The sequence below is a fragment of the Prionailurus viverrinus genome, chromosome A3 (genome assembly GCF_022837055.1).
Source record: "Prionailurus viverrinus isolate Anna chromosome A3, UM_Priviv_1.0, whole genome shotgun sequence".
Taxonomy (NCBI): Eukaryota; Metazoa; Chordata; class Mammalia; order Carnivora; family Felidae; genus Prionailurus; species Prionailurus viverrinus.
This window is the reverse complement of record NC_062563.1, coordinates 9,946,894-10,000,831: the sequence shown is the minus strand read 5'-3', so window position 1 is coordinate 10,000,831 and position 53,938 is coordinate 9,946,894. Positions and strand designations below refer to the sequence as shown.

At 42.8% G+C, this 53,938-nt stretch overlaps 1 long non-coding RNA gene across 1 annotated transcript; it reads left to right on the top strand.

Moving 5' to 3' along the window:
• Positions 1-2,211: 2,211 nt before the first annotated feature.
• LOC125162797 (uncharacterized) lies at positions 2,212-53,431 on the top strand. Its single transcript, XR_007151180.1, has 4 exons — positions 2,212-2,291; positions 9,415-9,611; positions 52,560-52,657; positions 53,128-53,431. It is a non-coding gene; the product is annotated as an uncharacterized LOC125162797 (long non-coding RNA).
• The last annotated feature ends 507 nt before the right edge of the window (positions 53,432-53,938 follow it).

The following is a 53,938-nucleotide window of genomic DNA, read 5'->3' as shown; positions in this document are numbered from 1 at the left end:
AGAGAGGGGCACACAGAATCCGAAGCAGGCTCCAGACTCTGAGCTGTCAGCACAGAGCCCGATGCGGGGCTCGAACTCACAAACCGTGAGATCATGACCTGGGCTGAAGTCGGACACTTAACCAACTGAGCCACCCAGGCGCCCCTATGAATGTATATTTCTTAAAAGCCTTGTTACCTATGCTTTTCTAGGTGAAATCAGACACGTGTTGGACGCACTTGTATTGATGGTAACCTAGCATGTGATCTGAACTGGTAAGGCCATCTTACCCGCTTGCCTCACGCAATGCTGAATCATTTTCAAATTCAACGGGTGTTGGAATGGACTCTTCACATATTATCAATCAAACCTGAAAACATTTTCTCACAGGTGACTTACTCCAGTTTGGTTTTACTATTCCCAACATAACCAAATTTGAATTTTTTGAGTTGTAAAATGGTTACGTTAGCGTTACAAATTTGGGTTCTTTTTTCTTTGTTTTCATTTTGTCTCTTCTCCCCGCCCTCTTCCTCCCCACCCCTGTCCTTTGTCAGCAACTTCACAGAAGCAAGAGGCCTTCTGTATTAATTATATTATCTGCTTCTTTTTGAAACTTTTCTTTGGGGCACATTTTCCACATATAATTAGAATGAGGCATGAAGCGATTTTAATTAGTCCTATACTGTTTTCTTGTTTTACGGTAGGAAAAACCAAAGCAGCACAAACAAATGAAATCTGCTGATATTTCTTACCCTTTAGATCTGTGCCCAAGAGAAGACATTTTTCCTGGAATGGCATAAAAAAAAAAAAAAAAAAAAGAAAGAAAGAAAGAAAGAAAGAAAGAAAGTCAAGTATAATGTATGTAACTCTTGTGTTCTTGGTTACATTTTTTTTAAACCTTAAGACATTATTATTTACATTGATGTTTGAAGTCTTTCCTCTTGAGGAACTACCTATTACTTTTTTCATAGCGGCCTAGGCTTCAACAGTAATATTTTGTGAATGATGATGGCGAAATTTATGTTCTTGGAACTTCAGACTGTGATTTATTCTATTTTGAACTTGAACGGGAACGATTCTTTCCCAACGGAATGGCCATGCCTCACATTTACCCTAGCCACACCATCAACGAATTTTGCCTTAAAAAACCATGGTTGCCTGATCATGTTTTTATCATCAGTAATTTCATCTGAGTCACGAAGCCCACGGGTTTCCTCACGCTCCGCATCCACTTATTTATTTACCTTTTTGCTTGATGCTTTGGGGAAGAAGAATTTGGATTTAGGATAAACTTAAAGCCTAGGTGTGCAATGAAGTATATATATATATATATATATATATACACACACACACATATATATATATATATATGTGTGTGTGTATATATATATATATATATATATATACTTCATTGCACACCTAGGCTTTAAGTTATATATATATATATATATATATATATGTGTGTGTATATATATATATGGCATATATATATATATGGCATATATGTATATATGTATATATGCTATAATGCTGGAAACGCAGTGCGAAAAAGGCCTTCAGGGAAGCAAATGCTCACGTGAAATGTGTAGAGCAGGGCTTCTTGCTAAAAAGGGAGAAAAATGGGAACATTACCACTATTTTACATTCCCGTGACCTTTTATGTCACAGCCCACAGTTGTCTCCCTTTTTCACCCCTCAGCTGTCCCCTTCCCCCTGCTCTCACTGTACCCTGTTTTCTTTTTTTAAATGATCTTTCCTCCCTGATCACGGTCAGAGTATTCTCACTTCCCACTACGGAGGCCACGGAGGTCCCTTCCCGGAACTACTTATTCCCGCGCAGCCATCGCTGGCCACGTGACCTAAGGCCAGCCAATCAGACTCTCTCTCCCAGTGCACTGTGGGCGTGACTCAGAGATGGTCCAAGGACAGCGGTCCCTCAGAGGTGTGCTGCGTTAGGTCCTGCCCCGTTCCTGATTTTTGTTCACGTCTGATTTGGCAGCCTTCCCATAAATTCTGGAGGCTTCCGAATATCCTTCTGGTGAATTTCCTTTCTGCCTTTGCTAGCCAAACGAGAGTGGCCGAACACTTTCTGCTTTTGCCACCAGAGAACCGTAAGATGCTACGGCATGCGGCTCTCGTCGCCCAGGTTGGAGTGGTGAGCGGGGGGATCCCCATCCCCTTTTTAAATATTGGGAACCGTGGGTTCAGAGAGGTTGAATGGCTTCGTGGCCCAGATCTCACAGCGAATAAATGACAGAGCCGTGATCCGTTCTCACAGCTTTTACCTCTGCTTTGGAGGCACATCTTCAAAGGTAATTTCGATTTCCTTTAGTGGCAAAAAGCTTGACTTCAGTAGCAAACGGCCTCATGTTTGCATCTCGGCCAATGGCCTGAACGTTGAGCTTTATGAATGGGGAGATAGTAGTATCTATGAATCGGGGTAATAATACCTATGAACGAGGACAGTAATGCCTACTCCAAAGGACTGTTGTGAGGACCATGTAAGGTGATGATCTCGAAAAGCATGTAGTGTAGGGCTTGGCATGCAGTACGTGCTCAGTAACCGTAATTCCAAATGAGTAGCCACAACATTAAAATTCAAGCTCTCTAGATAACTGTATGGGCAAGTCTAATAGAAATAAAGTTCCTTAGTAATGGAATGGCTGGTAAGACGGAGAGGAACCCTCAGAACAACAGCCCACGCTGGGTTTAACCAGGATGTATGGTCAGGTGGCTGGGCCTTTCCTATACTGGGTGCCCGCTTCCCCTGACCCCTTTGGAGCCACAGGGGGTACTCACGTCCCCTCCTTACTGGGGGCAGGGAGACCAAGGGCGAATTGGCACAGCTGTTCCCCCTGAAGATTTTTTGCAAGACTTTGTTGAGTCAGGACCTTGAGCGATCAGATTTATTGCGTGTAAAGAATATGAGGCAACGGGATGGGGTGGACGGAGCCGAGGTCTTGGAATTTGAATCCCGAATCCTCCCCTTTCTGGCTCTGTGACTTTAGACCAGCGGCTTAAACTTCTGAGCGACAATTTTCTCTAGTGCCTGGGTTTGTGGGTGTCCAGCTTCCCCTTCGATACTTTTGTGAGTCTCTGGGAGACTTTGATCCAGATACCATCTGCTGGAAGAGGAGTAAGGAGAAGTCTTGAAAAATGAAGTCTACTCAAAAGGTTCTTTCAAATGGGAGGAGATGATCTTCAAGCTAGAAGACATTGTGATACCTTAATGGATGAGTCTGTTTACTTTTTCCCTACTGCGGGCTCCAGACTTGGGCTGCCCAGGGGAACCATCTGTGATGATGTACGTGGCCTATGTCTGCACTGTTCAGGATGGTACCCACTAGCTACGGGGGCTGTGGGGTGCTTGAAATGTGAATTAGTGTGACCCAGAAAGTGAATTTGTAATTTTACTTAAATTCAGTTAAGTACAATGAAATCGATATAGTCCCCTGTGGCTCATGGCTATTGTGTTGGAAAACTAAGCTCTAGAGGAAAAAAAAGGCAGTTACAGAAAATAAGGATGCTCTCCTTACTTGGAGTGCTAGAGTTTCAATCAGTGATCCTGAAACGTTTGGCTGTGACTTTATTTTTGAGCTTCTGGTGGAAGGGCGTACATCCAGACATGGACCATGAGCCTGGACAGAAATGGTGAATAGAGGAGGATGGAAGGCAGTCGCCAGAAGCAAGACACGGAGGGCCATGGGAAATGACCATTAGGGTCTGCTATGGACTGAAGGTTTGTGTCCTTCTGCAGCTGACGTATTGAAACCCTCATCCTCAATGTGATGCTATTTGGCGACGGTGGCTTTGGGAGGTCATTAGGCCATGATGGTGGCTTTGGGAGCTCTCAGGATGGGATTAGCACCGTTCTAAGAAAAGACAGGAGAGGGGCGCCTGGGTGGCACAGTCGGTTAAGCGTCCGACTTCAGCCAGGTCACGATCTCGCGGTCTGTGAGTTCGAGCCCCGCGTCAGGCTCTGGGCTGATGGCTCAGAGCCTGGAGCCTGTTTCTGATTCTGTGTCTCCCTCTCTCTCTGCCCCTCCCCCGTTCATGCTCTGTCTCTCTCTGTCTGAAAAATAAATAAATGTTGAAAAAAAAATTTAAAAAAAAAAAAAAAAGAAAAGACAGGAGAGACCTTGCTTCTCTTCTGTCTCTTAGCCGTGTGAGGACACGCAGAGAAGGTAGCAAGCCAGGAAGCGGGTTCTTACCAGACACCGGACCTCCTGGCACCTTGACCTTGGAGTTCGCATCCTCCAAAATGGTGAGAGATAAATGTTTCTGGTTTAAGCCCCCCAGCCTATGGTAATTTGTGAGGGGAGCCCGGATGGACTAAGACAGAATTCCTTCCTGGGTTATTAATTTTTTTATTTTGTATTGTTATGTATTTTTTTTTAATTTTTTTTTAATGTTTATTTATTTTTGAGACAGAGAGAGACAGAGCATGAATGGGGGAGGGTCAGAGAGAGAGGGAGACACAGAATCGGAAGCAGGCTCCAGGCTCTGAGCCATCAGCCCAGAGCCTGACGCAGGGCTCGAACTCCCGAATGTGAGATCGTGACCTGAGCTGAAGTCGGACGCTCAACCGACTGAGCCACCCAGGCGCCCCTGTTATGTATTTTTTTGAGGGGTTTGATGTTTATTCTTTTATTTTTATTTTTTTAAAATATAATTTATTGTCAAGTTGGCTAACCTACAGTGTATACAGTATGCTCTTGGTCTTGGTATTAATTTTTTTAAAGAGCCAAACCTCTTTGCAGAGAGGAAGTTGATCTTCGAGAGCAGGTCAGGGAAACACCCAGGAGAACCCAACATTTAGCCAGAAGAGAGGGAAGCCTACTGTTTTAAACCAAGAGTGGCTGGATTTAAGTCAGGACTGAAATGCCGTAGTTAGCTAGTTTTAAGTTTTATTTCTGCAAGCCTTCCTCATCTGCCTGCCGGATTGACTCAGGGGTTGGAGAGTAGGACCCAAATCCATTGCAGAAAATAAGGGTACACTTCCCCTGCACATTCCAACATAACGTGCTAAATATATTTTTTACCTTGTTTACGATAATTGCGTATTTGTTTGTTTAATTATTCAATTAGTGTCTATCTTGCCCTCTTGACTGTAAGCCCCCCTCCCCCCCCAAGGGCAGGGGTCGTGTTTGCTTTCCTCACCTGTTGGATGAAGCGCAATTCTCTGCCTGCTCAGTGGCCCACACCCCGCAGCGCACAGCAAGTTAATATTTCTGTCCCCATCTAGTAAGAGCCTTCTAAATACAGTAGCCACAATGTGTTTCCAGTCCCTGCCGCCTAACAGAGACTGTTGGATCCATTTGTCTGCCGTCCCGACTAATAGGAATTCTTACCTTTAATAAGTTCAGCAGAATGAGCAGGACAGTTGGTTAGATCTCTAGCCAATTAAATCATGGAGCTTACCTAAAAATGAGAAAAACATATGATTTCTAGTATGGTCTGTATAGCTCGGTTTCTCCAAACTTCGACAAGACTTTGCCATGGATATGCAACCTGTGAACTATTTTTTAATTATTTTCGCTAAATGAACTCATTTAAGTAAAGTGTTTTAGTAAAGTATTTTAGTAAAAATACCCAAAGGCCCTAGCATCCCCTTTGATTTGAATGCCTATAAAAGTACAGATTTGCTGTGTTAAAGTTCCCTGAATACACAGTAAAGTAAATGTATCCCTAGTGGAGTGTGGAATCAGCCTTTATGTCCCTTGAGTATGTAGCAGAGTTTGGGGACACCCCAGCTGCTTCAGTATTGAAGTGATGTTCTATAGATTGCCCCTGTTTGTGGCACGTGGGTGGTCAGGGGCTCTGTACTCAGAACTGTGTGGCCCCCTCCACAGAGGAAAGGTGGTAGCCGGCTCGGGGGGCCAACTGGTCCCACTTGGCTCAAGGCTTTTCACCGCAAGTCCCAACTCCTGGGAACCCCCTCAGTTCTTGGCAAACCAAAATGATTGGTCACCATCCAGCTGGCATACTGATGACTTCAAGCACCATCTTTTAGTGTATTTTTATTTTTTATTTTTAAATTTTTTACTTATTTATTTTTTAAAGTTTATTTTTGAGAGAGATAGAGAGTGCAAGAGAGAGAGGGGCAGAGAGAGAGAGAGAGAGAGAGAGAGAGAGAGGTGAAGGGAGGGAGGGAGAGAGAGAGAGAGAGAGAGAGAGAGAGAGAGGGAGTGAATCTGGAGCTGTCAACAAAGACCCAGGAACCCAGGAACCATGAGACCATGACCTGAGCTGAAATCAAGAGTCAGATGCTTAACTGACTGAGTCACCCAGATGCCTCTTAATTTTTATTTTTAAGAGAGAAAGTGTGAGCAGGAGAGGGGCAGAGAGAGAGAGAGGGGGGGGACAGAGGATCCACAGCGGGCTCTGTGCTGAGAGCAGTGAGCCTGATGCAGGGCTTGAACTCACGAACAGAGAGATCATGGTCTGAGCCGAAGGCGGACACTCCACTGACTGAGCCACCCTGGCACCCCTAGCGGAGGGCACTGCGATGGAAACACCTGAGGGCCCAGGGCGGGCACCAACTAGGTTTACAATAGCCCCGGGCAACACGCTGACCCTTCTTGAGTTTTGTTTTCTCCAATCATGTGAGAAGCTGGGGGTCAGGGAAGGCTTCCTAAACTGTGACTTTGGACCACTTAGCACTATGGGAGGTGACTCTGGTGCCATGCTAGTTTCAAATGACACTGAATCAGTCAGATTCCTGACTCTTGCCCCGTCCTTCTGGAAACACGGACAAGAATGGCTCCATTGGGTGCTACTTTCTCCTGAACACCTGCAACCTTTCCTTTTCAAACAACACTGAGCAGGCTTCAGCCTCAGCACAAACCCCCGTTTCTAGAATGTAATCACACTGTTTTCTTTGAATTGTATTTATTTGTGTCATTACATGTGATCTTGAGCTTCCTTTCAACAACAGTCAAGCTCGTCAAAGACAAACATTAAGTAAAAGACAGATGGGATGTTAATGTGGTAAGAGTGAAGGGGAGACGTTGAGTCAGATGACCCCTAAACTCTCTCCCACTTCCAGAGTTCATTGTTTCTGTGTTTCTTTGAGAACCTTGTTGTTTTCATGAAATTCCTCTTGTCGACCTTTCTGGATTCTTAAACTGCTCGGTGTGTTGGGGTGTTAGAGTCTTTCCCTTTTCCCTGGACTGGTGTGTGCCAAATCGGGAGGAAATATGATCAATGGTTGTAGAAAGGTCGCCTGTCCGGGCCACTTTTCTGAAACTGTGAGCTGTGGCGGGTTTCCTCAGCTCCTTTCTGTTCTGCCTTGAGAGGGATTTTAACTCAGCATTTATCCCTGTCTGCGTCAGACCACAGGGAGGCGTTAGCAGATTTGGTGCTGAGGCCAAAGAAGTTTTTAAAAGGGAGAGAGGTGTCCCCATCTCGTCTGCATTTGAAGTCGTGTTTGCATTCAAAGATTCCGAGACAAAGAAGGGCGTTTTGATAAGAAAAAGTGATTGTGGTCTCAAGCCTTGATGTGCTGTGGGAAGGAAAAGCGATTTGCAAGACTAACCGACTGCGTTTAACTTAATAGTTGAAGAGAAGAAATATAAAAGAATGCAGTGGCTTTAACCAAGAATGCTGTGACTCGAAGCAATATCATCTAAGCAGGGTCTATTTTATGCATAGCAACTCTGAGATGCCGCATGTTCTGGAAATAGGTCAAACTGAGTATTTTGTATAAACGCTGTCTCCCACTAGAGGGCGCTCTTTAGTTGTCTATTTAACACTGTCTTCCTTTTTTGCGAAAATAATAAAAAAATGACTATAGGGCTATGAATTCTGATACAATTCTTGTTGAGCATGTTATGAAATTTTCTCCCAGACATTGTTTTATTTTCAGCTTATATGTGTGAAATTCCACTTTGAGAGGTATAACATGATTCTGAGTCTTTCAATATGTATAAAATCCCCACGGTATTATGGTACAATAGGAGCAAAAGACATAAGTTTAAATTATTGTAATCCCATAGGTCTTGTGACTATTGTTTCTCTATATATGTTACTGCACAAAGGAAATTTATTGTTAATATTAATACCTTCTGCTTAGATCTTTCGTGAAAAGACAAAGGGAGGCAGTGTGGCCTAGGTGGGGGATTCTGCTGGCTTTTCCAGAGTGGTTTTTGTTATCTGAAACAATTTCCAGGACATTCTTTTAATTTGCTTCTTTAGGATTTCAGCCCGTTAAGATTGTATTGTCTTAGATCCGTGAGAATCACGGCCTACTTTTCCCCGATTCCATTCTTCCAGATTCTTCACCTTTCTTGTTAGATTTGAGCTTCTCATACCATACTGTATGAAAGGCTGGTGTTCTGGAAACGAATGTATGCCACCCTTAAAAATAAATGACGACTTGCCCCTGTGTTTTCAGAAAAGAACAAATAAGTCAATCAATAGGAGTTTCTCAATTTATTTCACTGCATTACGTTTTCCTTAAACTGCTGCAGTTTAAGGCTACAGTTTAATAAGATATCGACATACAGCAGACATGCAAAATTTCGTTATTTAAAGTTTCATAAATTGATTTCCATGGTGTTCCACAAAAGACTTCATCTAAACACGTTTGTGAATTCTGATGTGACCCTGATGCTTTTTAAAAAATTTTATAATTTCACATATAGCTTAGGAACATACACTTTGATAAAAATTCAAACAATAAACATTTCATTTTACTTACAGCATAGCGGTAAACATTATAGTCCCTCTTTATCCCTTCCAGAAATTCCTCTTCCTTCTCCAGAGGTAATCCCTGTTCACATGTAAGCATGTATCCTTCAGACACTTCCTGTGTATGTGTGAAGTTTAAAAAGAAACTGCTAGTGGGAATCTGGATGGCTCAGTCCATTGAGCGTCTGACTCTTGGTTTCTGCTGAAGTCATGACCCCAGGGTCATGGGATCGAGCCCCGAGTCGGGCTCTGCACTGAACGTGGCGCCTGCTTAAGATTCTGTCTCTCCCTCTGCCCTTCCCTCGCTCATGCTCTCTTTCTCAAATAAAAAATAAACAAATAAGAAAATAAAAAGAAACTGTTGTTTTTTATTACTTTCATCTAATGGAATCATACCCTATGTGCTGATATATTGCCTTTTCTAGTTTGCAGTTGGTTTGGCGATCTTTCTCTCTCAACACCTTTAGATCTGTCTAGCTCATTCTTTGCAACCACTGGATAATATTCCATGGTCTCTATGGATGTCTTTTCACTTATTTACCCAGAGAATGAGGTTGTATGCAATTTTTAAAGCATTTCGGACAACCTTGCAGAAGATATCTCTGCTTACATACCCTTGGTGCCCGTGTGCGTGGGCCTGTAGAATGGGTCTCTAGGGAGTCTGCGGCTCACGCGGGAAGTTTGCATTTTTTGTTGTCAGCATTTCTACTGTCAGAATGATATTCTCCCACTTCTCACCCCCAGGAATCGCCTAATAAAACTCTGATCTGGAAAAGGGTCACAGATGTTTCTGCGAGGATCCCCTGAAGCTCGTGAGAATGTGGCCTCCAGGTGTGGATTTCATGAAAAATGTCGGCCTCCAGTTCCTCGAGGATGTGCCAACTCCACGCCGATTTAATTTCTTAGAGATAAGTGGCATTTGAGACCATTCTTCTGATAAGGTAAACTTCCCTTGATTAAAGAAAAAGGGAGGGTTCAACTCTGTGAACATTGGTTGAGTACCTAATCTGTGTAAGCGACTGTACCAGTCATGGCTTGAAATAAAGTAAGTTAAATAGAGTCTGTGCCCACAAGGACGGATGGCAATAGCAGGGCAGGAAAAGCAAGACACTAATGAAATCTAATCCCACGTGAGACAAGTGAGGGACAGTGGAGCCAGCCATTTTGTGTTGTGGAGGGAGGGGAAGACAGAGAGAGAGAGAGAGAGAGAGAGAGAGAGCACGAGCATCCGGCTTGGAAGAGAAGCAAAGGCTCCTGAAGGATGTGGCGTCCCTGATGGGTCTTGAGAGATGGGAGATCTTCCACCAGTGATGATGAAGGGAGCGAAGGGTAGGTGGGGTGGACAGAAGAGGGTGAACTATTATTTAAAAATGAAATGCATACAGACTGGCTCAGTCAGTAGAGCATGTGACTCTTGACCTCAAGGTTGTGGGTTCAAGCCCCAAGTTTGGTGTAGACATTGCTTAAACACAAAACCTTAAAAAAAAAAAAAAAGAAAAAGAAATGCATACATATAGGAGAAAAACTTAAAAACACAGACCACTTAAAAAAAAATCCCATTAATTTGACCTCCCAAAGGCAACCAGTGCTATAAGTTTGACATATTTCTTTTGGGTATTTTTTTTCCCAATGCATATTTTGTAACGGAGGGTCCACTTTGTCCCTCTCGGGGAGTTTTTAGTATGCTTGGCTCAACTGATAAGAGCGGATGTAAAAGCCCCTCCCTGCCACCCTTGAGAGCTATCTGGGAGGGGCCCGACTGCCTGTTAAAAGGAGCTCTAGTTGCTAACACTATAAAATTACACCCTCCTTCCCCAAGCTCCGTTCTTGGGACACACGACCAGCTGGTCATCATTTCCGGGAGGCACCATCCAGCGTAGCAAAGGCAAAGTCAAACAAGCTGAAGGTACCGATCAAAACATGTTCACATCCTTCTATACTTGTCAAGACATCAATCAACACCATTAGGCGATTTTTCTCCATGGGGCTCTATCACTGCAGCGCAGGAAAAGTAGCAAGGGGATGGTTGGAGGAGTTTCAGGTTAAGGAAGATGTTTCTATTCGTTCATTAAGCAAACTTTTTTTTTTTTTTAAAGCCCCAGAAAGAGATCATGTCTGTTTTAAGATGTTTGTCTTCCATCCTGGAGAAAGTCATTCTTCTTAGAAGAATGGGCCACGTGTCTCCTTCTAAATCTAGCAAGAAAGAAGCAGAAAGCAAGTTGAGGTTTTTCTTATCAAAGACCGTTCGAAACTTCGGATTCTGTGATGTGTCTTAAGCGTCATTTTTAATGGGGTGTGGCCCGGACCAGCAGGGTTTTGACAGGCAGAAGAGAGAGAGCGTTCCAGAAAGAGGCATCAGGGTATGTGAAAATGGGATAACAGGTGTACTGGGGAATGAGGAGGGACTCAGTTTCCTGATTCGGACAGAACAGGTGAACGTTTCTGAAGATCCGAAGGTACCTTTGGAACCCACATGGAATCCACTCTGGTGAGTGAAGTGGGACCTCCATCCAGCTGCAGGGGCTTAAGGACAGTGTCCAGAGAGCACACAGCGACGCAGGTGGTATAAGCTTCAGGGTCAGCAGGGGGACCCGGTTGGTCCCCCAGGACCATTCTGCAGCGCTCCCATGGGCATTCTTTCTGGCCGAGCTGCCTCTGAGTCTGGTTCTCTGTCCCTTGTGAAGATTCTCTGACCACAAAATCTCCTTTATCAAATTCTTTTTTCTACCCAGAATAGCCCGAGATAGTTTCTGTCGCAAGGCCAAGTCCTCATTGTAGGACGTGTACGTTTGAGGAAAGGTGGGAGGAGAGGCGGGGTAGGGTGTTTGTGATGTCATCTGACATGGGACACGCGTCAATCAGAGCACTGGCTGTGGTAATACAGTCTCATTTCTCAGACAATTCGTAAAAGAATATATTAAGCATCTGAAGAATGATGTAGCTTCAGTAATAACAAAATTGCAAATAAAATCAGCGTGATGGAAGAGAGTGAAAAGGAAATGCTCCGTGCTGATAAAGATGTGAGGACGTGGACATTTGTGGTTCCGTGACATAGACTTTCTAGAATAAAATCTGGCATTAAGTGCGTGTGTGTGTATAAAAATCACTACATATAAAAATTATATATATAAATATATATTATGTATACATTATGTAAATAAATATAATATATAAAGTATATATAATATATAAATTATATAAATAAATATATAAATTACTATATATAAATTATAAATAAATATATATTATATATATAAATTACTATATAAACTATATGTATAAATATATAATATATAAAAATTACTATATATAAATTATATAAATATATAATATATAAAAATTATTTTATATAAAATTATGTATAAATTATATAAATAAAAAATATATACATTACTGTAAATATAGTAATCATATATGTAGTGTATCTATATAGACATTTTACAGATCCATGTGCCGTGCTCTAACAGTTTCACATCTAGGAATTTACCTGGGGAGATAATCGGATAGGCAGAAAGTCAGACAGATGGAGACGAAAACATCAGCTTTGTTGCTGATGAAACCTTCTTGGAAGGTGGAGCTTAGAAGCGCATCTCCCTGGACCCAGCGCCCCCCCAGGGAAAAGTTACGCTTCTCAGAGACCGCTGCCTCCGACACTGCGTGGTTCTGGGGCAGAGAAGAGAGGGGGCAAATTGCAAGCAGCCTGTTGGCGCGTTCCTCACTCATCTGAGCAACGTGGACCCATAGCTTCCGCCCGTGCATCAGTGAACTCCCTCCCCTGTGGGGGTGGGAGCCCGAGTGTTACTGTGATAGTGGTTCCTCCACAGGGAAACAGGGCAAGGGGACCCTGAGTGTTCCCTGCCCCTAACACTATCGCGCGATTCCCTTTTTGTCTTAAAAATGTGTGTCGGCTTGCGGAAATAGATGTAAAAACAAGCTCGAGATAGAGGCGTGAGAAGTAGTTTTTCCCTGTAGGTCGCGACTATGAGAGAGATGTTCGGTTTTTCTTTATTGTGTGACTTTCAAAAACGAACAAGAAGGGTTTTCCGTGAGACACAAACCGGAAATATGTTTCTATGAGGAAATGAGGTTTCTGTTCCTAGTGTGTGTAATTCATACTTTATGTAAATGACATTGAATCACGCAGCAAGTGTCTTTCCTCTTTAGCTTAAACACTGACGATCAATAGACACGGTTTCCGTGATGGAGTAATTACTGAGATTCCTCACGCGTTCCCTGTGTCCTTTCGACGTTCCGATGTGAACCGAGTGCCTCTCTGCTCTCCCTTAGATCCCCTTTCCCAACCCGGTTTATTAAAACCCATTTCTCATGTTTTCATTGTACCTTGAGTGAGAAGTCCTTCTCGGCACGTTAATTTACTGGCAGACGCATGAGTTGCAGGTAGGTATCAGGACTGAAAAATAAAGCCGTTTACAAATAATTATCCTTTGGGGGGGGGACCTGAAGGCAGTAAATCTGAAATCTGGTGAACCTGAATCCTGGATTTTGCTGGAGTAAGGGCTATTTCAGAGGCACTTCAGCTCCATTAAAATAAAAACTAGAAAAAAAAAGAAAAGAAAAGAAGGCAAGTGTTGCCTTAAGAAGACTACTGGTCTCTTTCACTTACCTTTCCGTTTTTCCCCTGTTGAATCACTTTGCGTTTAGGACTAAAACCGAACCGATTTAAACCCTACCTGAAACATCAGTGAGCTTCAGGACATAAGGACAAGGAGGGCCGTATCTTTCGTTTCCAGAATTTCAGCTTCCAAACCTGCTTCTTCTACCTCAGTGCCAGCTGTCGAGGTCCTTCCTACCTTGTCACGAGCACACGGAAGACAGGGCTAGTGGTTCATCCAATGCCTGCTCCCTTTTGTTCCTCGCGAGCAGAACCCCAAATCTGTGTGATCTGAGTAATGTGACACCTCGCACGGATCCATCATAGGCACGTGAACACCCGTCGCCGATTTAGGGGTGGGTTTAGGGATGGGCACATGACACAGTTTTCGCCGTTGTTCACATGGCTGGGGAGGGGTGTTCTATTTTTCATTAGAAAAATAGGCAAGAACAGTTGGCCGCCCTCCCGCCATCATATGGACTCAGTCATGCTGAGAGAGCGGCCAACATAGGCAAGGTCGGAGCCAAGAAACAGAGCTCCCAGGTCCTGAAGAGATTGTTGAGCCCCCAAATCAGGCTGGGTTAGAAGCCAGCTCAGTCTTCAACATTTTCAAATATTTGAGTCAGTTAATCTCTTTTTCTTTCTTAAGTCTGTTTGAATTAGATTTTCTGGGACTGACGGTCAAAAGGGTACTACCTCCCATGGTAGTAATAGTATACTGTCCCCAATGAAACGATGTGGGATCTGAGCTCCAGGATGATGTAATTTCCCCAACGCACCCAGTTTTGAACTCAGGTCAATATGCCTCCAAGGCTGGTCAGTATTGCCACTGAGAAATCACTTACCTATTTCTGTCCACGCTGGTCATGTCCAAAGTTGGGAGCCAAGCTTCACCATCTTGGTATTGAATCTGAATCTGCGATTGTCTTGGGACGCAGGCTAAAAACACTGGTTGAATCCGGGCAAGAAGAAAAGGAACATTTCCTCGAGCAGATTAATTTTTGGACTTGGTATTTATAATTAGCTATTTTGGAGTTAGTTACAGCAACCTCCGTGGGTTATTTATTTGATCGCCCATGACTGAAGAAGAACAGCTTTGATTTGGTTTCCCAGTGACCCAGATGAACTGCATCATTAGGCAGTTGGTAGAGGTCTTCCTAATTACAAGAAATAAAAAGAAAAATCTGAACACTCCTTCTTCCCCCTCCAACATTCTTTGCAAAACAGGCCTAACTAGGCCCTGGACTAGTTCACGAAAATGTGTCACTAACAAAATATCGAAGAGGCAGAACAGCCTGATGGAAAAAGTTTTATTGAGTGCCTCGGTGACAAAAATATCTTCAAAGGGAGTTCTATCAATTTTATTAAGCTACATTGTGCACTTTTCCATGACGAGCATATCAAGCACAATAGCATTTGAATTAGCAATCAAGTTTTAATAGTATTTGACACTTCCCCACCTTGTACTGGCAGAAGCTGTCTCTCTGAGGAGAGATGCCACAAGAAGAAAAATCAGCCTGCAGCAGAGAAATGGGGTGGCGTCCGAAAGTTCGTTTGTGAATTTGTCGGTTGTTGCTCAGGACACATTTTCCCATGGTAAGAATGACATTTAGTGTCCCGTGGGGACACATGAAAGCTGACTTCTCTTGTTTTACCGCTTAAGAGGCTTTGGTTTCTAGTGATAGAAATGAACTGTGGTTAATTGAAGCCGAAGGGAGTCACTGGAAGACTGTTGGGAAGTCTGAATCAGTGGGAAGGTTGAGGGACCAGACTTTGCAAGAGGCAGCCTCAGAGTGCTACAAAGCAGGCCCCACCGCGACGGCCGCCATCTTAATGGCCTCCTTTAGGTTCTCCACCTCCGCCAGGACCTGCATTTGCCCAGTTCCTCAGACCCAATATGGTGGAATTATCCTTGACTGTCCTATTTCCCCCACACTCCACATCTTGTCCTTTGGTAAATCTGGTTAACTCTACCTTGTTAATATATTTGGAATCTGGCTACTCCCCACAAGCCCCACACTCACACCCTGGGTCTAGGTATTTCGTTTCTCACCTAAAACATTGCCATCACCTCCTCGCCGGTTTGGTCGCCTTCCTCCTCCTCGTGGTCTCGAGGGATTCTGTTGAAACCTAAGCCAGGTCACATCACTCCTGAAAGTTACTCCTGTTTTAGTACATGGCTTCATCTGACTTGTCCGGCTCCTGCCACCTCTCCAGACTTCTCATCCACCATCTTTCCCTTCCATCCTTCTGTTCCAGCCACACTGACTTTCTCCTCACTGTCGCTTTAATATGCCAAGTGTGCCCCTGCTTCAGGGTCCTGGCATGTGCTCTGACTTCTGCCTGGAACACCCTTGCCAGACCCTCTCTGCTCAAACACAGTTTTGTTAGTGAAGCCTTCTCTGGTCATCCTCTAAAATAGGAGCCACCCTTCCCCCATTCTTGTAACGATCTGTCCCTTTCATCCCGCTTTATTTTTCTTTGCAGCCCCATCACCACCTGATACTATATAAGACATTGACCCTTTTGCGTCTAAGTCCCTCTCCTAGGATGTAAGTTACTTGAATTTGCCTCTTGTCTTTGATTCTTTGATTGACTAATTTTTTTAAGGTTGATTTTTTGAGAGAGAGAGAGAGAGAGAGAGAGAGAGAGAGAGAGAGAGCGATCAGGGGAGGGGCAGAGATAGAGGGAGATAGAGGCTCCGAAGCAGGTTCCAGGCTCCGAGCTGTCAGCACAGAGGCTGATGCGGGGCTCGACCTCACGGACCGCGAGATCGTGACCTGAGCCCAAGTTGGATGCTTAACCGACTGAGCCACCCGGGCGCCCCTGCCTCTTTTCTTTAATTCCATGTCCCCACTCTTGCACATATTAGTGCCTCCCTAAATATTTTTTGGAACGAATGAATGAACGTGTGCACGGGTGAATATGGGAACAGCCCTGTGTGGGGAAGAGTCTAACGAGTCAGCCCTCTTCCCCTGGAAGAAGTGAACTCCAGTAACTTCCCGTTTCGACAGCCAAATTCCAGGGAGGAGTTTCTGATGAGTACAGGAGGGCTAATGCACCCCTACCTTCGGTAAAAGAGAACCAGACGCTAGCCCCACGGGTTTGCACCCAAAGGAAAGAGACACGCCCAAAAGGAAACTGCTCTCGATGTTCAACCACCGTAAGGATTCTTGGTTCATAGATGAGGGAGCTCTACCCACCAACCCGTGAACTAGTGCACAGAAATGAAATAACTTCCTGTCTCAGGCATACTTGTGGCTGTATGTAACCAAACGCCAAGTAGTGGTAGCTTAGACATACAAAGGCTTGTTTTTCGTGCATACCAGTTTGTGAGAAGGCAGTTGCTGGTGCCGGTTCAGTGGATCAACGATATCAGAATTTGGGCTGGCATCTCTGTGAGCCTGTTGGCCTTTCCCTCATGGCCACAGCATGGCAGCCGTGTGTCCAGGGTTTCTGCCTTCACACATTCTTCAAGGGAAGAAGGGGGTAGAGGACAGGCGGCAGAGTTTTTCCTCACGCTCGTCTTCGTAGTCACAGAAGGAAACACCTTCCCTAGGGACTGTCCGAGACTTTCCATTTTCTCTTTTTAGCAAAACTGTAGGGCCCAGGGCAATGCCCATTTCGCCTTTCGAGTCCTTGTGTAAGGGTTGGGCGCTGAGTAGGTTGCTGGGGATGTTTTGGGTGTCTGCTCCAGATCAGACAGCTAGAGGGTAGGGGAATTGATTTGGTTGGGGTTTTGTCTGATGCCAGAATCTATCGCTTAGGCACTAAATCTCATTGCCTCTTGGGAGGACGGCTTTGTTTCTCTGATTATTTTGCTTTCTTTTGTTTTTACATGCTGTCTAGATGGCGAGACGCAAAGGGCTACGTATCGCAGGATTCTGTTGATATTAAATGGCTGGAACGGGCAAACCCGTAGAGACGAAACGTAGATCATCGGTCGCCAGGGGCTGGGGCTTGCAAGAATGGGGAGGGGTGTGACTGCTAATGGGTGGGGGTCTGTTTTTAGGGGTGATGAAGATATTCTGAAGTTTGACAGCGGTGATGATTGCACAACTCTGCGAATGTACTCAAAATCACTGGGTTGTATCCTTTGAAATGGTGAATTTTATGGTGTGTGAATTATAATAAAGTTGTTATTTAAGGAAAGGCAAATGCTAAACATACACGATAATTTTTGTAACCTCTTACATTTAAAAATCTACCAAGAGCTTCAAAGAATCAGCATGCCCCAGGCCCCTTCTGTCGTCTCCGAGTGTCGGGCACGTTCACCCCTGATGAGCTCCTTGCGTTCTTATCTGTCCATTAACTTCCCTCGCTCTCCTTTGGCAGATCAGTACTCATTTTCTCTTAGTCCTTTTGAGTCTCCTTTCTGGGTATTTTCCCATATGTACTCACATATGAAAAACAATTTATTTCCCTTGCACTCTCATGACCTCATTAAATTGCAAATTCCATGGGACGGTACTTGACATGATAGCTAATATTGTTTCTATATAGTAGTTGCTCATGTGTTGCTAAGTGGAGGGCTGGATTATGAAAGTATTTGAGAAGGACTTTAAGAAGCGCCATAGCTGCGGGGGGCCTGGGTGGCTCAGTCGGTTGAGCGTCCGACTTCGGCTCAGGTCATGGTGTCGCAGTCCGTGAGTTCGAGCCCTGCGCCAGGCTCTGTGCTGACAGCTCAGAACCTGGAGCCTGCATCAGATTCTGGGTCTCCCTCTCTCTCTGCCCCTCCTCTCTCTGCCCCTCCCCTGCTCATGCTCTGTCTCTCTCTGTCTCTCTCTCTCTCTCTCAAAAAAAACCAAAACAAAATAAAAAAGAAACGCCACAGCTGCTTGTTGTGTTCGGATGGAGATTCTCAACCCAGGCTGCACTTTAGAATCTCTGAGCAGCTTTTCCAGTGCTGGTGCCTGGGCTCCATGCCAGAGGTTCTGAGTCATGGGGATGGGGGAGGGAGGTCAAGGCATTTGAGCTCTCCAGGTGATTCTAATATGGAGCAAGGGCTGAAATACTGGGTTTCAACCGAGACTGAGTTTGCCCTGTGGGAACATTTGGCAATGGCTGGAGACAATTTTGGTTGTCACAGCTTGGAGAGAGGTGTGTGGCTACTGGCATCTTGAGGAGAGAGATCAGGTTTGGTGCTAAACATCCTCCAATGCCCAGGACAGCGGCCCACAGCAACAAAGAATTATCTAGCCTCAAATGTCGGTAGAGCCAAGGTGGGGAAACCCTGGGTTACCGGAGTCAGAAAAGGCAGACCAGCTGCCTCATCATGAGGATTCTGACTCTGGGGCAGGGGGTGGTAGGCTGGTACCCAGGTAGCCAAATGGGTAATCATCGGGAGTCAGAGCTGTGGTTCAACGTGACTTTGACTTTGATCTCCTCGTGCATTCCATAGATCCAGACCTCCTTTTGTTGACAATCTCATCCGAAAGCAAGACAGAAGTTAAGTTGTTAAGATTCTTGTTATTTTTACAGACATTCTGCAGCTGAAAGCCATCAACTGTCAACCACGATGAGCAAATGCCTATTCGCGTTCAAAACGAAGAACTTTTGACAATTACCATGCGTCTTTATTGCTTTGGCACGCTTTCAGAATTATGGCTTTCATTATTGAGCAAAACTTGGGCTACAGTCTCACATTCCAGAAAACAGCACACCATTATATGTGATAAGGAGGGGACAGTAGATAAGAACCAACGCCCATGGTTTCAGGAGAGAAGTCTTTGTGGGCTGGAGTGAACACTCGAATCCGATGCATATTGCGTGTAAGCCACAGAAGCAGCCAGAAGCCTCTACACCTTGGGACAAATGTTGACTGGGTGGATTTTTGTTTGTTTGTTTAAAACCAATCACTTGATATGTTCTCATAAGCTATGCGAGAGATTGCTATCGTGGATAAGGAAAACAAAATGACAGGCAGATAAATTCAGTTGCTGTTTAAGAAATCTTGTAAGGTATTCTCAATAGTATAAAGATAAGGGAATCGCATAATTGAAAGAGCTGAAAACAGCATTAGCACTAGAGCATATAAGGAGAGCAAGGAAATCAATTGTGGAATGCAGGAAGGGAGGGGAGTTCAGATAACGCCAAGCTGCCTTCGATGCATAAAATTGCCCACTGTGGAAGCCAAACGATCTAGCCCACTGGTTTTCAACCTAGGCTGCACAGTTCAGTCCCCCGGACAACTTTAAAATCCCCAATGGCCAGGCTATCTTCACACTAATACAATCTGAACCTCTGGGGTGGGACCAGGAAGCAGCATGGTTTAGACCTCCAGAGGGGATGGCAAAGGGCGGCCATGTTGGAGGCCCACTGGTACAGGCATGACATCTTGGCTCGCCTCACATCATCCCCTGTTGTACTTAACCTTGAGCACATAGAAATATTTCATTTGTGGCACAAATAGAATGTGTGGCAAAGACATCGGACGGTGTTGCGAACCCAATGGCACCCAAGTCTAGGAGCAGCAGTGGCCATGGTACTTGGGGGGTGGTGTCTTAAGGAGAATGTCTCTTTGGTTCCTCTGATACAACTTCCCTTGGTTCGTGCTCATGTTTCTAGCTCTTTTTTTCTAGGTGTTTCCCTCAGTTGGGGAGACTTCCTGATTTTCTGCCAAGAAATTGCCTGTCTCCTAAGTTAACCAGATCTGGTTTCTGTTGCTTGCAGCCAACATTTATTGAAGGCTTTTTTTTTTAAATTGTCAGATTAAAAAAAAAAAAAAAGACATTTTAGCTTCATCCTAAGTAACCATACCCATGAAATTCCTTTAGATGTGTTAAGTACTTTTTTTCCCGAATATACGTGAAAATAAATACATAATTGTTAAACGTGAAACATTCCTATACTACCTAACACTGTCTTGACTCCCACTGGCCCTTGTGTTACCCTTTGGTAAAGTCTCAGTTATGATTCTTTTCATGTGTTTAATAGAAGGCAGATCTGAATAGCTTAAGCCAAAATAAGGCTTTTTTTTTCTTTTTTTTTTTTTCGTAAAATCAAGGCAACAGTCATGGGCATAGCAGCCATTGGGTGGCTAGGGACTTAGTGAGGATTATGGCTCTTCTCTCTCAACTGCTCTGCTTGCAATGATGTTCTTTAACTCCAATGTCTCCAGTTGAAACTTGCAAACATATGGGAGGAAGAGGTCTGGCTGTGCCAGGAAGGGCAGGTCATGGAGTCTATGCAGCTGCTGGGGACCCTGGTCCGGGTCTAGAGGCAGTCCCCAGGGCAGAGTCACTGATTTGAGCAAGGGTAACCATGGGAAGAAGTGCCTTTCACATTACAGGAACACACTCATGAACAGTGAGGGACAGGCCATAAGGCAGGATATGTCCAAGTGCAAGTGACAGTGAAACAGACAAATTGACCTAAGCAAATGGGGCTTTATTGACTAGGAAAACTGGAATGTCTAGGAATGAGAGCCAGTCTCAGTCATTGCTGGATCCAGGGCTCCAAGTGATGGTATCAGGACTTAGTTTTGGTGGCCGCTTCTCTCTCTCTCCCTGTCTCTCTCTCTGTTGGCTACATTCTCGAAGGGTTTTCTCTGCCTGGAAGCCCAGCAGTTCTGGGGTTCCTTGTCATCTTTAGAGACAGACATTTCAGGGCGGGAAGCACCTCTCTTCAGCAGTTTCAGCGATAGTCCCAGGAGAGATTCTCTTTGGTTAGGCAGGAGTAACACGCACACCTACCAACCAATCGTTATGGCCCTGAGAGGCTTGGACTACACTCAGTGGCCAGGCTTGAGCCAAGTGCCCGCCCTGAGTGGGCTGTGGGTGGAGTCAACTGCTGTCAAACCACATGGGCTGAGATGGTGGGTGAGCTGGTAAATATTTAACACCTGACTCTGGGGGTGGGGGCAGGTGACATTTCCATGCACAAATATTCCCACCACGGTTGATTTCAAATGATCTGCATAATCTCACACAGCTTAGAAAGTTGCTAACAATTTAACAGTTAGCCTTCATGAGCTGGAGAGGTAATTTCCTCAAGGAAAACTGTCATACTATAGTACCAACATCAGGGTCATGGGGAATAGGAGTGGGGCAGGCAAGTTGAACAGGTGCCTCTTACAGAATGTAAAGAATCTTCGGTTTATTTTGCTAAATACCTATTGAGGTCTATTTCCACAAAAGCACTAGGAATTAGCTTCTAGAAGAGAATTCATTGATCCTTCAGCAAATATTTATTGTCTACCAAGGACGGAGTCTACCTTGATTCTGGGATATAAAAAAAAAACCCTTATCATTTAGTGGGGGAAGCTGCCGCATAACAAGAGGTTGTAAAACATATAGCAAGAGCTCTAACAGGAAAGGTACTAGTGGAAGAACATCCCATTAGCAGCATGAATGGGAGGAAAAGGCCAGGGGAAGTTTCACAGAGCAAGACTCGTTTGTGCTGGTTCTAGAAGGCTGCGTGGGGATTTGTTAGATTAACCACGCAAGGAGGGGTGGGACATGCCAGGCTGAGGGTACAGCTTTTGTAAAGTCATGGGGCTTAGGAATAGCTCTAAGTGGTTGGATGCAGGTGGGAGAGAGGAAGGAGATAGTCTAGGGCTGAATCTTGTGTGGTATGTTAAGGACATTGGATTTTATCCTGCTTGTGTTGAGAGAGTAATGAAGGTATTTCAAGCAGGCAAAAGGGTCATAATCAGATTGGCATTTTAGAATGGTCTCCCAGGCAGCTGAGTGCAGAGGACTGATTCCAGAGGAAGGAAACTGAGAGCAAGGAGATCAGTAGGAATGCAGATGAGCGAAAGTGGGAGGAACAAGGAATGGAATCAACATGGTGGCTGATTGGGTGCGAGGGAGAGGCAAATCCACAAGAATGCTTACTGTTTTGGTTCAAGAGTAGTTTTAAACCATTGGGAAACATGGGGTCATACATAGGAGAGAAATGTAAAACCTACATGCCAAAGAAGCAAGGACTTAGAAATAAAAAGTACCTTGCTGATTTAATATTATAAACGGAAACAGTTAGTGATCGGGAAAGAGAAAGATCAATTCTGATTGGCACAACTGAAAAAAACTTCAAAGAAGCAGAGTAGGATGGGCTCTAACTGGTAGAGGTTGCATTTGCCAGAGTGAACCACAGACTGTGGTGCAGACCGTGTGCCCACAGTCCTCTGACTTCTGGGTCCTGGGCTCAAATGATGATGTCGGGAAGCCATCTTCCCTCTCCCCACCCTCTCTTTACCTCTGGGTTGGCATCATTCCTAGATAGGCATGGACCCCCTTTCTCTGGAGAAAAAGAAGACAGGGAAAAGTTCTGAGGTATTTTCTGGATACAGGAGGTCTGGGATTTCAATTTTTGAGGTATTGCAAGTTTAAAAATACATTTATTCTGTCTTTCACCATGAAATAATTTGGCTGGGTATAGAATTCTTGGTCGGAAAGAAACACTCTTATATTGGCATTTTGAAGAAATGTGTCATCTTTCAGTTTGTAGCATAGCTAGTGTGCTGTGTGATGATGCTTTTATTATACTTTTTAAAAGATCTCTCTGTGGAAGGTTGTTGGGATTTGAAATTTCATGATGGTATAACTTGATGCGGACTTTTCTCACTGCGCTTGCGGGTGCTTGACACTGGCGTTCTTCAGTTTGGGGAAATTTTCTTGAATCATTTCTTATGTTATTTCTCCCTTTTTCTTCTTAATTTTTGGTATTGTTGTTTTCTAAAACTCCTACTATTAGCTTTAAATTTCTTGCTAATATGTTGTCTCTCCACTGTCCATCTATTTTTTTAAAGTTCTCTTTTCTGGGAGCTTTCTCTTCATCATCTTCCTAGTGATCTTCTCAATTTTTTGTTGCCACACTGTCACTGTATCTTCTAACTTCCCAAACTAGTGACCATCCTCTGACTTTTCACTTTTATGCATTTTGTTCATGCATATACCATATCTTCCCAAAGATATTTCAGTATGTTTGACATTTTTTCTTGCACATTACATACTCTTTGTTTACTCACATTTCCTTTTTTCTCCTATTTATTTTCATCTCTGAATTTCAGCTCAGAGGTTTTGATCAAATACATGGTGATGCTTGGATGTCATTTTGTTTTGAAGTGAGGCACTAAAAGCACACTCCATGCTTTGTGTTGGGATTGATCATGTTGACTGGTGGGGCTCTGAGTGGGGACAATGGGCAATGATTTGCCTGTTTCATCAAAGGACCCCAAAATGTCAGTGTCTGTAGTTTCTTTTTCCTTTTGGACATACTGGTTTTCTTTTTTCTTTTTTTTCCAAAATGGAAACAGTGCATCTCTCACTTGGGAGGGAGGCAAGTATTGACTAGGAGCCCCGACTGGGAGCTGAGCAGAAAAAGGATCTGTCAGTGTGACTGCTTGTGTCACTCTTACCCTCCCTTCTGTTCTGGTGTTGTCCAATCCAGAGCCGTTAAACTCATGCCCCCACATAGTCCTTCCCTTCTGCAGGAGGAAGGTAGGGGAGGAACACCTTAGAGGTTTCCTGATTTCACTCCAGTTTTGTCTGGCGCCTCCTGGTCTCAAAGCTCTCCAGGATCCTGGTGCTTGGACTGGCTTCATGTTGACTTCCCACCATTCAGTCTCCAGCTGATGGAAAAGTGCTGGAAGCCCAGCCACCTGCCACTTGTTCATCCAATTCCCTTCCATTTTTCAAAATTTGGCTGACATTTCTCCCCTGTCACTGTCTTTTCTCCCTCTGTCTTTGTCCTTGTGAGTTTATAATTCTTTAATCCCCATACTGTCATTTTCGTGGGATTTTGAGACAGAGAGAAGATAAACGGGTGAATTCAACCCACCATTTTAAACCGGAAGTCCTTTAATATACTTTCTATTCATTTTTAATGTGTCCATCCATCCCACCTCACTCTTCACTGCTGCTCCAGACTGTTCAGACACCTTGATTGAGCTGTCCTTGATGACTTTCTTTTGAGTCTTCTCTTGTTGAGTATATCACAAGGTCAGAATGCAGGAGTGCTAAGGTCAGCCCCCCAAGTGCGCAGTAATACCAGCTTTGGAAGAGCGCCTTGTTCCCTGTGACTGCTGCCTGGCTCGTCCTTACCCCCTCTCTTTTCCGACAGCAGCTGGGAGAAGGGGGAAATGGGGCAAGATGAAAGAGGCTATATAGATCTTGGTGACAGATCCTATAGTCTTAAATGTAAATGGAAACCACAACATGGCTTTCCATTTTGCAGTTTTATGGTATTTTGAAAAGACTTTAACTTTTTTTCTGATAAAACCTTTTGAAACATACTCATTCTAAAAATACTCCAACAGCATAGAGGATCAACATATACTTCCCTAGTCTCTTTGTCTTCTCTTCCTGTGGCTGATCTGTTATGAACTTGGTATGTATCCCTCCATACTTTTTATTTATTTATTTTTTAAATTACAAAAAATTTTTAAAGGTTTATTTATTTATTTTGGGAGAGACAAAGAGAGTGTGAGTGGGGAAGGGACAGAGAGAGGGAGAGAGAGAAAAGTCCCCAGCAGGCTCCGCCCTGTGAGATCACGACCTGTGCCGAAACCAAGAGTCGGATGCTCAAGCGACTGAGCCACCCAGGAGCCCCTCCCTCCATACTTAAAAAAAGTTGTCTTTAATGTTTCTTAATTTATTTTGAGAGAGAGAGCACGAGCAGGGGAGGGGCATAGAGAGTGGGAGAGAGAGAATCCCAAGCAGGCTCCACACTGTCAGCTCAGACCCCAGTGTGGGGCTTGAACGCACAAAATGTGAGATCATGACCTGAGCCAAAATCAAGAGTCAGACGCTTAACCAACTGAACCACCCAGGTGCCCCCATAGTTTTTAAATTATGCTTGTGCCAGCATATGATCATTCATTCATTCATTCATTCACCAAATGGCTTTTGAGTATTATGTGCCAGGCACTGATGTGGAGAGGACGTGGCATGTTGACGAACAGGATGGGTCCGATTCCTTCCCTCATAGGGATGTACATTCAGGTGGATGTATTAAACTTTAATTATTCAACACATGCATACCCAGCTCCACAAAGACAGACAGACAGACACACACACACACACACACACACACACAGGCCATATTATACACAGTGTTCCATACACTACTTTTTCCTCCACTTATCATTTGGTACATTTTTCCGTATTAGCATCATAGATCTCCTCTATTATTTTTAATGGTTGCGTGACATTTCATTATATGAATGCATCATTCACTGCTTTCCTCATAATGATCATTTAGATTATTTCCAATATTCTGCTATTACAAACAGTGGATCAAGCGTGATTTGTTCAAATATTCTCCTATTGATCGACCTTGAAGTGTTTCCAGACTTCTATTTACAATTTTTTTTTATCACATAGACAACTTTGCGAAATTGGTTTTGCGCCTTTCGCTTTGTACCCATGCGCAAGACTATCTAGACTGTGTACGTTCCTATAAGGAGAACACCGGGGTCAAGTGGAAAGGCATTATACATTTTGGAAGCTGTTGCCAAATTGCCCTAAAAAGTTTGCACTTACTTACCTTCCCACCAGTGGCAGAGTGTGCCTGGTTCGGAAAAAAAGGAGCTGTTGACTGTGCTGTGACTTTTTTCATTTTGCCACGTTGCATTTCTTACCACTTCCCTGGTTAATGTAAATGTGACTATTGCGGGACAGTACGCTTCCAGCCGCGGCTCGATTTATGTCATCTGAGATTTCTTATCGGACTCTGCAGCGCTTTCTACTCTCTCCCAGCGATGTGGACATTGATATCTTATCATTTTCCTTCCACCCTGAACAAACAAGTTAAAGAACCTTTGTCTCAGACCTCTCTTTGAGGAAGTCATTTAATGAAAAAAAAAAATCTAAGAAAATCCCCAAATGGTATAGCTACATATCTTCCTAAATCACTTTCCATCCATAACAACGTGTTATCCTTCACTCCATATTTAGAAAAGCAAAGGAAATTTTGTGTATAAGGTCATCTCTATCCACTATCTCAAAAATAAGCCTTTTCAAAGAATTTTATGCAGGCTGTGGCATGATTTGATTATAAATGAATATGCATTACTAGACATGAGAACTAAAGACATCCAAATCTGGTGACAAGGCTAGGCAACGCTAGGCAACATAATACTAATGGCAGTCTCTCATGCCATCTTCCGGGAGTCCTCTCCAATCACCTACCTTCATTTTGGAAACGATTTGTTTTGGAAGTTTCCTCAAATTGGATCCTCGCTCCTTTAATCTATTTTTCTCCAAGCACGGCCAAACTGTGCTTGAGTTAACCAAGCAGCTCTACTTTAATTCATTGGCATGATGGGATGCATAACCCAAATGGATTTTTAGGCTCATCAAATGTCTACGCTATTTGGTGCAAAAGCAGAGTGACCTTTACAACTTGGACTGTGCATTGCAAATCTAAAATTTGAGACCGAGATTGGAAATTCTCACACTATTTTCATTTCATTAGAGGACAAAACAGAATTCAGCTGGACACATGCACTAAAATTAGATTCTTAAATAAACAGCCCGGATCTTAATAATTCATGCAAAGACGCGGGGGAAAAATGGGGAAAATAATTGAGCGATGGCAGGCAAATACAATGTCGTTTTGTACTGCCTCAAACTAATCATCAGTACTGTATATCTCTGATATACAGGTTTATTAATGAAACAAAAAGGCATCTAATATGGATAAATAATACATCATATGGAATTCACACTTCTAAGTATAATAGAGATCAGTGATACCTATCAATTCATTTTAAATCGGGTCATGCATATTTCGCTCAGTCGGCAGGTTGTCAATCTCTCCTTTCTACTTAATAGATGCCGTGGTTTTGCTCTGCTTAAAAAAAAAAATGCAGTGTCGTGAGGAACCAGGTGAAATATAAAAGTAATTACAAGAAATCAGCAAGACTAACTCTGCCCTCATAAAGGCAGCCTAAACGGTGATATATTTGTGCACTTATCATAACTAACATGAGCTTGGCTTAGAGATGTAGTGAAAGAATATCAGCAGTGCCATTAAGGAATGAAGACATTTTGCAAACTTCCCCTTGTTTTTTTTTTTAATTCCATGAACGTATTAGGATATTTATAGCTGCGGCTGAAGAAACATTAGTGTCATCAACACGAAGGAGTTGTCAGGGAGGTTACAGAAGCCAAGGGTCAGCAGGTGGGGGGCAAGGAAGAAGGGAAGAAAGGCATCATCCAGACCGAAACTAGATTGAATAGAGGTTTCTAAAACACACACACACACACACACACACACGCAAAAAATAATTAGCGGTATAACATAAATAGACGTCATTAGCTGTAGTAATGTCTATGGCAAATAAATAACAGTTGAAAACAATAAAACTCCTGGTAATGTACTGTGTTGTAATATTGATGGCCGCATGTGGGAAGCCTCTGACAGCTGTTAAACAGATGTGGCAATTAGCAAACCTTATGGTCATGCCGGTAAGATGATCATGCAACACATTCTCCAGCAAAATTAGACGACTTCCTTCTTTGTGTGGCTTTTATCCACGTGGCGAGTCAGCGCGTCTAACGCTCCGTTTAAGCGACGTCGTTAGCTGGTACCTCCTGAGCCACATACATATGTGTGTGTGAATATATATATATATATATGTATATATATATATATATGTATGTATTTCTTGATGGCTTCTGAAAGATTTAGAGAAATTCAGAATTTAAACAAGAACAATATCAATTCAGCGGTGTAGCAGATACTTCAATTATAATCGCTAATGGACAAATTGAGAGATAAAAAGACTTTTCTATCATGTTGAAATTCAATGAACAGTTTTCAATTAGGCTCGGGATATAAAAGGGAAAAGAAAAGCGACTTTTCCTTGATGTTAACATTGCCGAGAAAGATGAGAGGAACTTTGCTTTTTCATTATACTGAAGAGATGCATATAATGCCGCATATTTAAATTATAAATCAGGTCGCTATCTGCCAACTGAAAGCAATATCAATTAGAACTTAGGTGGATTAAGCTTTAAAATGCCTTATATTTAATGACAAAAGCATGACTGTTAATCTCCGCAGCCATCAAAGGGATAATTTAAGGCAGCAAGAAATCAGAGAGTGATGTCACAAAAATAGGCCCTTGCAGCTTTTTGGATAGTATTATCGTAATTAATGTACTTCGAATGACTTTTTTGTGGGTTATGGGCTTTCACAAAAGCATTTATCGCGGGCATAAAATATAAAACTCTAAAGAGTGGGTTTGACTAAGGTTGACTGGAGGGTCCTTACCCTTTCTGCTACAGTAATTCCTGTAAAATAATAGTTTCATTTACAGGCGCAATTTATAATGTTGAATTTATGCCAGTTCATCTGATATAAATCATGGTAATAGCATGATCTATTGTATGTCACTTGAGCGAATGCAAATTAAATATCGTTAAATTAAAGAAAAACTGTTAAAATAACATTAGGTTGGAACTAGGGCTGCGGCACTAAAGGCAATGTGGGGTTAAGGACGAAGTTTCACGACGGTGGGCCTTGATCTAATACTGGGGAGTGTTGCCCAAAGCAAATACACAGACACAAATAAATAAATAAATGAGTCAACGGTAACGAGAAATTACAGACCTAGTCATAAATCCATTCCAGGGTGTTCTTTGCTTTTAATTTCTAACAGAACTCTAAAATTTAAATAGCTGTTGTTTTTTTTTTTTTTTTTTTCCCTGTTGGATTTTGCTTTCTGCAATTCTTTAATGTCTTATTAGGTAATTGGAAATGAAGTTTCTTTTTTAATTACTTGGTGTTTTTTTTTTTTTTTGGACTCAGACTTTTTCTTTTCTTTTCTTTCTTCTCTCTTTGTTCTTTCTTCTTTCTTTCTTTCTTTCTTTCTCCTTCCTTCCTTCCTTCCTTCCTTCCTTCCTTCCTTCCTTCCCCCAGAAGCATTTTTCACAAAGCTGTAGTTGGCTTACTTCTCCAGACCCCAGCATCTTCCTGTTTACAGGCCCAGGGAGCAGAGAGGGGTTCCCTGGTTAGACAGTTTCCCTCGATTTTTTTCATTGCTTCTGAGTGAGACCGAATCGGAGAGCTGATTACAGCTTTGATGCTTTAATGTGGTTCTAGAAAGCCTGGCCATTAATAAACAGGAGTGATGACAATGCGTCTGTCAGACAAATCTACTTTTCACAGATCAGAATTCTCTTCATTCCACTGCAGAAATTGATTACAACTCATTTTCAAAACCAACCAGAGCCACCGTGTTAAGATAAATATGAGGTGGGGGATGGTCCAGAGAGAAAGAGACAGAGAGAGAGAGGGAGAGATATTAAGAAACAACAGTGGGTACAGGCAATATTATTTTCCTTTTACCCAGGAAAAGCATACTAGAAACGGTATCATCAATGGATTACACTTGGTAAGGATCCAAAAGGTTGGGGTTTTGGTGCGTGCGTGCATGTGTGTGTGTGTGTGTGTGTGTGTGTGTGTGTGTGTGTTCTGAACCTAGCACATTGTCAGAACTCAATAAATGTTGATGGATGACAGGGTGACATTATAACATCAATTAATATGCTGTCAAGAAAAAGTGGGCCCTTCAAATTATCCAGCCATAATTGCCTTGGCTTTGCTAACTTTCCCCCCCTCCATAGCAGGTTATGTGAGTAGTTATCAACACATATGCCTCAGAAATATTCAATAAAGGGCTGCATTTTTTCCCCACATGCCAGGATAGGGGGGAAAAAAGATATAATTTATTGTGGTGACTGGTTACCTGTTAAGATAGGAATATGTGGTTATCCTGATGGACCAAGGAAGCAGGGTGGGGGTTGTAAAAAAGAACGCTGGGGATAGGGCTGTATAAACTGGGTTTGAAGATGAACTGTAAAGCCGACATTTTTTTAAGCACTTGGTTGGTTATGGACCAGGCATATACTAACCAGGGGTAAGGAAAGTGAGGCATCTGCCATGGGTACAAAGTTTGGGGGGAAAATGCATTTAAAAAGTTCAGTAATCGAGGGGCGCCTGGGTGGCTCAGTCGGTTGAGCGTCCAACTTCGGCTCAGGTCATGATCTCACGGTTTGTGAGTTCGAGCTCCGCGTCGGGCTCTATGCTGACAGCTCAGAGCCTGGAGCCTGCTTCGGATTCTGTTGTCTCCCTCTCTCTGCCCCTCCCCCACTCTCACTTTGTCTCACTCTGTCTCTCAAAAATAAATAAATACAAAAAAAATTAAAAAACAAAAAATTCAGTAATCGACATCAATCATATTTCAATGCAATAGTAAAAAAATCAAACTTAACATAAAAATCCATAATGAACAAAATATCAACATTTTAAATAAAGGAAGAATCAGCAACAGTGCTGTGTGAGTCCATTTTGGAGCCTGAGGCTAGAGTGAAAATGTGAGTTTCCATATGCATCCTTTCATGTATTTTTTTAATGGTTAGTTATTTTTCCCCCCAGAACATTAAAGAGGTTGAAAAACATTATTGAAAAATTGTAGGTGTATTAAAACTCCCAACATTAAGTTTAAATATTTTATTTTTACCCCAAATGGCATTGATCATAATTTCACTTTCCTGCCTTTAACGGAAGCAAAATAATCAATAATATTTTCAAAATCTAATTCTGAAAAAAATTTAACAATTAAAAAAAATACATGAAAGGATGCATATGGAAACGCACATTTTCTCTTTTGCCTCGGGCTCCAATCATGATTCACGCAGCACTGTTACTGATGCTGTTTTTGTGTATTTTGAATTTTTTTTTTTCAACGTTTATTTATTTTTGGGACAGAGAGAGACAGAGCATGAACGGGGGAGGGGCAGAGAGAGAGGGAGACACAGAATCGGAAACAGGCTCCAGGCTCTGAGCCATCAGCCCAGAGCCCAATGCGGGGCTCGAACTCACGGACCGCGAGATCGTGACCTGGCTGAAGTCGGACGCTTAACCGACTGCGCCACCCAGGCGCCCCTATTTTTGTGTATTTTGTATCTTGTTCATCACGGATCTTTTCTTTTAATTTTGATTTCTAAAAAATTTTGATCACACTATGATTTCTGTTGATTACTCAGTTTTTTGTCATCCCCTTAAATTCTTTGCCTAAGGCAAGCGCTTCTCCTGCCTCGCCTAGTCTCATTCTTAATGCGCTTTGCGTAGTATTCATTTAATCTTTCAATACACCCAGAGGTAGGCGTTCTTATTATGTGTATTTTGCAGATGAGGAAGCTGAGTGGTAGGACCTTTGGGTGCCCCAACCCAGTTCTTAGGCATTCCCTGGTCTACCAAAGGCTTAATGCCGGCCCCTGTGACTCTGCCCCTGTGCAGAGAGCTGCCCCTCTCTGCTCCTGTGACAGAAGGTAAATCTCCCAGCCCCCTTGCCAGGTGGGGCACCACTGCCCTGTGCTGTAATCTCCTGCGGGACTGAGTCCCCTGTCCCCTAATGAGTATGGTCCTTGCCACACTCCATTTTGGGCTTCCTGCCTTCTTTGTCTGGCTTCTTACAGCCCAACTAGTGCTTCTTGGGATCATCTCCCAAATAAGCTTCTTGCACTTAAAACCTATTTCAAGATCTGGGGCGCCTGGGTGGCTCAGTTGGTTGAGTGTCCAACTTTGGCTCAGGTCATGATTTCATGGTTCGTGAGTTCAAGCCCCATGTCGGGCCCTATGCTGACAGCTCAGAGCCTGGAGCCTGCTTCAGGTTCTGTGTCTCCCTCTCTCTCCCTCTGCCCCTCCCCTGCTCATGCTCTGTCTCTCTCTCAAAAAATAAATAAAAACATTAAAAAAACACAACAAAAAAACCCTATGTCAGGATCTGTTTTGGGAGAGCCCAACCTGAGATGCTGAAGCACAGAGATGTTCATTAAGTAACTCATTGAGGTAATACTGTGTTTTTTTTAATGTTTATTTATTTGAGAGAGAGAGAGAGAGAGAGAGAGAGACAGAGAGAGAGAGAATGAGCAGGGGAGGGGCAGAGAGAGAGAGAGAAACACAGAATCCAAAGCAGGCTCCAGGCTCCAAGCCGTCAGCACAGAGCCCGACGTGGGGCTCGAACCAACGATGGGGTAATACTTTTAAGATATTAGGAGAGATCAGGAATCCACACCCAGAGTGTCAGCCTCTAGAGTGTGTATTCTTACCCGCTTTCTGCCACACCCTTTGGTGAACAAGGCCTATGGGCCAAATTTGGCTCTCTGCCTGTTTCCATCTGACGGTGAGCTAAGAATTGTTTTTCACTTTTTAAATGGTCAAAAAACAATCATCCTAAAAAGAACTGGATTTTTTGACGTGCGAAAATGATGTGACGTTAGAATGTCAGAGTCCGCAAATAAAGTTTTATTGGCACACAGCCACGCCTGCTCATTTCCATATCACCTGTGGCTGCTTTCCAGTTACGAGGGCCGAGTTGAGTGGTTACCGCAGAGACTGAACGGCCTCCAAAGGCAAAAAATATTTGCAAACCTTTACAGAACCTTTACAGAACTGGTTTGCTGAGTCCTGTCCGACTGCCTTTTTATTCCAGCTTTGTAACTTCTCAGTTGGGCGGCCTTAGATAAGCTTCTTTACTAACTTCTCTGAGTCTCAGAGTTTGCAAATGGAAAACGGGGATAAATAATTGCTCCCCGACATTACGTTTGAAGATTTAACATCCGAGGTAATATTTGTATAGGTCCTAGCACACGGTTCACCTCCCATAAACATAATTTCCATTTCTACCAAAAGAAATTTTATGAAAATACTGTTATTTAAGTTCTTAGTCTGTGAAGGCCCTAGTTAGTCACCAGCGGATTTTTCTGGCGGGTTGGTCTGGGGTAGCATCCGAATTCCATAGGTAAGGGTGGGCCTAATTGCTTGTTAGCTGCAGATTCCTTTAAAGTTGCGCAAGACACGGAAAAGCAGAGAAAACAAATGCATAGAAACAAAGCAGCATGGAAAACGTCGGGGTGGTATGTGAGAAACTGCAATCAATATTCAAAATGCATGCACGTCTCAATTTTTCTTTGTTACAGTGTCACTGTTTTGAAAAGTCTAAATTATGCTTGCAAAAACTTCACGTATGCATACATATGTATGAAAGTATACAACTTAGCAGGGATGAGACAGCTGAGCACAACAGTAGGTTTTGCTGAGAAAAAGAGGCAGAAGCAAATAGTAAGATTCATTTCCTTACACAAGTTGAGTGGGGGGTCTTTCCGTTACACCCTTCTCAGGGGCGTTCTAACAGACCCATGAGAAATGTGAAGGTGGCGTCTACACTTCTGTTGAATCTGTCTCTTTCCCTCCATTCCCTTGGTGCAGGCTGCCTTTATCTATCTCCTTGGCTTATGACTTCCCAACCTGGTCGTCTTCCCACCAGTGGTTTTCAAGTGGGGTGATTTTGCTCCCCAGGGGATATTTTTGCTGTCGTCGTAACGAGGAGGATGCTACTGACACCTAGTGAATACAGGTCCAAGATGGTGATATGGCCCCTGTCACCATCAAAGGACTCTCTAGCCCCAAAGGTCAACAGTGCCATGATTGAGAAACTCCATAGCAGTCATTCCCTCCGATGGGCTCTCAAGTCCGAAGCCAGAGTGGTTTTTTTTTTTTTTTTTAAATTTTTTTTTTCAACGTTTATTTATTTTTGGGACAGAGAGAGACAGAGCATGAACGGGGGAAGGGCAGAGAGAGAGGGAGACACAGAATCAGAAACAGGCTCCAGGCTCCGAGCCATCAGCCCAGAGCCTGACGCGGGGCTTGAACTCACGGACCGCAAGATCGTGACCTGGCTGAAGTCGGACGCTTAACCGACTGTGCCACCCAGGCGCCCCCAGAGTGGTTTTTTTTTTACCTTCTACAATGTAAATCTGATCGTGTTGCTTCCTTGCTTAAGACCTTATTGTGTTCTCACCGCTTGTAGGGTAAGATCTGAATCCTTATCCATGATTATGAAACCCCCCTTGCCTGTTTCTTGCCTACTTTTTTCCCTCATCTCTTTTATCTTCCTCCTCCTACTTTTTAAATGCCTGATGTCATTGCTCATCTGTAGGATGTTGCATATCGTGTTTCCAAAGGCTGAGTCATTTTCCAGAACCCTCTTCACCTTTTCCTGGTCAATTCCTACGCACAGATGGTGTCAAATATCAGCTCACGGATTAACTCCTCTCCGTGGCAGCTACCATCTCTCCAACATGATGGTTAGTCCCTTTTTTTTGTAATCGCTTCATCAATTACCTGCATTCCTATTTGGACTCAAAGCTTTCTGAGGGCAGGGATTGTGTCTTTTTTTCACTATTACATGTGCGGTGTCTGGCACCTGAAAGTCTGTCAGTAAATACTTGTTGATGGAGTGTTTATGTTAGTTCATTTGTATGGAACAGTCTATTCAATGTGTTGTGAAGACATTTACATGTGTAGATAGATGTGATAATTCATACTTCTGGATTGTGATAAGACTGCTTTGCCATGTAGTCATATCAACTGACCAATAAGGAAAGGAAGTAGAAATCTGAAATGGTGGGATTTGAGCAATGTAAATTAATAGGCTGTTCTAGATCCCTTGCAGAAGACGAAGGAGTACTCTTTAGTTTAAAAATAAATTAATTAAAAAATCGCTAGGCAATAGGGAATGTCACTGTTAAAACTGTGGAAGGTCTAAGATTTCGCTTTGCTCACAAGCTAACAAGCGAGCCTCCCACAGTTTCAGAGATGCTGGCAGAAGACACAAGACTCCCGGTTCAGAGACAAAGTCGTTTATTGCTCATAGCATAGCAGGTGCCATGAGCTTCATATTTGTGTCTGTTCCTCTTGCCCTCAAGTCCCAGGTGAGCAGTGTGGAGTGATCTGGGCAGATTCTGCACAGGCAACAGGTTTATGTTATAGCTGACGATCCCTGAATTTAACAAGCCTTCCATATTATAAGAGGGCTACTGGCCACTCTGCCCTACCTTTATCACCCTGTTCAGGAGACAAATCTACTCTCTGCCCTGGAAGGAGACGTTATCTGTATTTTTCAAGGTTATATGCTGTATAAACATCCTTGAAAAGATAGTCTGGGACAAAAGCTGTCATAAGCCATGTAGAAATGCTATGGAGAATTGTTCCCTTCCCCTAGAGTCACTATAATGCACTGAACTGTTAATGCTTTTAGAATGAGCTTTAAACTCAACATCCTTTCTACCCTTTGAAGTATGAGGTAACGTTTCCTTGTATATTCATTTACAGGCAAGATAGATGGGATGAAGAGAAAATGTAGAAACACGCCTGGGTTTTTCTGTATAAAATTATTTTTATACATGCATAGAATGTGCTGGCAAACATTTGAAAATGCATTTCTCTGGGGATGGCACCAGCCACCAAATCATCAAGTTCTATTGATTCCACCTTCTGAATATTTCTTGAATCATCCTTATCTCCACCTCTGTATCCACCATCTTGTTTCAGGCTGCCATTTTCTCCCTTGGGGATTATAGCAATGGCTTCCTGAGTGCTCCTTCCCTTCTGCTCCAGCCACTGCCTAGCTAGCCTCTGGAAGCCCCGTTTCCTTCTCTCTGAAATGGACATGGCCACATTCCTACTGGTAGAAATTCAGTGGGAATCATGTGGAATGGTGCAAGTCGGCCTGACAAATCCTGAAGCTCAATTAATATTAGTCTCATGATTTATTGCTTCTGTAGGCACAGACCCTGAACTCATATTCTCCAAGTTTGATTTCTTAAAAAATTTTTTTAAATGTTTATTTTATTTTTGAGGGAAAGAGAGAGAGAGAGAAAAAGAGAGAGAGAGAATGAGCAGGAGAGGGGCAGAGAGGGAGACCCAGAATCCAAAGCGGGCTCCAGGCTCTGAGCTGTCAGCACAGAGCCCGATGTGGGGCTCGAACTCACAAACCGTGAGATCGTGACCTGAGCCAAAGTCGGACGCTTAACTGAGCCACCTAGGTGCTCCAAGTTTGATTTCTTATAGCCAACATGTATTCTGATGCAAAATCTTCAGTGTGGAATCACTCCTTATGAGTGGAATCAAGTAAGGTCAAAGCATTTCTAGTTGAAAGATGCTATGTGAAGAGCAGAGGTTTGAACTTGGGAGAAAGGATAAAGCAGCCCAGTGGATCTTCGCCCTTTGAGGAAATATAATTTGAAAAATTCTCCTATTGCAAACTAACTCCATTTCACTGGGAATGTACATTTGCTAAGCACATCAGAATTCTTAAAAAAAAAAAAAAAAGATTTGAAAGCTCTTCTCTATTCTGTGATTAATTGAACATGTTTGGGCCAATACAGGAGGAATAAAATTACCACATCACTATATGTATGTGAGATAAAATATACGATTAAAAATATTTATTATACTGATGTGGAAAAGAATAATATGTTAAACAGATAAGCATGTAATAATGCATATTTTCTCCATAAAATTTAATTTATCCCTTGGGCCGGGCATAAACTTTCCTCTTGAACAACTTGCTTTCCAACTATAGATTGCTGAGCTAAACTGCTTAGTTTTACAGCAAATTGATCACTACTGTAATATTTCAGGAGCAAAATGATCCTCACCAGTCAGTTTGATTTCAAAGGCCAAAATTTATAGTTTTGTTCCTGATTTAGTGATAAGATTTTTTAACATATTGAGCATTTTATCACCTTCTCTCAGGACATGGAGTTGAACTTACAAATGAAAAAAAAAAAGCCAACAAAAAGGGGACCATAAATAATATACTACAGAATGACAGAAGAGTTTAATATTCCCTTTGGACCAGTGGGAAATTACTCAGATTTCTGTCCTTGTAAACATATGTCCTGGTCTCTACGGAAGATGTGTTTTATAATCTTTATGCTTCCAGAAAAGGAGTCAAAGACAAAGCTGGAAGTCCAACCCACAAGGACTTTGCTAAAGCATAAAGGAAACTTTATTATATGTATGCTCCCCAGGGTCTCAACTCGACTTTATTCAAGGCAGATAAAATGTAGTTATTGGACACTTCTGATATGTTGAAAATAGGTGCAGACATTTAATGATGGGAAAGTTCATGACTCAGTAAAGATTACTCCCTAGCTGGTTGCTTAGGACAGAAAACTATAAAATCAAATTATGATAATCATAGGAGTCAGGAGAAAAAAGTAGGCCCACTGAGCTCTATTTACTGAATTTTTGAATTCATTATAAACCACCTACATTGGAGGCACAGGGAACAGGCTTTTGATAATCTCAGTAGATTTGCAAAGTAAAGCTATTTTGTGATTACTATAGTGATTTTTTTGGGGAGACTTACGTCTGTAAGGGGATTGACTGGGGCCGGATGAGACGTACAGTAGGAGAGAATATACGCAGATACTCACCACAATATACTCACGTGCATCTGGAATTTACCTCTTGAAGAGTTGGCTTGACATTAAACCAGTGAAAACAGATGTGGTTGTCTTGATTTTTACCACTAAAAATCATTTTTTTCCAAACAACATTTCCATCACATAGTGGTGTCTACCTGTCCTGACATAAGAGTTTAAACCATTGATCTGGGGCCTAAATAGGACTTTGAGCTGCAGTGGTCTATTTTATCACATGTAACTTATGTGTTGAGTCAGCAAGGCCAAATACGCTTCTAGTAGACATCAAATCTGGACAGCTGGGGTCTGCAAGTTCTTTATTTTTTAACCCTCACTCAGATCTGTGGTTTAGGGCGAGGGCTGACATTTTCTGCCTGTGACCTTGAGAATATCCGTGCCTGGACAGTGCCCTTGGCTGATGAATCTCAGTGATAATTTTCTATGCAATATCCGCCCGTGCTCTGTCAAAATATGCAGCTGTTAGCAATTTGTAAGATGCCTTCTTTTTGGTGTGCTTGTTAATCCTGACGGACTTCTTCTTATGTGTTAGTTTTTGTTTGTTTGTTTGTTTGCTAAACTGGCTTTGAACTATTCTGCAGCATTAAGCTATTGCTTCGTAACATACAGCTGCAAAAGCTTAGGGACATGCCTCGTGAGCATTGATTGCTTTTGTTTGCAGGTGATCAGCTAGGTGGCCTCTGTCTGGCTTGGGTATATATTTGGGCGTCCGTTGGGGCCACAGGGTGATGGATGTCTGGTCTCTGTTCCACGTGTCTCCCGGTCTCTGGCGGGCTCACCTGGACACCTTCTCACGATAGTGGCCGAGACCAAGGAGGACACACAAGGCTCTTGACGCCAAGACTCAAGACTGGCACGCTGTCGTTTCTGTTGCATTCCGTGGACTAAAGCAAGTCACAAAGATATGAGGACTCTACCTTTTCAGCCCCAGACTGGCAAAGGGTATAGATACAGGGACAGAGGAGATCGAAGACCTTAAGTCAACCCACCATATAGCTCATTAATCCTGACCGTGATACTATTATCCTTCCCACTTGGAAGTGGAGACAATGAACACGCAAGTGCTTAAGTAAACAGCTCAGGCCCCCGGCTGGTAAGTAGTCGAGCTGGAAATTGGGAGTCCGGGCCCTTTACAGCTGTGCTAGACAGTGTGCTTATAATGAACACAAAACCCGTAGCTCAGTGAAAATAAGGCCCCATCATGGTGAGGCGAGTATAAATTTCAGTTCATGCGCGAAGATGCACGATAGACCTCTACTTTCTCTACCTCGCCCTGATCGCTAACTTTGGGCTCCCAGTCTGCTGAGTTGGGGGACAGATTAAACTAAATTCTTGCTCGAGATCCCTTCCTGTGGTGGACGTTTGTCGCTGTGTGTGGCCGCCAAGCACCTGAGTTCCCTTCCGAAGTCTCAGGAGGCCTCAAGTTTCCAAGGCTGAGCTCACCTGCCACTACCGAAGGTCCAAACACCGGATACGTGCTTGCCTGGCCTCCTGAAAAGTTTCAGATCCCGAAGAGCTTGGAACAGGGAAAAGCAAGGATCGCACAAAGTCTGTTCTGGCAATAGCTTGTGGCGGTAGCGGCGGTCACACCTGGCAGAGGCAGGTGTCGTTCTGACATCGGCGTCTGATGTCCAGCGCTGTTGGCCTAACGCCATACGTTATATAAACCACAGTGTCTGCGCCCGGCGCTGGCTGTGGCAGTGGCTTTATGGGACCGGTGTTATAGCTCAATTCCAGCAAAGCCTCCAGGCCCGGTTCTTTGGAGCTCCGGGAGATTCTGCAAGCTGTAAAGAATGCTTTAATACATTTTTTTTTCCCTGCTGAAATTAGTCAATATTTGCTTCTGTTGTTTGCAACCGTGAAGCCTGATCCTTTCTGCTTTGTGCCACGGTTTTGGGGCGTTGGCACTGTGCCTGGGCATCAGAGGTGGTTCCCTTGATCTACTGGCTTTAGACAGCGTTGGCTTCTGCAGGCATGTCCGTTGCCCCGTTTGCCCGACAAACCCAGTGACTTTCTGCTACCTCACTCCCGTGTTTGGCATGAAAGGATTTCGGGGAAGCTGTTTATGGTCCCACCTGCCTAAACTTCCTCCGCAATCATGCCTTTTTGGGGACTTCCTTCCTTCTCTTCTTTTGCTTAAATTCGTCTCCCACTTGGGAGCATCCTCTTACTATTCTAGGGAAACCCCTTTTCTTTTGTATTTTGCCCAGTATACTTTGGGTTTGTTTGCAAACCTCCTCTCTCTCTCTCTCTCCTCCCTCTTTTTTTTTTTTTTAATATTTATTTTGAGAGGGACACAGAGAGCGAGTGGGGGAGGGGCAGAGAGAGAGGGAGACACAGAATCCAAAGCAGGCTCCAGGCTCTGAGCTGCCAGCACAGAGCCTGACGCAGGGTTTGAACTCACAAACCACAACATCTTGACCTGAGCTGAAGTCGGACACTCAACCAGCTGAGCCACCCAGGCGCCCCATTCCTCTCTCTTTTAAAAGTCACATTTACCAGTCCCAGGATTTGGGGGGAAAAATTAGCCAAAAAACCATGAGAACAATTTGTGTTCTGCCCTGAGCTACCAAATGCAGATCGGAATTCTTGATTAAAAATGAGGAAGACAGCAGAAAAATATTTCCCACAGGGTAATGTCGTACAGTATGGACCTAAGCTACTTTCCTGGCAGAATGGATTTCCAAGCCACTTAGCATAGCACAGTACTACTGTAATGGTCTCACCTCCTAATGTGACTTCTCCTTTCCATGGAACCTATGTTCCCGCCAAACCAAGCCAGCTGATGTGACTCGATTATCTTCCTTGCTTCCACATCTTTGGGTGCAGTCATCTTCTTTGTTTCCTTGTTCTTCATGACCACACCCTAAGTACCCCTCAAGAAGAAGCGGAGAGAAGAAATCCACACTGGTAGCATGGACACTATTTGGGTAAACGTTTCAACACAAAGTTTGGCCATTTGGCGAAATTTCTATAGACAAAGTCCTTATTTTCTGGAGGCTTCTGTTTTTTTTTTTTTTTTTTTTTTAGCATCTATGGGATGCCTTTATTTATTATTATTATTATTATTATTATTTTTAAAAGTTTTTAAAAATTTACATCCAAATTAGTTAGCGTATAGTGCAACAATGATTTCAAGAGTAGATTCCTTAGTGCCCCTCACCCATTTAGCCCATCCCCCCTCCCACATCCCCTCCAGTAACCCTCTGTTGGTTCTCCATATTTATGAGTCTCTTATGCTTTGTCTGCCTCCCCGTTTTTATATTATTTTTGTTTCCCTTCCCTTATGTACATCTGTTTTGTCTCTTAAAGTCCTCATATGAGTGAAGTCATATGATATTTGTCTTTCTCTGACTGACTAATTTCACTTAGCATAATACCCTCCAGTTCCATCCACGTAGTTGCAAATGGCAAGATTTCATTCGTTTTGATGGCCGAGTAATACTCCATTGGATATATAGACCACATCTTCTTTATCCACTCATCCATCGATGGACATTTGGGCTCTTTCCATACTTTGGCTATTGTTGATAGTGCTGCTATAAACATTGGGGTGCATGTGTCCCTTCGAAACAGCACACCTGTATCCCTTGGATAAATGCCTAGTAGTGCCATTGCTGGGTCGTAGGGCAGTTCTATTTTTAGTTTTTTGAGGAACCTCCATACTGTTTTCCAGAGTGGCTGCACCAGCTTGCATTCCTACCAACAATGCAAAAGAGATCCTCTTCTTCCGCATCCTCAGCAACATTTGTTTTTGTCTGAGTTGTTAATGTGAGCCATTCTGACAGGTGTGAGGTGGTATCTAATTGTGGCTTTGATTTGTATTTCCCTGATGATGAGTGATGTTGAGCATTTTTTCATGTGTCAGTTGGCCATCTGGATGTCTTCTTTGGAGAAGTGTCTATTCACGTCTTCTGCCCATTTCTTAATTGGATTATTTGTTTTTTTGGGTGTTGAGTTTGATAAGTTCTTTATAGATTTTGGATACTAAGCCTTTATCTGATATGTTATTTGCAAATATCTTCTCCCATCCAGTCGGTTGCCTTTTAGTTTTGCTGATTGTTTTCTTCACTGTGCAGAAGCTTTTTATTTTGATGAGGTCCTGTAGTTCATTTTTGCTATTGTTTCATTTTTGTTTTTTGTAGTTCATTTTTGCCTTGCCTCTGGAGATGTGTTGAGTAAGAAGTTGCTGCGGCCAAGATCAAAGAGGTTTTTGCCTGCTTTCTCCTCGAGGATTTTGACGGCTTCCTGTCTTATGTTTAGGTCTTTCATCCATTTTGAGTTTATTTTTGTGTCTGGTGTAAGAAAGTGGTCCAGGTTCATTCTTCTGCATGTTGCTGTCCAGTTTTCCCAGCACCATTTGCTGAAAAGACTGTCTCTATTCCATTGGATATTCTTGCCTGCTTTGTCAAACATTAGTTGGCCATACGTGTGTGGGTCCATTTCTGGGTTCCATTGATCTGAGTGTCTGTTCTTGTGCCAGTAGCATACTGTCTTGATGATTATCACTTTGTAGTATAGCTTGAAGTCCAGGATTGCGATGCCTCCAGCTTTGGTTTTCTTTTTCAAGATTGCTTTGGTTATTCAGGGTCTTTTCTGGTTCCATACAAATTTTAGGATTATTTGTTCTAGCTCCGTGAAGAATGCTGGTGTTATTTTGATAGGGATTGCATTGAATATGTAGATTGCTTTGGGTAGTATTGACATTTTAACAATATTTGTTCTTCCTATCCAGGAGCATGGAATCTTTTTCCATTTTTTGTGTCTTCAATTTCTTTCATAAGCTTTCTATAGTTTTCACTGTATAGATTTTTCACCTCTTTGGTTAGATTTATTCCTAGGTATTTTATGGTTTTTGGTGCAACTGTAAATGGGATCGATTCCTTGATTTCTCTTTCTGTTGCTTCATTGTTGGTGTATAGGAATGCAACCGATTTCTGTGCATTGATTTTATATCCTGCCACTTTGCTGAATTTATGAATCAGTCCTCGTAGTTTTTTGGTGGAATCTTTAGGGTTTTCCATATAGAGTATCATGTCATCTGTGAAGAGTGAAAGTTTGACCTCTTCCTGGCCGATTTGGATGCCTTTTGTTTCTTTGTGTTTCCTGATTGCCAAGGCTAAGACTTCCAATACTATGTTGAATAACAGTGGCAAGAGTGGACATCCCTCTTTTCTTCCTGACCTTAGGGGGGAAGCTCTCAGTTTTTCCATTGAGGATGGTATTAGCATTGGGTCGTTCATATATGGCTTTTATGATCTTGAGGCATGATCCTTCTATCCCTAGTTTCTTGAGGGTTTTTTTTTTATCAAGAAAGGATGCTGTATTTTGTTAAGTGCTTTCTCTGCATCTGTTGAGAGGATCATATGGTTCTTGTCCTTTCTTTTACTGATGTGACGAATCACGTTAATTGTTTTGTGGATATTGAACCAGCCCTGCATCTCAGGTATAAATCCCACTTGGTTGTGGTGAATAATTTTTTTAATGTATTGTTGGATCCAGTTGGCTAATGTCTTGTGGAGGATTTTTGCATCCATGTTTATCAGGGAAATTGGTCTATAGTTCTCCTTTTTAGTAGGGTCTCTGTCTGGTTTTGGAATCAAGGTAATGCTGGCTTCATAGAATGAATTTGGAAGTTTTCCTTTCATTTCGGTTTTTTGGAACAACTTCAAGAGAATAGTTGTTAACTGTTCCTTAAATGTTTGATAGAATTCCCCTGGAAAGCCACCTGGGCCTGGACTCCTGTTTTTTGGGAGATTTTTGATTACTAATTTGGTTCTTTACTGGTTATGGGACTGTTCAAATTTTCTATTTCTTCCTGTTTCAGTTTTGGTAGTGTATATGTTTCTAGGAATTTGTCCATTTCTTCCAGATTCCCCATTTTATTGGCATATAATTGCTCAAAATATTCTCTTATTAATGTTTTTTATTTCTGCTGTGTTGGTTGTGATCTCTCCCCTTTCATTCTTGATTTTATGTATTTGGGTCCTTTCCTTTTTGATCAAACAGGCTAGTGGTTTATCCATTTTGTTAATTCTTTCAAAGAACCAGCTTCTGGTTTCATTGATCTGTTCTATTGTTTTTCTGGTTTCAATAGCATTAATTTCTGCTCTAATCTTTATTATTTCCTGTCTTCTGCTCTTTTTGGGTTTTATTTGCTGTTCTTTTTCCAGCTCTTTAAGGCGTAAGGTTAGGTTATGTATTTGAGATCTTTCTTCCTTCTTTAGGAAGGCCTGGATTGCTATATACTTCCCTCTTATGACTGCCTTTGCTGCGTCCCAGAGATTTTGGGTTGTGGAGTTATCATTTTCATTGGCTTCCATATACTTTTTGATTTCCTCTTTAACTTCTTGGTTAACCCATTCATTCTTTAGCAGGATGTTCTTCAGTCTCCAAGCATTTGTTACCTTTCCAAATTTTTTCTTGTGGTTGATTTTGAGTTTCCTAGTGTTGTGGCCTGAAAATATGCATGGTATGATCTCGATCTTTTTGTACTTGCTGAGGGCTGATTTGTATCCCAGTATGTGGTCTATTCTGGAGAACGTTCCATGTGTACTGGAGAAGAATGTATATTCTGCTGCTTGAGGATGAAATGTTCTGAATATATCTGTTAAGTCCATCTGGCCCAGTGTGTCATTCAAAGCCATTGTTTCCTCATTGATTTTTTTTGATTAGATGGTCTTTCCATTGCTGTGAGTGGGGTGTTGAACTCTCCTACTATTATGGTATTAGTATCAATGAGTTTCTTTATGTTTGTGATTAATTGATTTCTATATCTGGGTGTTGTCACATTTGGAGCATAAATGTTTACAATTGTTAGGTCTTCTTGGTGGATAGACCCCTTGATTATGATATAATGCCCTTCTGCATCTCTTGATACAGTCTTTATTTTAAAGTCTAGATTGTCTGATATAAGTATGGCTACTCTGGCTTTCTTTTGTTGACCGTTAGCATAATAGTTGGTTCTCCATCCCCTTACTTTCAATCTGAAGGTGTCTTTAGGTCTAAGGTGGGTCTCTTGTAAACAGCATATAGATGGATCTTGTTTTCTTATCCATTCTGTTACCGTATGTCTTTTGATTGGAGCATTGAGTCCACTGATGTTTAGATTGAGTATTGAAAGATATGAATTTATTGCCATTATGTTGCTTGTAGAGTTGGAGTTTCTGGTGGTGTTCTCTGGTCCTTTCTAATCTCTGTTGCTTTTGGTATTTATTTGTTTATTTATTTATTTATTTATTTATTTATTTATATTTTCATCTTTTCTCCTCTCAGAGTGTCCCCCTTAAAAGTTCTTGCCAGGCTGATTTAGTGGTCACAAACTCCTTTAATTTTTGTTTGTCTGGGAAACTTTTGATCTCTCCTTCTATTTTGAATGACAGCCTTGCTGGGTAGAGAATTCTTGGCTGCATATTTTTCTGATTCAGCACATTGAATATATCCTGCCACTCCTTTCTGGCCTGCCAAGTTTCTGTGGATAGGTCTGCTGCAAACCTGATCTGTTTTCCCTTGTGGGTTAAGGACTTTTTTCCCTTGCTGCTTTCATGATTCTCTCCTTGTCTGAGTATTTTGTGAATTTGACTATGATATGTCTTGTTGGTGGTCGGTTTTTGTTGAACCTAATGGGAGTCCTCTGTGCTTCCTGGATTTTGATGTCTGTGTCTTTCCCCAGGTTAGGAAAGTTTTCAGCTATGATTTGCTCACATAACCCTTTTACACCTATTTCTCTCTCTTCCTCTTCTGGGACCCCTGATTCTGATGTTTTTCCTTTTTAATGAGTCACTGATTTTTCTAATTCTTAAATCATGCTCTTTTGCCTTAATCTCCCTCTTTTTTTTTCCTGCTTCGTTATTCTCCATAAGTTTGTCCTCTGTATCATTGATTCTCTGTTCTGCCTCATTCATCCTTGCTGCTGCGGCATCCATTCGTGATTGCAGCTCAGTTATAGCAGTTTTTATTTCATTCTGAGTAGTTTTTACTTCTTTCATCTCCACAGAGAGGGATTCTAATCTATTTTCGACTCCAGCTGGTATTCTTATTATCGTGATTCTAAATTCTGGTTCAGACATCTTGCTTGTATCTGTGTTGGTTAAGTCCCTGGCTGTCATTTCTTCCTGCTCTTTCTTTTGGGGTGAATTCCTTCGTTTCATAATTTTGAAGGGAGAGAAGAAATTAATGAGGTAGAAAAAAATTAAAATTAAAAAGAAAACTAAAATGAAAAAAATACAAAAATTAAAAAATTAAAAGCACACACACACACACACACACACAATCAAATAAATGATGCTGGATCCTAGGTGCGTTTTGGTCTGGGTGTTGAAAGTGGCTTGATATATTAGAGAAAAAAGGAGAAAGAAGAAAAAAAAGGAAATTGTGTGAAAATTTGAAAAAATGAATACAATGAAGTAGACTAAAATGGAATGATGGAAGTAAACTAGAATTTGAAAAAATTTACACAAAAGTAAAAAATAGAGTAGCAAAAAATTAAAGAAAAACATTAAAAAAAGTTTTTTTAATGTTTATTTATTTTTGAGAAAGGGAGAGACAGAGCATGAATGGGGGAGGGTCAGAGAGAGAGGGAGACACAGAATCTGAAATAGGCTCCAGGCTCTGAGCTATCAGCAGAGAGCCCGACTCGGGGCTCGAACTCATGGACTGCGAGATCATGACCTGAGCCGAAGTTGGACGCTTAACTGACTGAGCCACCCAGGTGCCCCAGAAAAACATTTTTAATAAAAATTGAAAATAAAAATGAATTTTTTTCTCCCTCTGTATTTAAGAAAAAGAAAAGAAAAAGAGAAAAAAAGAAAAAGGAAAAAGAAAGAAAGAAAGAAAATTGAATAGGTAGACCTGCTAACAGACTGAAATACGACTGTAATTACTTGTTTTTCCCCTAAAAGTCAGAATACGAAGTGCTTTATAGTCCATAAACTAATCAGGCAGTGAGACTTCTGTTCTTGAAGAGCAAGGTTGGCCCAGTTGGGCGGGGCTTAGTGTAACTGCTCCGTTCTCCACTAGATGGCGCTGGTAGCCTACTGGGGTGGAGTGTTGTGGCGCTTGTAGGTGCGTATGGGCATGCATGGGGGCAGTGAAAATGGCGTCACCCGGCTACCCAGTCTCTAGTATCGGAACTCTCTTATCTCCGATCAGCAATCGCGTACCCATCCTTTGTCTTCAGCTTTCATCCACTCCCTGCTTTTTCACCCTCTGTGACCAAGCCCCAGGCACTTCTTTCCCGAGTTTTGTCTCAGATGCGGCTGTTTTCCCGACCCCTTCCTTCTGAGGGACTGCGGCTTTGACCCGTTCTGCCCCTCTGCCGAGGGTCTCACTGAGCAATGGCCGGGTGCCAGCTGCACCCCGGAAAGTTTGCAGGACCCTGCTGCTGCCGGTGCCCCGAGACTGCGGCCAGGTGCCAGCCTGCCCCAGAAAAAGTTCGCGAGATAGTGTAGCAGCAGCTTTTCAGGGATTATGGAAAATCACAACACACATCTGGCACCAGGCTTCTCCCTTAATGACCTGTTTCCAGCACCAGCAAATGTGGCTGTTCTCTGGGGTCTGCTGGGCCCAGGTGGCCTCAACAGTCTCTACCAAATGTCCTTCCAGCAGTGGAACTGCTTTTCCTGCGTGGCCTGAGAATCTCCCAGACCCCGCTCTGCTCCTGGGGATTCGCCCTTCCCACCTGAACACCGCCAGGTATCAAGCTGCGGAGTTTCAGACTCTGCGCTTCCCCTGTTTATAGTCTTAATGGAATTTAAACCCTCTCCTTTCTCCTTTCTCCTTTCTCCCTTTTTAGTTCAGTCCCTGCGGCTGTTTCCAATTTTCCACTTACTCTCCAGCTGCTTTTGGGGAGGGGTGCTTTTCCCGTATTCTTCCCACCTCTCTGTCCTCTCTTTGCCCACAAAAGCACCTCCCTGCCCTCTGCGGTTTCTCTCTCCCCAAGTTCACCTCTCCGTGACGGGTACCTGCTGAATTCTGTGGTTCAGGTTGTGCAGATTGTTGTTTTAATCCTCAGGTCAGTTTTCTAGGCGTGCAGGATAGTTTAATGTTGGTCTGGCTGTATTTCATGGACGCGAGACACATAAAAAAACTTCCATGCTGTTCTGCCATCTTGGCTCCCTCCTGGAAGCTTGTGTTATGGTGGCACAACTAGTTGAACACTTGAGTATCTGGGACTCTGGGTAGTTTCCCACTGCTCTTCTCCAAGGTGGAGAGCCATTTCCTAAGCCTTCTCTTCCCTGGAACTTTGGGTTCTTGTCCAGCTCATTTATCCACAGATTTAATATGTAGGGATGGGTATGAGGGAGAAGATTTCAAGTGCCCAGAAACAAATGGGATAATACTTTTAATGTCATTTTAAATTGAAGTGGGCTAAAAGTTACCTACGGGGCTTTTGTCTTCTTACTCTTTCTTTTATCTTGAGATGGTAATTTTCAAGGATGTTTTTGTTCTTTCAAGGACATTTATTGAGAATTTACCATGTGTAAGACATTATGCTATGCAGAGGCTTTATATATATAATAGAACATTAAACAAGTTAGGGGATAATGGTGTGTAAACATAAAACAATTTTATTTTATCTCCCACCATTGCTTAAAACTTTATTAAACCGGGAGGGTTTTTCCTCTGACCCTAGATTATTTTTTTTTTGGATCGCTCATTTTAATAGAAATTTCTGCAGTTACATTAAGTTGCTAAAAACAATCTTAGTTCAGAAATTGGAATGTTTTGCCCCATGTAATAAGCCAACCTCTGAACTTGACTTCAAATGAAACTTCTTCTCTTAGACACGCTTTCTAGGAAAGCCTACATCCCGTAAGTAGGGGCGTAGCCACCTTCTCTTTTCCCCATCACTCAGTATCTACAAGTTTGTTCCAAGGAGAATGTGGATGGAGGAGAGGTTTCTACTTTATTGAAGCTGTTCTGAAATGCCTCCATGGCCTTGGACCTAGCAGATGGGTAAGCCATGGGCTCTTTGGAGATTCCTTTTCCATTGTTGGGAAACATGCGTCAGAATATTTCTGTTTCTCTCCTGTTCTATCTTGCTCGGGGGCCAGGGATTTCCCTTGATGCCCTCTCCCTACTCAAGATACAAAGGTCCTTCACTCTTTGCTTAGAGGGTTTCCAGGTACCTCAGATCATTTGGTGGCACTTTCTGCACAGGGATATTTGGGCATTAGGTCTCTTGCCCCCTGCTCTGTGCTCCTGGAGACAAAATCCCATTGGTAGCGAATTCTCTCTTGTAGTTTTAGGATTTCCATTTTCTTTACTTCTTCCGAAGCCTGAGTCACTCTTCTGGTTCCAGCTCCTCCTTTCCTACAGTCCCAGTGTGACCCCTCTTCACTGGGAGCCCCCTACTCTCCCTGTGAACAGTTGTCCAAATTTTTCCGTGTCAGAGTTGGTCTTGTGGCTTCTCTTTGTTTTGGGTTTGGGAGGAAACTCCGGAGAGAATAGCAGGTGAGGGAGGTCAACTGAAATAACAGAGAAATGGTTCCGGGTCCACTCCTGCCACAGACCTTGATTAAAGGGTCATTGAAAGTTTTTCTAACAGGTGGTTTTTTTTTTGTTTGTTTTGTTTTTGTTTTTGTTTTTGTTTAGCTGGTACTGAAGGATAAGTGTGTCTCCGAGGGAAAGCAAAGAGGAAAGATGTTCTTGACAGGAGGACACCAAGGGGAAGGTGTCTGAAAGTTCATAAAATGTGTGTGAAAATGGCTGCAGCTTTGGAAAGCGTGGGTGGGCCAATCCTTAATGAGGAAGAGCTTGGGTGCCAGGCTAAGGATCTGGCCTTTCCCCAGCGCTCCATAAGGTCTCTTCGAAGGGTTTTAAACAGGGAAGTGATGTGTTCCAGAGAGAAAATGCCACCCAGGAAAAAACTAACAAAAGGCATGCGAGTTATCCATAAAGAAAGCTACAATGCATTAGTAAAGGGAATAAAGCAGGCACTTTAAAAATAGAGAGATCAGGGGCGCCAGGTGGCTCAGTCAGTTGAGCATCTGACTCTTGATTTCAGCTCAGGTTACGATGTCACGGTCATGGGAATGAGCCCCGAGTCTGACTCCGTGCTGAGTGTGGAGCCTGCTTAAGATTCTCTCCCCATCTCCCTCTGCCCCTCCCCCATCTCTCTCTCTTTTTTTTTTTTTAAAGTTTTATTTATTTTTGGGACAGAGAGAGACAGAGCATGAACGGAGGAGGGGCAGAGAGAGAGGGAGACACAGAATCGGAAACAGGCTCCAGGCTCCGAGCCATCAGCCCAGAGCCTGACGCGGGGCTCGAACTCCCGGACCGCGAGATCGTGACCTGGCTGAAGTCGGACGCTTAACCGACTGCGCCACCCAGGCGCCCCTCCCATCTCTCTCTTTTAAAGAGAGAAAAAAAAATAGAGAGATCTGCCATCATAAAGCCCTTGGCTGCCTATCCCAGTATCTGGTTATTCGTTGGTTTATCTTGTCAATTTTTTCTTAATCTTCTGATCTTCTTGATTTTCTGCTAGATGTGGAAATGTGAGGAACTTGAGTAAAATTTCATTTAAACGTTCCCTCCCCCTTTCCCTGTTGATTTTCAGTGAGTAGCTGGAAAAGTTAAAAACAAAACAAAACAAGACCAAAACCTGTAGAAATAAATGGGAAAAAAGAAAGTGGCCCCAAACTATATATATATATATATATTTGTATATTTACTTGTAATAAATGAATGAATAAATGAAGAAATAAATAGTACATATGGTGGTGTTAGTATATGCATGGAAAAGAACTTGGAGGAATAGACACCAAACTTAATGTTAGTGTTTTGGTGTATTTTCAAGTATTATATCTGCAGTGCTTAATATGTGTGTGTGTGTGTGTGTGTGTGTGTGTGTACACATTTGAGTTTACCAATGAGTATGGATTATTTTTGGAATGAGGAAGAGAAACTCCAAATATATTATGTACTATGAAGGTGTCATACTTCAAATAACATCTGGGGGCGCCTGGGTAGCTTAGTTGGTTAAGTGTTCCACTCTTGATCTCAGCTCAGGTCATGATCTCATGGTTTGTGAGTTTGAGCCCCGTGTCGGGCTCTGTGCTGACCTCATGGAGCCTGCTTGGGATTCTCCCTCCCTCTCTCTCTCTCTCTCTCTCTCTCAAAACAAACAAATGAACATTAAAAAAAGAATAACACCCAAAGTCCTTAGCGGGGCTGTCACGGCTCTCCAGGACTCAGCCCCTGACTATGCCTGACCTCATCTCTTTCTTTCTCATGTTCACTTCCCTGCAGTGCAGTGTCCTTGCTCCTTCCTGCCAGATGCATTTCCACCTTACGGTTCTTGCGCGTGCTGCTCTCTGTGCCTCCGTGTGTTTGCCTGGGTCTCTTCTCTCCTTCAGCTGGGTCCCTCTCAAGTGTCATGACTTTAGCAAGGCGTTTCCAGAAGTCCCCATCTCCTTAACCTGCTTTATACTTCTCCATAGCTCTTACCCACTACATCATATCATATCAATCTATCTATCATATTTTTCAATCACTATCATCTCTATCTATCTATCATCTCTATCTATGGATGTAAGCTCTGTGAAGACTTTGTCTAGAATAGTCTCTGATGCACAGTAAGGACTGGATAAATATCTGTTGGATAAATGAGTAAATATATAGAAAGATATAGAAATCATTTGCTTATAAACACACAGTGATTTGTTTTTGTGTGGCAAGGGTTAAGTTGCGTAGCCCCAACTTATTTAAGCTCAAAAATGTCCAGTCATTCTTCTTTTGAAACCTTTCTTCTTGCAGGACAGGGTTTCTCGGCCTCAGAATTCTTGAAATATTGGGATGGATAATTCTTTGTTTCGAAAGCTGTTCTGTGCATTGTAGGATGTTTAGTAGCATCCCTGGCCCCTGCCAGTTAGATGTCAGTAGCGTCCTCCCTCCCCAAGCCCCACCAGTCGTGACAACCCAAAATGTCTCCAGTCATTGCCAAAATGTCCTCTGGAGGTAAAAAAAAAAACAAACAAAAAAACCTTTCCCCTTTCCCTCACTGAGAACCACTGCTATGGGAGAAACCCAGACTCAAATACCTCTCCGTCTCCCTAAAAATACACACAGCATCCTATGTAGGTAGGCAGGGTAAATTTTGATCTATGGCCAGACTAGCAGGAGAGAATGAGCTGAAAATTCTCTCATGGATTCTTATACTTTAATGAGAGTTCCTCAGGTCCCAGCACCTCTCTGCATTTTGGTTTTCTTGTTTAGTATAAATGCAAACCAATTTAACCTGCATATAAACACATCCACTGCATATTAAAATCAACATATTATACACATCAGGCTGAATGCTTTCTTGAAGAAGTAAACAAAAAAATTCATGCATATTAATATCACAGATAAGCCAATTATTATATGGAGTAGTAAATCAAAAACAATATGATTAATCTAAAGCTGGGAGCTTCATAAAGCAAAATATATGCTATTAAGTGTAGACTGCTTTAGAAACAATATTATGAATCCTTGCATTTTACATGTAATTTGTTTAAAATTAATTTCTCGGTGTGCTACCTTATTTTTGTTTCACCTAGACCTACACTAATAAGTTTTATGAAACATTGATATTACTTAAAATCACAACACGGAGAAGAAACCATTTCTCTCTTCTTAATTGAGGCAAACCACGCTGGTTTTTGCACTGCTCCCAAGGCCCCCGAGGACCTCCAGGGGTCGCGGAGTCCTTGATTATACGTCGGTGAGGCTGGCCTGGCCTTTGACGACCTAATGACAATAATAATAACCTTTATAATAAAAACAGTACAACTTTTGAGCACTTATTCTTTGTGCTACGTCCTTAGGATTAGCACTATTTAATCCAGTCTTTAGAAATACCTCGAAGCCCAGTACTATTATTAGCCCCAGTTTATAGAAAGGGATACCGAGGGACTAAGGTGCCCGTGGTCACACAGCCCTGGGAGCTGGGTCCTGTTAGACTCCCCAAACTTGACTTAACCATTGTGCCACTAACTGTAGAGATGATTAGCAGCCTGTCATGCTATCTGAATTGCTATTGTTTGCATTAGACAGATTTTCGATGTTGATAACTTGTCAGTCTGTATATCCTCGTTATATGCCTATTCACAAGATCAAGTGGGCTACGGCAGAGAAAAATACGCTGTAGGTAAGTTAAAATACATACGTACAGGAAGCTCGGGGAAAATGGCGTGATTGTGGAAAGGGAGGTATCCGGAGACAAGGTGGTGGGAACAATCCAGACAAGAGAAGGTGGCCGCCCGGGCTAGGCTTGGGGTAGAGGGCGAGGAGAGAAGAAAATGGGTTTTGGAGACCCGAAAGAAGGAGGGTTGGCAGGGCTTGGTGCCTGGGAGGTTGGGGGTGAGGAAGAGGGAGAAGCGATGGAGACACTCAACTGTCTGAATTGTCCTTTGGGGAGGCGGGCGCCCTTCGTGAGCTAGCCAGAGAAGGCGTGGTGGGGGACGGTGACTTCGCGGTGTTTCCTGGTGGGGTGCAGGGCCAGCAGTGAGGTGAAGGGGTTCATCGGACGGTCGGGTACGTGTGTGGCTCTGCTCGGCCATGTTTGCTTCCTCCTCAAATTGCAGATGCCTCCATGCACACTCCATTCTTCTTTTCCAGAGTGCAGACTCTTTGAGGGCGGGGTCCAAGGTCCGTTCATCCACGTCTCTTCCAGAACGTGACACGTTGCTGACACTTCAAGAAATATCAAGAAGCATGAAGAAATAGGGTCCAGATTTGCCTTGATCTTGCCCTTGTTCTTCCCGGGCTGTGACCTGTATTTTCCCGCTGGCAACCCGCCATTTCTTCAGTTCCCGCCAGCTAAAGGCCGCTGTGTCCCAAACCACATCTCTGTGTATTTTATTCCTTTTTCTTCAAGGTCCGTTGCAATTCTTGCTTCCTCAGGGAAAATTCCTGAGCTTCCTCTGTGCACTCGATGTAACAGTTTTCTCTTTCCAACCTTTGAAGCCTCTCGCTTGAAGCCTTTTTGCATCCCATGAGGTTTCTTTTTATACTGACTTGTATTTTAAGAGCCTCTTCTGGTGCCTGGAACACACAAGGTGGGTAATACATGCTAGCTGTTCTTATTACATGCTTGTATCATATATTGGTGCCCAGGGACACATATTGAAATGCCCTCAGGGTCCTGCCAAGTGCTAGCAATGAACCCAGAGCAAGTCACTCAGCCCCTCTGAGCCTCAGTTTCCTCATCTGTGAAATTGGACCATAACAATACTTACTTCATAGGAGAGGTGGGCAGATTAAATGACCCAAAATGTGTGAAGGGCTTAGGACACCACAGTACACGCTGTTATTTTTATGGGGATCTACTACTTACGTGAATCAAGCTAGGTGAAATTGCGAAAATGTTTTCTCTCGAAGCACACGAATTGCTTGACCTGACTTTACCTTTCCCAGTTTTTTTTTTTTA